This window comes from Tamandua tetradactyla, chromosome 1 (genome assembly GCF_023851605.1).
Source record: "Tamandua tetradactyla isolate mTamTet1 chromosome 1, mTamTet1.pri, whole genome shotgun sequence".
Lineage (NCBI taxonomy): Eukaryota > Metazoa > Chordata > Mammalia > Pilosa > Myrmecophagidae > Tamandua > Tamandua tetradactyla.
Window position 1 is genome coordinate 112053400 of NC_135327.1, and position 72089 is coordinate 112125488.

The window sequence follows — 72089 nt, forward strand, 5'->3', positions numbered from 1 at the left end:
AATATTGTTTAGGGTGAAAACTTTGATTAGCTTGTTTACATGGAGATATGACACACCTGATTGTGGGTGTGCCCTTTTGATTAGATGGGGATGTGACTCACCCATTTAAGGTGGCTCTTGATTAGTTTATTGGAGTCTTTAAAAGAGCTGATACAAGGAAACATTTAGAAGAAAGCTGAGATGCAGACATTGGAGATGCTTGTAGTGTCCAAGTACTAAGCAAGGACTCATGAAATAACCAGAATCTGAAGAAAAGAAATATCTGGCCTGGGAACTGCTGAGCTAGGAGATGAAACCCAGAGTTTTGCTACAGAGCAGCTAAGTTAGGACCCACAGATGCTCAGAGAAGAGGCCACTGGAATCAGAAGCTGGAGCAATGGAACCAGGAATAAGGATGAGCAGACGCCAGCCATGTGCCTTCTCATGTGCAGTATGTCACATGAGAGTTCAGGTGTCAACTTGGCCAGGTGATTGTGTCTGTTCTGTAGCTGTGGACTGGAGTCATTAGCATGTGAAACTCATCTACGGATGATTACATCTGCAGTCAGCTAAAGGGAGTGCCTTCCGCAATGAGTGATGTTTAATTAGCTGGAGGCTTAAAAGAGAGAGATCAGAAGAGACCTCAATGCAGCACAGCCCAAGCAGCTCAGTGTGCCTCATCTCAGCAACTGCAGCTCAGCACAGTCATTTGGTGATGCAGAAAGGAACTGCCCCAGGGAAAGCTGTTGGAACCCAAAAGCCAGGAGAGTAAGGCTAGCCAACATTGTCCTGTTTCTTCCTGCAGAAGAGAGAACCACAGATGAAAGCTAGCTGCCTTTCTTCTGAAGAACTAAAAGTTTTTAATTAAATAAGTCCCCTTTTATTAAAAGCCAATCCATCTGTTGCATTCTGGCAGCTTTGGTACACTAAAACACCATGTGACAAGACATTGGCTTTTCTTCGGAGTCAAGGTATCTTACTCTGGATGCCATAGTTTGGATATTTTTAAGGCCTTAGAACTGTAAACTTGTAACTTAATAAATCCCCTTTATAAAAACTGATCCATTTCTGATATTTTGCATTCCAGAAGCCTTAGCAAACTCAAACAGACCTCTATTACCCTGGGGACCTAGAAGTGGAGAGATGCTTATTAGGCACTGGCCACCACCAATGCCCCTGAACATTTCTGCAGCTCTAACTTTCAGCACTTCCTGGCTACCAAAAAGTATCACTCCCTCAGATGCAGAGTGGGAATGCATTCTCAGCAATTCAATATTGTTCTCATTTTGTCCTCATATTCTCAATTTATTATTACATATTATGCTTTTTAATATTTTGTATATAAAATGAGGCTTCTGTTGACATGACAAACATGTGTCTTTGTAGTTCCTAGTTACCTAAGGAGAAATAAATCTACTGAAGGTCTAGCTGAATGACTGAAGCCTGTGGTGGCATTATCACTTCATAGTTCCCACTTCATATGGAAAAAACTAAGGCTTAGAGAAATACAAAGTTTAAGAAAAAAAAATAAGCAACGCTCTCATTCAGCCAGAACCTTAGTACTAAATGTTGGCATTTATAGAAGCTATATTTTAGACACCATGTCTCATTGGAAATAAGACTGGCTTATTTGCATTCCATAAGTACAAATTATGTATCATATGAGGATAAATTTAAATGCTAACTCCAATCAACATTTCCAGATTTCCCTGTCAGTATTCATCCTTCCTATTTCTAAATCCAACAGTGGAACTTGAACCTACATTTTAGTTAAGTAATAGGACTCCTACTGTTATTATAGTTAATTGCTTTACAAGTCTTCCCCAGAATTAGATTATAAATTCATCAATCCATGGATTTCTATCTCTACAAACCCTTCTGGTTCTGCCTGTTTTAGGCTGAGCCATGTGAAATTACTGTTATTCAAACATTTCTTTAAACATTTCAAAAATTGAAGTTTTATATGATTCAACTAAAATAGGAGTCATATGAATTGCATGTTGATCAAATTCAGAATATTGTAGATATTTCCCTTTTGGAAAGACATACCAAAACCCATTTTAAAATTTCTCCCACAAATTTTTTTTTTATTAATTAAAAAAATTAACTAACACAACATTTAGAAATCATTCCATTCTACATATATAATCAGTAATTCTTAATGTCATCACATAGATGCATATTCATCATCTCTTAGTACATTTGCATCGATTTAGAAAAAGAAATAGAAAGACAACTGGAAAAGAAATAAACAATAATAGAGAGAAAAAAATAAAAAAAGAAAAAAGAAAAAAAAACTATACCTCAGATGCAGCTTCATTCAGTGTTTTAACTTAATTACATTACAATTAGGTAGTATTGTGCTGTACATTTCTGAGTTTTTGTATCTAGTCTTGTTGCACAGTCTGTATCCCTTCAGCTCCAATTACCCATTATCTTACCCTATTTCTATCTCCTGATGGTCTCTGTTACCAATGACATATTCCAAGTTTATTCTCTAATGTCGGTTCACATCAGTGGGACCATACAGTATTTGTCCTTTAGTTTTTGGCTAGTCTCACTCAGCATAATGTTCTCTAGGTCCATCCATGTTATTACATGTTTCATAAGTTTATTCTGTCTTAAAGCTGCATAATATTCCATCATATGTATATACCACAGTTTGTTTAGCCACTCGTCTGTTGATGGACATTTTGGCTGTTTCCATCTCTTTACAATTGTAAATAATGCTGCTATAAACATTGGTGTGCAAATGTCCGTTTGTGTCTTTGCCCGTAAATCCTCTGAGTAGACACCTAACAATGGTATTGCTGGGTCATATGGCAACTCTATATTCAGCTTTTTGAGGAACCACCAAACTGCCTTCCGCAGTGGTTGCACCATTTGACATTCCCACCAACACTGGATTAGTGTGCCTCTTTCTCCACATCCTCTCCAGCACTTGTCATTTTCTGTTGTGTTGATAATGGCCATTCTGGTGGGTGTGAGATGATATCTCATTGTGTTTTGTTTTTTTTAATTAATTAAAGAAAAAAAAGAAATTAACACAACATTTAGAAATCATTCCATTCTACATATGCAATCAGTAATTCTTAACATCATCACATAGATGCATGATCATCATTTCTTAGTACATTTGCATCGATTTAGGAAAAGAACTAGCAAAACAACAGAAAAAGATATAGAATGTTAATATAGAGAAAAAAATAAAAATAATAATAATAGTAAAAAAAGGAAAAAGAAAAAAACAAAAGACACAAACAAACAAACAGACAAACAAACAAAAACTATACCTCAGATGCAGCTTCATTCAGTGTTTTAACATAATTACATTACAATTAGGTATTATTGTGCTGTCCATTTTTGAGTTTTTGTATCTAGTCCTGTTGCACAGTCTGTATCCCTTCAGCTCCAATTACCCATTATCTTAACCTGTTTCTAACTCCTGCTGGTCTCTGTTACCAATGACATATTCCAAGTTTATTCTCTAATGTCGGTTCACATCAGTGGGACCATACAGTATTTGTCCTTTAGTTTTTGGCTAGACTCACTCAGCATAATGTTCTCTAGGTCCATCCATGTTATTACATGCTTCATAAGTTTATTCTGTCTTAAAGCTGCATAATATTCCATCATATGTATATACCACAGTTTGTTTAGCCACTCGTCTGTTGATGGACATTTTGGCTGTTTCCATCTCTTTGCAATTGTAAATAATGCTGCTATAAACATTGGTGTGCAAATGTCCGTTTGTGTCTTTGCCCTTAAGTCCTTTGAGTAGATACTTAGCAATGCTATTGCTGGGTCGTATGGCAATTCTATATTCAGCTTTTTCAGGAACTGCCAAACTGACTTCCACAGTGGTTGCACCATTTGACATTCCCACCAACAGTGGATAAGTGTGCCTCTTTCTCCGCATCCTCTCCAGCACTTGTCATTTTCTGTTTTGTTGATAATGGCCATTCTGGTGGGTGTGAGATGATATCTCATTGTGGTTTTGATTTGCATTTCCTAATGGCCAGGGACATTGAGCATCTCTTCATGTGCCTTTTGGCCATTTGTATTTCCTCTTCTGAGAGGTGTCTGCTCAAGTCTTTTTCCCATTTTGTAATTGGATTGGCTGTCTTTTTGTTGTTGAGTTGAACAATCTCTTTATAAATTCTGGATACTAGACCTTTATCTGATATGTCGTTTCCAAATATTGTCTCCCATTGTGGAGGCTGTCTTTCTACTTTCTTGATGAAGTTCTTTGATGCACAAAAGTGTTTAATTTTGAGGAGCTCCCATTTATTTATTTCCTTCCAGTGCTCTTGCTTTAGGTTTAAGGTCCATAAAACCGCCTCCAATTGTAAGATTCATAAGATATCTCCCTACATTTTCCTCTAACTGTTTTATGGTCTTAGACCTAATGTTTAGATCTTTGATCCATTTTGAGTTAACTTTTGTATAGGGTGTGAGATACAGGTCCTCTTTCATTCTTTTGCATATGGATATCCAGTTCTCTAGGCACCATTTATTGAAGAGACTGTTCTGTCCCAGGTGAGTTGGCTTGACTGCCTTATCAAAGAACAAATGTCCGTAGATGAGAGGGTCTATATCTGAGCACTCTATTCGATTCCATTGGTCGATATATCTATCTTTATGCCAGTACCATGCTGTTTTGACCACTGTGGCTTCATAATATGCCTTAAAGTCAGGCAGCGTGAGACCTCCAGCTTCGTTTTTTTTCCTCAAGATACTTTTAGCAGTTCAAGGCATGCTGCCCTTCCAGATAAATTTAGTTATTGGATTTTCTATTTCTGAAAAATAAGTTGTTGGGATTTTGATTGGTATTGCATTGAATCTGTAAATCAATTTAGGTAGAATTGACATCTTAACTATATTTAGCCTTCCAATCCATGAACACCGTATGCCCTTCCATCTATTTAGGTCTTCTGTGATTTCTTTTAACAGTTTTTTGTAGTTTTCTTTGTATAGGTCTTTTGTCTCTTTAGGTAAATTTATTCCTAAGTATTTTATTCTTTTAGTTGCAATTGTAAATGGAATTCATTTCTTGATTTCCCCCTCAGCTTGTTCATTGCTAGTGTATACAAATGCTACAGATTTTTGAATGTTGATCTTGTAACCTGCTACTTTGCTGTACTCGTTTATTAGCTCTAGTAGTTTTGCTGTGGATTTTTCAGGGTTTTCAACGTATAGTATCATATCATCTGCAAACAGTGATAGTTTTACTTATTCCTTTCCAATTGTGATGCCTTGTATTTCTTTTTCTTGTCTAATTGCTCTGGCTAGAACCTCCAACACGATGTTGAATAACAGTGGTGATAATGGACATCCTTGTCTTGTTCCTGATCTTAGGGGGAAAGTTTTCAATTTTTCCCCATTGAAGATGATATTAGCTGTGGGTTTTCCATATATTCCTTCTATCATTTTAAGGAGGTTCCCTTGTATTCCTATCCTTTGAAGTGTTTTCAACAGGAAAGGATGTTGAATCTTGTCAAATGCCTTCTCTGCATCAATTGAGATGATCATGTGATTTTTTGCTTTGATTTGTTGATATGGTGTATTACATTAATTGATTTTCTTATGTTGAACCATCCTCGCATACCTGGGATGAATCCTACTTGGTCATGATGTATAATTCTTTTAATGTGTTGCTGGATTCGATTTGCTAGAATTTTGTTGAGGATTTTTGCATCTATATTCATTAGAGAGATTGGTCTGTAGTTTTCTTTTTTTGTAATATCTTTGCCTGGTTTTGGTATGAGGGTGATGTTGGCTTCATAGAGTGAATTAGGTAGCTTTCCCTCCACTTCGATTTTTTTGAAGAGTTTGAGCAGAGTTGGTACTAATTCTTTCTGGAATGTTTGGTAGAATTCACATGTGAAGCCGTCTGGTCCTGGACTTTTCTTTTTGGGAAGCTTTTGAATGACTGATTCAATTTCTTTACTTGTGATTGGTTTGTTGAGGTCATCTATTTCTTCTTGAGTCAAAGTTTGTTGTTCATGCCTTTCTAGGAACTTGTCCATTTCATCTACATTGTTGTATCTATTAGCATAGAGTTGTTCATAGTATTCTGTTATTACCTCCTTTATTTCTGTGAGCTCAGTGGTTATGTCTCCTCTTCCATTTCTGATCCTATTTATTTGCATCCTCTCTCTTCTTCTCTTTGTAAGTCTTGCTAAGGGCCCATCAATCTTGTTGATTTTTTCACAGAACCAACTTCTGGTCTTATTGATTTTCTCTATTGTTTTCATGTTCTCAATTTCATTTATTTCTGCTCTAATCTTTGTTATTTCTTTCCTTTTGCTTACTTTGGGGTTAGTTTGCTGTTCTTTCTCCAGTTCTTCCAAGTGGATAGTTAATTCCCAAATTTTTGCCCTTTCTTCTTTTTTGATATAGGCATTTAGGGCAATAAATTTCCCTCTTAGTACTGCCTTTGCTGTGTCCCATAGGTTTTGATATGTTGTGTTTTCATTTTCATTTGCCTCGAGATATTTACTAATTTCTCTTGTAATTTCTGCCTTGACCCACTGGTTGATTAAGAGTGTGTTGTTGAGCCTCCACGTATTTGTGAATTTTCTGGCACTCTGCCTATTGTTGATTTCCAACTTCATTCCTTTATGATCTGAGAAAGTGTTGTGTATGATTTCAATCTTTTTAAATTTGTTAAGACTTGCTTTGTGACCCAGCATATGGTCTATCTTTGAGAATGATCCATGAGCACTTGAGAAAAAGGTGTATCCTGCTGTTGTGGGGTGTAATGTCCTATAAATGTCTGTTAAGTCTAGCTCATTTATTGTAATATTCAAATTCTCTGTTTCTTTATTGATCCTCTGTCTAGATGTTCTGTCCATTGATGGGAGTGGGGAGTTGAAGTCTCCAACTATTATGGTAGATGTGTCTATTTCCCTTTTCAGTATTTGTAGTGTATTCCTCACATATTTTGGGGCATTCTGATTTGGTGTGTAAATATTTATGATTGTTATGTTTTCTTGTTTAATTGTTCCTTTTATTAGTAGATAGCATCCTTGTCTGTTTTAACTGTTTTACATTTGAAGTCTAATTTGTTGGATATTAGTATAGCTACTCTTGCTCTTTTCTGGTTGTTATTTGCATGAAATATCTTTTCCCAACCTTTCACTTTCAACCTATGTTTATCTTTGGGTCTAAGATGTGTTTCCTGTAGACAGCATATAGAAGGATCCTGTTTTTTAATCCATTCTGCCAGTCTATGTCTTTTGATTGGGAAATTCAGTCCATTAACATTTAGTGTTATTACTCTTTGGGTAATACTTTCCTCTACCATTTTGCCTTTTGTATTATATATATCATATCTAATTTTCCTTCTTTCTACACTCTTCTCCACACCTCACTCTTCTGTCTTTTCATATCTGACTCTAGTGCTCCCTTTAGTATTTCTTGCAGAGCTGGTCTCTTGGTCACAAATTCTCTCAGTGACTTTTTGTCTGAAAATGTTTTAATTTCTCCCTCATTTTTGAAGGACAATTTTGCTGGATATAGAATTCTTGGTTGGCAGTTTTTCTCTTTTAGTAATTTAAATATATCATCCCACTGTCTTCTTGCCTCCATGGTTTCTGCTGAGAAATCTGCACATAGTCTTATTGGGTTTCCCTTGTATGTGATGGATTGTTTTTCTCTTGCTGCTTTCAAGATCCTCTCTTTCTCTTTCACCTCTGACATTCTAACTAGTAAGTGTCTTGGAGAACGCCTATTTGGATCTATTCTCTTTGGGGTGTGCTGCACTTCTTGGATCTGTAATTTTAGGTCTTTCATAAGAGTTGGGAAATTTTCAGTGACAATTTCTTCCATTAGTTTTTCTCCTCCTTTCCCCTTCTCTTCTCCTTCTGGGACACCCACAACACGTATATTTGCGCGCTTCATATTATCAATAAATTCCCTGAGCCCCTGCTCAAATTTTTCCATTCTTTTCCCTATAGTTTCTGTTTCTTTTTGGAATTCAGATGTTCCATCCTCCAGTTCACTAATTCTAACCTCTGTCTCTTGAAATCTACCATTGTAGGTTTCCATTGTTTTTTTCATCTCTTGTACTGTATCTTTCATTCCCATAAGTTCTGTAATTTGTTTTTTCAGACTTTCCATTTCTTCTTTTTGTTCATCCCTTGCCTTGTTCATGTCCTCCTTCAATTTATTGATTTGGTTTTTGAAGAGGTTTTCCATTTTTGTTCGTATATTCAGAATTAGTTGTCTCAGCCCCTGTATCTCATTTGAGCTTTTGGTTTGTTCCTTTGACTGGGCCATATCTTCAATTTTCCTGGTGTGATTTGTTATTTTTTGCTGGCATCTGGACATTTAATCAGATTTCCCTGAGCGTGAGACCCAGCAGGTTGAAAGATTTTCCTGTGAAGTCTCTAGACTCTGTTTTTTTTTGTCCTGCCAAGTAGGTAGTGCTTGTCTGTCTGCGGGTCCCACCAGCAAAAGATGTTGTGGCTCCTTTATTAATGCCACTATTGGTGTTTGGTTGGACCCAGTCCCTGCCACTGTCGGAAACTCCCTTCTCTCCCTCCGGGCAGCCGCCCGTGGGGGAGGGGTGCCGGTTGCCGGCCGCTGCGGCTTGGGGAGCCCGCTGATCCAAGACTCGTAGCCAGTCTGGGAAGCCGTCTGTGAAAGATGGGTGCCGGCCGCCGAGGCTTGGGAAACTTGCCTCTCCGAGACTCTCGGCCGGGGAAGGAGGGAGGGAGGAGCTCCAGCTGCCAGCCGCCGTGGCCTGGGGAAGCGCGCGCCGCTCGGTGATCTCACCGCAGTAGAGTCTCGCAGATGGTCTTGCCAGTCCAGACTGGGGTACATTGTGTGTCCGTTCCCTGCTGTGTCCCCGGGAGCTCTTCTGCACTGTTTCTGGTCACCTAGTAGTTGCTCTAGAGGAGGAACTGGACTCCTGGTGGCTCTCCTTCATTCACAGACTATGTCTCCAATTCATTTTGGACTCTGCCGGAGGTGCACTCTCATTCCATGGAGTATTTTATGAAATTTTTGTTTGTTATCAAATATGGTTAAATCCTAACAGCTGGAGAAACTTAGTAATGGGATCAGCAAATCTTTGTACCCGCTCTTGTAATTTTTTACATTATTTGATATTATTTCAAAATAGATTACTTTAAAAACACCCATGTCCATCTCCCAACATCCCCCAAAACCCTATTAGGCCCTTAATTGGAAATCATTCCTTTTATAAACTCTTTTTGGGGGGAATGAGCATCAATGTCACATGACTGTTGAGAACATGGTATGTATTTTCATTCATACACAATGCTGTTTATGTCTTTCAATAATATTTTATGGTTTTCTTCACATGGGACTTTTCTTGTTAAATTTATTTTACTTTTTATGTTGCTGTTGTGAATAGACCATTTACTTCAACTTCCATTTCTAGTTGTTGCTAGTTGTTCTCCAGTCTATTCATTGCACGTGGCTCAAGTCCTCCATGAGCTACGGGCACCTCCTCCGTGGGTCCCACAAATGTTTTTTATTGGAAAATAAAAAAAATCTGGTTATTTAATAGGCTGATTTAAAAGAAATGTCTTTATTTGCATAGTGAAAGCATGTGAAATGACCCTCTGTGTAAATAAAGGAATTTAATTTTGTAACAAATATTTTGAGAGATGGATAGATAGATGGATGGATTAGATAGATAAACAGATATAAGAAAAAAAGCATTGTAAACTAGTCTGCTAGTAATATTAGTTACTTAGCACAAATTCATGCACTTTTGTAAACTTGTAAATGAGAAATGTAGCAATATATTCAATCTTTGCTTTCTTCTTAATACATTTTGCATGACTTTCCCTTTTATTAAATTATATGTAAATAAATCACTTGTCATAAATGAACCCATCTCATAACTTCACATAGAAAGCACATAGATTCTAAAATCAAATTGAAAACTAGAAGATTCAAAATAATAAAAAAAGCAGCAACATTTACTAGAAAAGTGGTAACTTCATTCACCATTTGAAATTGAGGACTTCTGATAAAAATTTCTGGGGCAATATGTCTCAGTATATCTTTTCTGCAAAGGAGGTCTAAGCAAACAGATAGTTTATAAGGAAAACATTTGTCCTTTGTTTTACAAAATAACCCAAAGAATATTCATATTTTATTTATCTGGATTGCTAAGAAACTGGATTAATTTTCTAAAAGGGCTCAAGTCAGAGTAGGAAAAAAAGTGTAACTAAGACCTTTAATTTTACTGGAAATGAAGCAACAAGACAATTGAAGAAAATCTTTCTTCAAAAGTTAGAAAATCAAATCAACATAATAGGAAATTCAATATCCAGTTGATAAGCAGTGTGTGCGTGAGTAAGAGAAAGAGAGAGAAAATTAATAATTTACGTCTGGCACAGTTTTGCTAAAAAATAAGTCTTGTCAACTCATCTTTTGTATTTGTTTATGAATACTCTCCTTTAATAAATATGAACTTGATATTTGATATGAACATGACCCTCAAAATCAGTTTCAGTGCTTTCAATTACCAGGGCTGAAGAAGATTGGATGAATTTCTTCACAGGTCATTTTATAAGGAAAACATGGCAGGGTAAAGTAGATTACAAATTCTTCTTCTACTCTGTGGTGAAACATACTGATTTCTGCCAAATTATTTATGGTGAAGGCTCTCTGTTTTTATTGTGCAAGTTTATTATATAATAGGTACATATCACTTGGAAAGATTTTGTTTATAAAGTTTTGTTACAGAATATTTCTAACATGCACAAAAATAGGCAGAATTGTATAATGAATCTCCTGGAATCAAAACACAGTTTAGAAAATTATCAAGTCATGCCAAACTTGTTTTACAAAATTGCTTCATATATAACTCCAACTTGTCTCCCTCCATTCCTCGTGTTATTTTGAAATATATCATTTTATTAGCACATATTTCTCCAACCCATAAGGACTCTTAAATTTAAAGCATAAAGATAGCACCAGTAGCACACATAAAAATGAATATTCATTAATTGATATCTTTGAGTTATCCAGTCTATATTTAAGGTTCCAATTATTTCATACATGTTATAAGTTTTTGTTCCTTAAAATTTTTTAAAACTAATCTCAGCCAGTTATTTACTCTCAGTGGTCCAAAGTTTCCTACTATTTTCATCCTTTCCTTGTGTATTTTAAAAAGAAGTATAAAATTCTCTGGACAAAGATCCTTAATAGAGTCTTTTGACTATTTGTACCATTATTTCATTTGAAGTAAAAGGTTGCCACTGGGTGGCAGAGCATTCCATATCACCTTGTCCCTGTTTATGAACTGAAAAGCAATGATAAATTTGTACTTTTCCCCCAATGTTCAATTTTATGGTGTTTTTTCCCCCTCCAGTAAATGACAGCAGAGTTGAATTGACTCAATTGCTTACAGATTTCTTAAAAAACAGAATCAATCTATTCTTTCTTTTTTATAGGGAGATCCAAATGGGTCTTTGTCAAAACCATATATTCATGTGCCTACTTATTTTTGGTTCACTATTATTTATTGTTGGGATGCAAAGGATACATAACATGGCCCTAGTTTTTGAGAAAACGGTAAATAATTGCACAGAAAATCTATGAACCTGCAAGAATGTATCCCAAGACTAAATGCCATGTGATCACTCCTGATAGTTACTCTCATAGGAAATTAAGTGAAAGTAAGATCCCTGAAGTTTGAGAATATCCCTGAAGACTTGTTACAGAATCCAAAGTCAATACTGATTCTCTACAACAGCAGAGTATTTAAAGAGAGGAAGGGAAGGGGTTTGGATGGATGAACAACACAAGCAACTCACTAGAATTCTCTTTAAGCCTTTCCTGAATGCAATCCTGGAATTTCCTAAAAGGAAAATATTATTTCATAGCCAATGACTCGAATATATAGAACCATAAAAACCTATTTTAGTAGGTTTTTTCAGGATACTGAATATTGGTACTGAGTGTATAATAACATTTTACTACATGTGAATATCTAGAGGATGTATAAGGTTCTTTTTTCTCAGTTTCCATAAACTGAAATAACATTTTCTGCTCGGGAAGTAATATGCCATGGCAAATGAAAACACTTCTCTGATTTTTATGTTTCTAGCTACCAACGATTTTGCACACTTTAAGGAAAGTTACTTAAATAACATGTTTCTATACATCAATGAAAATTTTCATTGTAAAAATAAATTTGTCATATAACAGGTAACTGTAGCTTGAATTAGTTTATAACATAGTAAGAAAGCAATATAGGTTTTAAATCATGCTTGTAATAAGAAAAGAAATAGAGGGTTTTGTTACATGGACAGATAATATCAACTGATAGTATAATATAGCAAAACAATCTAACTTCTTTTTTATCTACTTCTCTATCAAAGAGACCACTTTCCAAACTGGAAATGACCAACATGGATAGGAAAGAATTGAAGTTTATGATAGATGAGGGGATAATAAAATAACATAGTTATTTACATGAATTCAGGTCTATAAAATCATATGAATTGCATATCTGCCCAATAAGAGAATTGACAGGTAGAAACAAGATGGTACCTTCTGGAAATCTGTTCAGAGGACAAGGTGCTTGCTATAAGGCTAGATATTGGCTGTTAGACATGCCTACATTTACCCTTCAAACAGTCGTGCCAGTTGGGCCTCTTTGTGGGCACCATCTGACATATTGTGCTGTGTGGGTTAAGCAACCAATTTTATTGGGGTAACAAACTTAAAAGCCAAAGAACAGAAAGAAGAGGTTTTGTGTCTTCTACTTTCCTGGGAAGGTGTTCCAGTGCCAAGGCTCTCTATCAGACACATGACGGGTGAACATTCTGAGTGGGAGGCATTCCCTTTCCTGTTGTTTCCCTTTATTCCCAAATTCTGAGAGTTGTCAGAATATAAATGATATTTAGAACCATGAGATTGAATGTTATCATTAAGGAAGTTAGTATATATGCAGAAGAGAATCTGTCCAAAGCCTGGGTCCTAAGACATGGGGGAGAAGAAGAAAATTTGGCAAAAGAGGCTGAGAAACAGCAGCAGTTAGGGAGGAGGGAAACTGAGATACTAGAATGTCCTGCAAGGCAAGTGAAGAAATAGATAAAGAAAATTCAGCCTTGCAAATGGTGCAGAATGGGGAGGAAGACAATTGACCATGGACCATTAGGTTGTGTTAGAGTGGTCACAGAGGCAGTCTGATTATCATGATGTTTGGAGAGAATGGATGTTAAGGAATTGGAGGCAGAAAGGATTGACAAAATTTTCAAGGGGGTTTTCAACTAAAGGGAGCAATTAAATGTTGGTAGCTGGTAGGGAAAGAGAGGTCAAGAGTAGATATTTTTAAGATATGATTCTGATCCAGTAGAGTGCAGCTAACTAATGATATAGGAAAGAAAAGAAGATTTTAAAAGTGATGTCCTTTTCTTCACTATGTAACAGCAGAAGGACTTTTTTTTTTTTTTTTTTTTTTTTTTACCAAATGGAGGGAATAACTTTGATAAAGCATGAATAATTTATCCATGACAATGTGAAGGAAGGCAGAGTATGTGGGTATAAAATAGTGTTTCTTAACCTTAATTATCTGCTGGAAACATCCAAGGGGATTTAAAAATTTCTGGTGATTGGGTGCTCTATCCAGAGATTTTGACCGTGTTTCTTGGGCACTAGGAATTTTAAAAGAACTTCTGATTAATTCTAGTCAAGCTACAGTTGAAAGCCTTTGTTGAAGTTGCTGGTAGGTAGGTAGATGTGATGGTGAAAGTTTACTGAAGTCCTAGGAAAAGTACCGTAGTGGCAGTATTCAGTTCTCACTATTACTCAATCTTGTCAAAAGTTTGACTATAAGTTTGTTTTATTGAGGTTACTGCTATTTTCTGTCTTTTATTTTTTCCTAATATCAAATACCACATCCACAAGACAGATACTTATATCCCAGTAATTGTTACAGGTGGCCAGTCTCAGATGTGGCTCTTTCCCAGCACACTTTTTGCTCGATAATAAATCCTGGACACTTGAATAAACTTTCCACTGGCCCCATTCAACCCACCGAATGCAATTTCCTCTCCAGATTTTAAAATCAATTCCTGAGATCTAGATTTTTATAAGAATCTGTCTGTTTCCTAAATGACCTCATATTATGTTAAAGCCTTATTGGTAAAATGCTAACATGAGGGTCAGAAAACCAGAGTGATAAAAGTAGTGAATAACTAGTCCACAAGCTGACATCATGCAATGCTTATTTGAAACACATCATTCCAAAAGGTAGATGGTACAGAAGCTTGTAACCACCAGCAGAGGGTATAATTATCTCTGTGTCAAAATAAACTTTCCTTTTTTATTAGCGGTGATGTCATATAATCCTGTTGAACTTTAGTTACATTAACTCTAAAATGTGAATAAACATTTACTACTTCATAAAGTAAGATATGGTGCTCAAGTCTTTGGTTCATGTCTGGATTATACTAAGCACTCAACAAATATTAGCTCAAAAATGTCTGTCCACACCCTGTGCTCACAACAGAGAATACTGATTATAGTTAAGAAATATTTTCAATAGGAAGGCTAAAAAATGAGGTTATAAGGGCATTGGAAATAGAAAAAGCAGTGGACTAGAGTTTCCATTGCTTCCACACCAATCATGGTCTCTAATACCTCCCAGGGTCTTCCCTAGAACACATCCACCAGCCCGTGAAGAGAGTGTCAAGTACAACTCCACACATCATGGTTATCCAAAATGCAGCAAGGTTTATCATGTCTTTCTCTCTCTCTCCCCCTTCTAAAATCCTAGTTTTGTGACTCCTACATTAATTTGTCTCTGATTTCTGGACTTGACCTTTTTGGTCTATAAACCATGATTTGGCCTCATGAAGGGATTTGCCTTTCACTAGCATCTCTGGAGGAATCCCCAATTCCAGGTGTAGGTGACCAAACTTTACCTCAGCTCTAAACACTAGACCATTGTCATGAGACTAGGGGCCAGGAGAAAGAGAAATGGGGTTTGGACTGCCTATAACTTAGTGTCCTAAGTTACCTCTCTGAGATTGGCTATATATATTTAATGGCTACATTTTAAAGGATCTGATAAATGAGTTTTCAAATACTACAGACCTCTACAGGATTATGGCTCCTCTTTAAAATAAAAATTCAATTAATCTCAATTTTCCATTTTCCAAAAATTCTGTTTTATTTATGATTTTTTTATTAAGGAGGTTGTGAGTTTACAGAAAAACCATGTATAAAACATAGCATTCCCAAATACCACCCTATTATTAACACCTTACATTGGTGTGACACACGTGCTATAGTTGTTGAAAGCACAGTTTTATAATTATACTATTAACTTTAGTCCATCGTTTAATTTATGGTTCACTGTTTGTGTTATACAGTTCTACGGATTTTAAAAAATTTATTCTAGTACCATCTATACAGCCTAAAATCCCCCCCACCCCTTTTTTGGAGGGCATGGGCAGGCTCTGGGAATTAAAGCTGGGTCTCCTGCATGGCAGGCAAGAATTCTGCTACTGAGCCACCGTTGCATCACCCTAAAAATTCCACTTTTAACTACATTAAAATATATAATTCAGTGCTAATAATTTAATTTCTCAGTGTAGTGTTAACATCCATTAACAAAACTTTTCCATTGTCTCAAATAGAAAGTATGTATATTTTAAGCCTTAACTTCCTAATCCCTACCTGCACCCTGTCCTCTGGTAACCTATATTCTAACTTTATGAGTTTGCTTATTCTAATTGTTTCAGGTCAGTGAAATCATACAATATTTGTCCTTTTGTGCCTAGCTTATTTCACTCAACGTGATTGAGTTCATCCTGTTGTTAATGTATCAGAACTTCATTACTTTCTATGGCTGAATAATATTCCATCGTGTATATGCACCACATTTTGTTTATCCCTTTATCAGTTGATGGACATGTCAGTTGCTTTCATCTTTCGGCAATAATGAATAATGTTACTATGAATACTGGTGGGAAAATATCTGCTCGAGTGCCTGCTTTCAATTACTTGGGTATATACCTAGAAGTTGGGTTACTGGATCATATGGCCATTCTACACTTAACTTTCTGAGGCGTTTCCAAATTGTCTTCCATAGTAGCTACACCATTTCATATTTCAAACAGCAATGAATGAGTTTTCCATTTGCTCACATCTGTTCCAATACTTGTAATTTTCTTTTTTTTTAATAGTAGCCACTATAGTACATGTGAAATGGTATATCATTGTGGTTTTGATTTGCATTTTACTAATAGCAAATGATGTTGAGTATCTTTTCATGTGCCTTTTGGCCATTTGTATATCTTCTTGGAGACATGTATATTCAAGTCTTTTGCCCATTTTTGAATTGGGTCATTTGTCTTTTCATTGGTGAATTGAAGGATTTCTTTATGTATTCCGGTTACTGAACATTTTTGGACATGTTTCCTGTTGTGTAGGTTGTCATTTTACTTTCATGATAAAATACTTTAATGCACAAAAATATTTACTTTCATGATAAAACACTTAGATGCACAAAAATTTTAATTTTGAGGGTTTTTGTTGTTGTTGTTTATTTTTGTCATGGTGAGGCTTCAGGAATTGAACCTGGGTCTCCAGCATAGTAGGTGAGAATTCTGCCACTGAGCCACCATCGCAGCGTTCCTAATGAGGTTTTATTTATCTGTTTTTTATTTTGTTGCTTGTGATTTGGGTATTAAGTCAAGAAACCATTACCTAACACGAGGTCTGGAAGATGCTTCCCTATCTTTTCTTCAAGGAATTTTATAGTTCTTGGTCTTATATTCTGAGTTGAGTTTTATTATGTGGTGTGAAAAATAAAGGGTTCCAACCTTCATTCTTTTGCATATGGAGGTCCATTTTTCCCAGCACATTTGTTGAAGATATTATCCTTTTCCAATTGAGTGGTCTTTTTCCCCTTGCCAAAAATGGCCACAGATAAGCTGGAAGATTTTCGAATTCTCAGTTTGACCCCATTGGTCTATATGTCTGTCCTTGTGCCAGTACCAGGCTACTTTGTTTACTGTGGCTTGATAATAAATTTTAAGTTTGGCAAGTATGAGTTTTCCAGCTTCTTTCTTACTTTTCAGAATGACTTTGGTTATTCAAGGCCCTTATCCTTCCACATAAATTTGATGATTGGCTTTCCATATCTGAAAAGAAGGTTGTTGGAATTTTTATTGGGATTGCATTGACTACGTAAATTACTTGGGTAGAATTGACACCTTAACAATACATAGTCTTCTGTGAGTACAGAATGTCTTTCCATTTAGATCTTTGATTTCTTTTAGCAATGTTTTTTCATTTCTTGTGTACAAGTCCTTTACATCCTTGGTTTGATTTATTCCTAGATATTTGATTATTTTAGTTGCTCTTGTAAATGGAATTTTTTTTCTTGATTTTTTTTTCAGATTGTTCATTTACTAGTTGTACCATTTGAAAGGATTATATGCCCTGGAAAAGTCATGTTTTAATCCTGATCCATCTTGTGGAGGTAGACTTTTCTTTAATCCCTATTCAGTATTGCAGGCTGGAAGCTTGATTAAATTATCTCCACAGAGATGTGACATGCACATTTGTGGGTATAACCTTTGATTAGAGGGAGATGTGACTCTATTCATTACAGGTGGGTCTTGGTTAGTTTTCTGGAATCCTTTAAAAGAGGAAACATTTTTGGAAAAAGCCTTAGAGCCATGAGAACCATGAGACCCCACTCAGCCAGAGATCTTTGGAGATAAAGAAAAAAAAAAAAACCCTGGAGGAGCTTCATGAAATAAGAAGCCTGAAGAGAAAGCTAGCAGATGTTGCCACATTCACTATGTGCTTTTCCAGTTGAGAGAGAAACCCTGAACTTCATCAGCCTTCTTAAACCAAGGTACCTTTCCCTGGATACCTTAGATTGGACATTTCTATATCCTTACCTTAATTTGGACATTTTTATAGATTTGCTTTAATTGGGACATTTTCACAGCCTTAGAACTGTAAACTTTCAACTTAATAACCCCTCCCCCCTTTTAAAAACCATTCTGTTTCTGGTATATTTTATTCGTCAGCTAGCAAACTAGAACACTAGTGAATAGAATCACTGCTGATTTGGGGATGTTAATCTTGCCTCTTGCACTTTGATGAATTAATTTATCAGCTCTAGGGGCTTGTGGATTTTTCAAGATTTTCTGTATATAGGCTCTTGTCATCTGTAAAAAGGAAAAGTTTACTTCTTTCTTTCCAATTTGGAAATGAGATTTTCATATTGTTAGTTCACTGTTTTCCTGATATCCTTTAGATTTCCCTTCATCTCCTTGAGCATACTGTGGATCATTTTTAAGTCTTTGTCCAGTGTATCCACAGTCTGGTCTTCTTCATTGATGTTTTTCTGGATTTTTATCTTCTTTTGGACGGCCATCATTTTCTGTTTCTATGTTTGTCTTATAATCTTTTTTGCACACTTTACATTTTAATATGTTAACTCTGGCATTTATTATCCTTGCATTATAAAGACTTGGAGGGGCCCTTCCCCTTCTAGCTATGCTAATAAAAGATTGATGAGCTGCACTTTTCATTGGTTCTTTTCAAGCGCCAACCTGAGTGAGGACTAGGTGTGCAGGGGGCTAGGCATGTGTGTGCAATGCAAAAGGAACTTTTTGTTATGGGTCTTAGGGTCACTTCCCCACCTCCTTCCCCATCTAACCAGAGTCTGGAACATAACATTGGATCAGGCTGAATTTATTGATAGGACGCAGTAATTAAAGAGTCTGTATTCATTATTATAACTTGAGGGGTTAGAAGCCAGCTCTAACAGTTTGTTCAGGTGGTTGGCTGAAACATGGACTGAAAGTATCAAGTATCAATGACCTACATTGATACTTTAGCAGAGTCTTATGGGCTGCCTGATATAATGTAGATAAGGGGCTCCAATAGTTTAGAGAGATTGGAATGTTAGAGTGGATTTATCACAAAAGACCTACTGTCCCATCCCAGGAATGTCCGGAGGACACACCTTTCATCAGAACTGAGGCATAAATTTGTGAGAGCAGTAGCAGCATTCTTAAAGAGCTCTGTGGTCACTCTTCCTTGTAGTTCAGATATTACTATGGAAATATGCCACTGAACTTGGATCCTTAAACACAATGGGGACGATTGGATCCTGGGTTGGCAGAAGCCAAGTGACAAAAGACAAGGTGGCCATGTTTACCATCATGGACAGCAGATCCAAGTGGCAATCAAAATAGTCTGATTCACAGAGACCTGTGGCACTGACTAGAAATTCATGGAATACCTAGAAATAAAATAGACGGGGCAGTTTACTAAATTCTTATTTGATCTTATGTCTCTTCTCCCCTTCTTATAAGGACACCAGTCATATTGGATTAAGGATAAGAAAGAGAGAATGTGAAGAAGCAACATATGAAGAGAAAATGAGTTTTCCAAAACTGATGATGAAAGATAACAAGCCATAGATTCAAGAACCTCTATGAATGCAATGGAAGATATAAATATATCCATAATTTTACATTATAGTAAAAATATCAAAGCCCAAAGACAAAAAGAAAAGTCCTAAAAGCAGCCAGAGGGGGAAAAAAACCCATTTGCTGTCAAAGAAATAACAGTATAACTGGTTATTCACTTTATATCAGAAATAATGAAAGTCAGATAACAACAACTGACATCTTAAAAATGCTGGAAGAAAATAACTCCCAACCTGGAATCAGTATCCAATGAGTAAGTCCTTGAAAGCTGAAGGCAAATGAAACAATTTTAGAGAAACTTAAACTTAGAGAATTCATTACTAAAAGGTATTCAGTTAAAAAAAAAAAACGCTAACAGATGTTCCTCAGGCAGAAAATAAATTATTTCACATGAACACATGGTAAAAAAAGGAAGAAGTGAAGAACAACAGAAAGGAGAAATATGTGAGTAAATATAAGATGATAATAAGCTAATGTAGGAATTAAAATATATTATAATTAAAATAGCTTACAAAAGATAGTATTGAGGTATGGAATATTATACATCTTATAATATAGAAAGTGATAAAAGTACTAATTTAATGAAGAGTTTGTTAAGTCAGTGAATCATGTTGCAACCTCTAGAGTAATCAGAAAAGGAAAAGCAAAAGAATGTATAAACCCAAGCCAATAAAAGGGAAAACTGAATAAATACCTGGTTAGTCTACAAAAGAAGGAAGAAAGGAAAGAAAAATAGGAGCAAAGAAAAGATGAGAAACATAGAAAATAAAGTAGTAATTTGGTATATTTAAACCAATATACATCAGTAATTTCATTAAATAAATGGCATAATAACTCCAATTAAAAGACAAATACTGAAAGAAAACAACTCATATATCAATAAATAGTAGAATGGATAAAGTATTGTCTATTCACACAGTGGAATTCTATATCCTATGAATGACTTGTAAATACAATAACACTGGGCATAACTTACAACATATTGTTGAGTAAGAGAGCAGTACAGAAGAGAGAAAAACTGAAAAATTCCAGTCAAGAAAGACAAAAATGGCAATAAACTATGGTGAAAGAAAATCATGGTTGACTTTGGCAGGTAATGACTGAGAGTTGGTACAAGGCAATCTTTGGGACACAAAGATTTAAATTTGAACACAGACCTGGTTTCAAAGGTGTGTTTACTTTGTCAAGTTTCATCAAGCTGTGCATTCAATATTTTCATTTTTTACTGTTGGTATAACAAAAATATTTATACAAATACTGATATAGCTCAACAGAAATACAGAGTATATTATGATAGGCCATCTATAAAGTTGTTCTGTTTTATTTTGTAAGATGGTGTTGTGGAAAATGCTCTGAGTTAGTAGTCTAAAGTCCTGTGTCCTAATACTTGGTCTGACACTTAGTAATGTTATTCCTTGGTTGTGTGACTTAAGCTTCCAATCTGAGTATCCTTGTCTGTAAGATGAGCAAAATAGAAATAACTATAGCTCTGCACTGCCCTCACGGAATGGTTGTGGGGATCACATTTTTAAGGAACTCTGGAGGCTAGAGTTCTCTTCTCAAGTATGAAATATAACACCCATTTTGTCCAATTCCTCTCCCACACCTTATCCATACCTGATCTTACCTGAATGGACTTGACCGGTGGGCGTGTTCTGAACCAAATCAATCATATTTGATTTCACTTCACCAGTGATTGGAATATAATATATAAACGAAAGCTCCTGGGGAAGGCGGCATCTCTTTCACTGCCATATCCCGAATCTCGTAAGTCTTCAGGCCCTTTGGCATTTAAAGTTTTGTGTTTCAAAGGACAAATGAGTATATATATAAAAAAAATGCCCTACATATGGGTGATTCAAGATTGATACTCCTAACAGCCCAAAGATTTTATAAACTGATAAGAAAAACAATCCAATAAGAAAATGATGTAAAAGAAAAAAAATTACAGATGAAATAAACCTGTTCAATGAGTATGAAAAGAACTTCATTTCACCAGTGGTTGGAAAAATGAAACTAAAGCAACTGTGGGATATCATTCTTGATCCATCTGATTGACCAAAGCTAATGTGAGTTTTCTTATCCCGTGTAGTGATGCATGTGAAGAAAGAAACTATTGCATATTGTGGATGGGAATCTTATTGCTTTTCAGAAATGTATTTGGCTATATAAGTTAGCAACCTAGAAATTATTTACATATCATTTCCAGAGACAAGAAGATATGTATAAAAGAACACGTGTAAAAAATCTGCATGGCAGCATTTTGAGGGAGGAATTATCAAAACCTGACATTAACTCCATTGTTCGTGAAGAGGGGAATGTTGAATAGATTGTGATATGTCCTCACTATGGACTATTTTTTATTTGTTAAAAATAATGCTAGAGCTTTACATATGTACTCTGAAGAACATAGAATAACTATTTTAAGGGAAGAAAATATTTTATGCAAATAAATAAAACGTGACTTCATTTTTCTAAAAACTCTCCAAATGCTCTGGGCGCGTGCTCTCCAAATTTCTGTAAATGGGAGAAGGCTACATGCCATGTGGTAATAAGTAGTTATACCTGGAAAACAACAGGGTGGAAAATGTGTGGTACTTTATTTTATTATTTTAAAAATACTTTTACCATGTGTTATGATATAAATATTTCAGAAGATGTAATCAATGTTTTGATAGAAAACAATCGATGAATAATTGAGAAGAAAGCCATATGGAATGAATGATAAACACTTCAGGCATAGCTAGAGAAGCAGTTTCACTTGTCAAGGAAGAGATAAGTTACCAAAAATAAATGTAACCAACTTTTACACTTTTGCTCAGATACCACCAAAGAAAGAGGTACAGGCAAGCATAACAGCTGCTCATAGAACAGGCTGGAACGGGTGAGACAATGAAGTTTTGCAGGTGGCCCTGGAGAAAATGAGTAACTAAGATAGGGAAAAAAACTTGCTTCAAAACGCTCCCAGTTGGGCGGTGCAATGGTGGCTCAGTGGCAAGAATTCTCACCTGCCAAGCTGGAGACCGGGTTTGTTTCCCAGAGCCTGCCCATGCAAAAAAATTAAATTAAATTAAATATAAAAAAATACTCCCAATTTAACAGATTGTGTCCTTTTCTCCTTATGCAATATTTCTGAAAAATAAAAATTATGCAGTTGTTTATTCTTATTAAGACCAAACTGCATATTAGGAAACGTCATTTTAACCTTTGTAATCCATTATCTATGACACATTCATATCTTTTCCATTTGTTGTGCTAATTACAGGAGATTATTGCCATCTATGAATAAGACTAGAGCATTACAATTTTCATCATGATGCCACAGTATCTACCAGTGAGCAATGGAGCTATGAACACCAGATGTACTCTTGAGTTTGCTACCATTTGGTTCAGTTCAAACAATACTTATTGAGTGAGTTAGGCACTGGGTATTCAAAAATGAAAAAACAAGATTCTGATCCTCAAGGAGCATATAATCTAGTGATTGAGATAAACCCACAAACCTAAAATTTCAATGTCATGAGACCAAAGCCAATGTACTTGAGACAAGAGTAGAGTTCAGTTTTCATGTTGTGTAAGTGTGCAGCAGGAAGTGTGAAGAGTAGAGGCTAAGAAGTTAGGCACAGCCCATATCATGGACAACTGTATATGTTTACAGTAGCTTACAATAAATTAAATTTTGGACATGTTAAGTGCAGATCATGATTATATGAATCTGAAAGCTCAGGTGAAAGGTCATAACTGGACATATACATGTAAGAAGTTATGGGTAAGAAAAATCGATAAACTATCATAGTTGATGAATCACGCAAGAAATTACCCTCAGGGGAGGGAGATTTCTGTGATCTTGTATATGAGATCAGCTTCCAGTCTGAAAAAGGAAACTTTAAATCTAGAAAGGAACCTCACCTTGTATGTAGAGACACAAATCCTCTACTGCAGCTTGCCCCATGGTTATAATGTTAAACACTTGAGTGTAGAGAATGGTGATGGCACAGATTTCCTGTGGGACCAGGTAGATCTAGAGTGATCACAGCTCTGGGCTGGTTTGCTCTGGCTATAATGAGCCTTTTCCATTTCTCTCAGTGTGCTGGTCAATTGATCATCCTTTCTATTGAACAGCATTCTAGTTTGCTAGCTGCCGGAATGCAACACAGCAGAGATGGATTGGCTTTTAATAAAAGGGGATTTATTTCATTAGTTCTTCAGAGGAAAGACAGCTAACTTTCAACTGAGGTTCTTTCTTATGTGGTAAGGCACAAGGTGATCTCTGCTGGCCTTCTCTCCACGCCTCTGGGTTCCAACAACTTTCCCCGTGATTTCTTTCTGCATCTCCAAAGGCCTGGGCTGAGCTGCGAGTGCTGAGATGAGGTATGCTGAGCTGCTTGAACTGTGCTACATTGAGCTTTCTTATTTAAGCACCACCCAATTAACTCAAATAGCATTCATTGCAGCAGGCATGCCTCTTAGCCAACTGATGTAAGATGAGCAACAGATGAGGTTCATGTACCATCGGCTGATGTCCACAACAGAACTAGGCACGTTCACCTGGCCAAGGTGACAAATGAATCTAACTACCACAAACAGTGATTAGAGCAAAGTTAGGGAGAACTAGTTTATAAAACCTGTTCCCCTCTCCTGAAGCCCCACTGATGGTCTGCCCTGGTGTCAGGTACTTGTTAGGATTAGAGATAGAATACTCACTGGATTCCAGAAAGGCAGCTGTAGCCCCCAAGCCACTGGGTGTAGACAAGGCTGCAGGTCCTTTGGGGCCATGCAGGGCCTGCTTTGGCCACAAAAATATCTTTGTAGCTAGTTTTGGAGCAGGTGAATGGTATTCTGATGCTCTTGTCTGAATACTGGACCCAAGGCCCAAGTCTGTTGGAGTTTTCCTTGGAAATTTTGATGTGTGCAGCTTTGATTATTTTTATGATAAGATGGCAACAATGTAGCTTGAGGTAAAAGAGCTAGCTGAAACACTCTGCTCAAAGTGAAGAATACCATAAAATCAATCAGACAATTAGACAGATTACAGAAGACCTTGAAGTCCTCAACTCATCTGCAGTCAAGGCCAGTTTGTCAGCACTTAATAAAGATGGAATTGGGTCCATCTTTTTTACTAGAGTATGTAGTAGACTCTCTCAACAGAGAACAGGAATGTGAGTCCCCTACATTTTCACTTAATGAAAGGATGATGGCTTATCTTCAAGGATGGGCACAGTTACCAGGAGAGGCATCAAAATTCCAGTCTCAAATGATTGAGGCCAAAAACATTTTTATAGGCCTCTCAGAAGAATTTAGAGCAATATCAGAGGCTAATAGTTAATAGTTTTGATGAAAACATTGAACTTTAAGAAATCCTAAAGCTGCCTGTCCAAGAAGATGCTGGATGGAATAAGAGTATAGAAATGGGAAAAAAGTTAAAAGCTTGAAAATTTCAAAATGCAAAGGCAATAGGTAATAAATGATAAAGACAGTCAGTAAAAATTCTCTAACTGAAACTGTGCTGCATGAGATAAATTTACCTAATATCTTTAGAGAAGATTACATGACTGATGGCAAGAAGGAATTGGGCAAAAAGATTGAATCAGATAATGGAGACCATGATTACAGTCAAGTCAATGCAAAGAAACTTATTGAGGCTGTTAACTTAAATGCTTCCTTAAAATAAAAACTTGAAAGAGAAAAAACAAGGAATATTTAAAAATGTATATGAAGAAAATCAAGTGACCAAGCGCTTATTGCTATCAAGTCTCCATACAGTATAAACATGTTCATAGTGTGAAAATGCAGTTAGAATGTGAGATTCAAAAGCTTCAGCTGAATATCTAAAATGCTGCCTGAATTATATCAAGGAAATGAAATACAACTTTGCAGAAAATTAGATGGAGTAGGGAAATTACTGCTTTTAAGACTCAAGGAGAAACTTCCCAAATTCTATGCAAACTTTAGCCATATACATTAAAACCTTGACTTCTATGGGAAGATGTCCAAAGACCTGCAGAAAATAATGGAAAGCACCATTTTCTTCACTCAGACATGAACTAGTACCCATAAGAAAAGAGCTCATGAAAGTCAGTTGGCAGTTGTGTGAACTGAGAGAGAATTCAGGAAACTAAGAAAAGAAAATAGTCACAACAGGCAAAAATTGCCTGAATTATTGCTTGAAATCCAGTGTTTTTCCCTTTGTGCCTCTATTCCACATGCAGTCCCAGCAGTAGTGCGGGAGGGTCTGGGCAACCACCACCCAGGCAGAGCTGTGAGTGCTCAAGGATCCAGGCTGGTATGCAGGTTTGATGTAGGTTAATAGCAGCCAAACCCTGCATATCCACAAGCATGGCAGGTCATCTAAGGTGTTTTCTTCTTTAAAGTAATTCCTATCAGTGGCTGTTTAGTTTATCTTGTTACTCAATTGATGCTGCATTTTCTCTTACTGAAGTTTTCTATAGTTACAATTCTAAGATAGTATACACATGGTTTTAATATAATTTTAAGAATGCACAAGTTCCATTTTGTGGATCGTGTAGAATGTATTATTATTGAATGTTAATTTAATTAATTAGGCCACTATTACCTAAACCATAGTTGGATTTTGACATGACCAGGTGGAGACACTTGATATATTAAACTCCATCTATATATTGTAAGATATGATAAAAAATGTGCAAAGGTATATTAACATTTAACCCAATAAATGCTGACTGGTTTTAAACAACCCCCATAAAACACAATAAACGAAATCAATGGCATTTACAACCCAGTTGAATTTATTAACAACTTTATTGTTTAGCCTTGAATTCAGTGATTAATATCAAGGATATGACATATGACAAGCACTTGTTTCTTATTTTGTGGATTCTTTTAATGTTTATAGCTTAAACGCTTCTAATTTTTTTTTGTAAAAATAAATTTTTCTCTTTCTGGATTCTAGTTTTCAGCTTTTACTTGGAAAGAATCCTGAATCTGAGAATTTAAAAAAAAATTCTTTTCTTTTCTGGCATTGTTGTGGTTTCACTCCTTTTTTATATTATAGGTTTGATCCCAGGGTGTTTTGCATAAGAAATGTTAGAAATCCATCATTCTTTTCTTTTCTCAAATGGCTAGCCAGCTATACATAATTGTTTTCTGGGATAATCCATGATTTACAGTTATTTGTAATGTCACATTTATTACCTCCCAAGTTCCTATGTGTACTTAGGGTTATCTGCGCTGTTTTAAAGTTGATCATTGCTTCATAATACTTTTAAATTCTCATAGTGGTAGGCATTCTTCATATTTAAGCATTCAAGATGTGTCCATATCATTTTGTCAAATTTTTTCCCAACCCCAGCAAAACCTATTATTAAGATTTACTGAGTTAGGACAAATTTTATAGACTATTTTAGGGGAGCTGACTTTTTAAAGTGTTGCTTCATATCTGCAAAAAAAGCATATTTGTTTATTTACTTAAATGTTCCTTCAAATATTCATTACAGTTCTCTTCATATATTTGCTGCGCATTTATTATTAGTGAAGTATTCACATGTGTTAATAATTATGAATATGTACTATTTTCATACTAGCATGTTTCCTCCATCCTGTATTTTTCCTTTCTTTACTTTCTTTAATTATACTCTGAGTATAATACCTGAGGAATGAATATAAAAGGAAGATAAACTGAGTTTATTTTCAGAATATTCCTTGCTTTTATTTTGAAAAGCTGAAGGGCAGGAGGGCAGAGAATGTTTAGAAAGTGAACAAAATATCATTCGGAAGATTCTAAGAGTCCCTTTCCCTTATCATTCATGCAAACACAAAATCACATGTACATACCCACCCATACATCTCTAGAATTGGAAAAAAGGAGAAGAGAGGTAGAAGCAAGGTGTTTTAGTCTACATAAATCAAGAGGGTATGGCTGTAGGGGAGGCCAAGTTAGCAGGACCAAGATCACTCTTGAAGAAAATTTTAGTGTCCCAGATTTGGTTGGGAAGCAGTAGAAACTGAGGACTTAAGGAACCACGATGACCAAAACAGTGTCTTTCGCAGGGAAAAGCAGAAGAGAAGAGCCCCACCCTGACAGAAGACATCTTCCATACCTTGATATGACCCAGCAGGATAATCATAAAAGTAAGACCCCCTTGTCTTTCATGAAATCTTCCCTCAAATACACACACGCGCGCGCGTGCACACACACACACACAGCAAAAAAAAACATTTGTTATATCAATGCCACGTTTTCTCATTTAGCACCATTCCCACAGTCATTCTTTGGATACATTTGAAATTGCGCAATGGCACCATAATACTCACTTTGTGTTTCAAGTGACAAGCTGACACTCGAGTTGCTTTGTACTAATATCTGTGTACTGCCCCGAATCTATAGAGGTATGTATTTATTTTGATGCATTTTTCAATGTACTAAATTTGGAGTATGTTCTTCATACCTTGAGCTGTAGATTATCATTATTTGCTTTTATGAATTTTGTTTTATTACATATATCACATATTTATTGTAAATAAAAAAAAATTGTAAAGTGACTATATAAGGCCAAGGAAATCTCCCTTCTTATAGCATCCTGATTAAGAGAAAGATTTTTAGCCACATCCTCAGTACCTAGAAACTCAAGTTTTGCAGGGCTGGGAAGCTTAAGCACAAATGAGATTTTACTTTATGGGTATGAACCACAACATGGCTGCTGCCATATTCTTTTATATTTTTCTTTTAGAAATGACAATTTACATACAGTAAAATTCGCCCTTTTAGTGTTCATTTTTGGGAATTTTTACAAAACGTACATGCTCTGTACCAGCTTCTAAAAGCAAGATATATTAAACAGATACCTCAACCAAAATTCACCTCTGTGCCTATTTGAATTCAACCACTTCTCCATCTCAGTCATCTATTTTCTGATATAATAGTATTGCCAAAGCAAGAATACTAAATAAATGAAGCCCCAAAAGCTTTTTGTGTCTAGCTTCTTACATGAGCACAATGCAATTGAAATAAATCCTTATAAAAATGCCATATTACTTTACAGCTATGGTGCTGCTTCTTCAGCAATTTTTCTTTCCAAACAGAACCTCATAGAGTTGTTTATTTGGAAAAAAAATGGATCTTTCACTTTTTTTTTTTGTTAGAAGGGAGCCTACAAAACTAATCAAAATGCAATTTGAAAGTTACTAGGCAACGTCTATGAATCAAGATCTACAGGCACAGCAATGAGGAGGATGGAGAGTGATGATGTGACACTGTGGGGATAACATGCTTTTCTTGGTATTGAGTTGATAACCCGTCCATCATTGATTTTATTTCAGCTGCATCATTAGGATGATCTTGCCAGTCTGAAATCATCTGGGAGGGCAGCTCAGATGGAGGACACGCAGGGTATGGCTATATGAGAATATGTGACCATTTTATTGCTGAAATCATACAGCAATAGAGTATTGACCAAAAAGGGTTTTCATGAACCTCAGTTGCCTCATCTTTCAAATGGAAGGATTTGGATTATTAATTTACAAGAATACGTTTTGCTTTTCTATTTTATACTCTGAAGTCCAATATTACCAAATTGGAGACACTCAGAAAGTGTATTCTGGAATATCTTTCATGGTGACTTGAAATAATAAAAGGCAGTGTCTTGAAACTATGTTTATTTATTGGATATTTTCCAAGCCTGTTAAGAAATCAGAGTCAATTTGATATATACAAATTTCATATGTATCAACTTAAGATTTTCTGTTTATTTTTATTTCAGTATTTTTAGGAGAAATTTTAACTCAGAAGATAAAGCAGTTGAGTTTTTTAGTTTTTAAGTAGGTACCCATACACGCTTGTGCCTCTAAAACCAGTTCCCTCAGCTGGGGTCACAGAATGAAGAAGCTTCGGATGCTGAAGCCCTGGCCCTGGGCTTTATTCCTAAATCCCTCACAAAACTGCTAATAGCTTTTTCCATTAAGGCCCTTGATTTATCATTCCATATCAATAATAGCCATAGTTTTCTTAAACTGAATATAACTTGACTAATGATTTTTGATGGTTGATGATGTCCCAAGTATGGGACCAACACTGGAGATAACATGTTGACACAGACACTTTCTTCCCCGTCAGGGTTCTCACAGTTTGGTGGATTAGACAGTCAGGGAAATGAAAATTCACCACAGTAAGTGGAGATTAGATCTGTGAGAATGCTAAGTCCAAGGAGCTATGGAAACCTGTCATGGTGGGTTAAGCACACTGGGAGAAAGTGTCTAAGCTGAGACTTACTACTTAGGTGGGAGATAGCCCTATAAAAGATGAGAATAAAGATTTCAGGCCAGAGATCCAACAAATGCAAAGAAATGATGGAGAGTTTGTTTAGTCCAGGGATTTATTAAGCATTTACTGTGACTAGAGAGCTGTATTCTGGAAAGAGAATAAGGAGAACTGAGGCTGGCTAGGAGTCAATTCTGAAGAGTCCTGTAGGTTATTTTATGGACTTGCATCCTATATAAAGGACAAAGGGGGACCACTCAAAGATTTCTGCATGTAGGAGGCAAAACTGAAGACAGTTAAGTTAGACAGTGTGGTCATAAACTTGGTAAGAAATCATGGTTACCTATACTTGTATTGTTAGTATGGAAAGTGAAAAATGATGGAATTGAGTAATATTAAGGAAAAAGCCATTCTAAATCAAATGGCTGTGGGGTTCAAGCACAGAATCAAAGGCTTCCTCCATCTTCTACCTTAGGGTAAATGAGAGAATTACCCCTGCCTTAGGAAATGTTGAAAAGAAGCCTTGAAGCAGGTGTCTGAATGGTGCAGGGGTATTGGTTTGTCAAGCCGATTTTGGGGTGGTTCATGGGGCATCTGTTCATTGGCATTGGGCTTAGGAGCCCTGACTCAGGAGAGGTTTTTGCTGAAATGCTTTGGCCATCATCAGCATGATGATGATGGTGGCTGACCACATGAGTTTGTAATTGTTTCGTATCCCTCTCTCCCACTTCTGAAATCCTATTAGACAGGCAGAGGCAGAGGGGTATTACTTTTGCAACATTAGTCTCTTCTTCTTTCTCAGTTTTCCTCAAAGAGGACTAAGGTGGCAAGAGCACATTCTGAGAAGCATGTTCCTCACTGAGGGCAAACCAGCATCTGAGCTTGTGGGGTTAAGAATCTATCTTTGGTGTTAGTCAGGGGCTCCATACTTTCTACAAGACCATGAGACTGAGTAAAGGCTCTGGGCAACACAAGAGAGACCTAGGGACATGGGTGGCCAGTATTATCACTCTACAGAAGGCAACAGACAAAGAGAGTCTGGAGATAGAAAGGCAGAGGGGCTGCCAATCTTCCATCCTCTTTTCACTGGTGGCCTGGCTTCTCTGATGTCCCACCATGGCAGCTGTGAGGTGGGTAGATCCTGGGTGCTAGTGCTGATGCTCCTGGCACTGAGGAAAGTCAGGGAGGTAGAGGCTGGCCAATTGGGAGCAGGGACATCCTCCATCAAAGGTGGGAGACCCTGACCTCTCAGTAGACATGCAGAGTGTCCTTGTCTATCCCTCGGCTGCAGATCAAAATTTTCCCTGATTGATGGCTGCCTTGCCCTGCTCCTACCATTGAACTGATCACTGCAGCAGGTGGGTTTCAGTTTTACTTTGTGCACAGTTGCTTTTCACCTCCTTTTTGTGTACTCAATGCTGGCATCCCTGTATGTGCATGCATGCACATGTGTGTGTATGTGTTGATATCTTGCTCCATAAAGCCACTCTTATTTCTTTAGGAAATATTTGCAATATTTGTCAGGGCAAATGGATTGTAATTATCAGAGAAGTAATCAACATCAAACTGCACATACTCTGCCCTGTTGGATATCAATAATTGGACATTTTGTCCTACAGTAAATCAATAAATTAAGTTCTATGTATAATCTATTTTGTATCCCTGTTAGGAATTTTTCTACTGTAAAAATGTCCCCATTGAGAGTATAAACTCCCTATATTAAAACAAAACAAAACACCATTCATTAGCCCTTGCTACCTTTCTTGTATTCATACAGATATTAATATTAAGTAAAAGTGACTTGCTCTTTGTCTTCCAAGTTTCTTTTTATTTTCCAGATATAAATCTGTTGGGTATATAAATATCTGTAATTTGGGAAAAAATTAAGTTCAACTTTAAGACATTTTAGAATATTATTTAATATTTTTATCATCTTCTTGAACTTAAACTGTTTTTGGCTTAGCTTGATACCTCTTGTAAATAACATTTTTACTTCACTTTTTGTTTGTTTATAGAGCTTGATGGTACTCTGTGTTCTGCATATCAGTTTAGGTATTTAGATTTACATATTTTTTCAATATGTCATCTCAATCAAATAAAGATTTCAATCAGAAAAGAATGGAAGATATAGCAAATAGTATAAGAAACTATGTGCCTCCTGAAGAGTACTAGCATATATATAACTAGGTTTCAGAAAGATCAAAAATGCATTCATTAAAATACAGCACACAGTTTCCAGAAGATGGAGGAATAGGATAGATCGAGTTCAACCCTGCTCCAAGGAACAGCTAGAGAAGGGATGGGAGGGTGACTGATACAATGATTCTAGAGTGTAAGTGACCTGGAGAGTCTTCTCCTGGTCACTTATGCATAGGCCAGACCTCGCTGCAAAAGCTGAGGAACTGAGAAGCAGAGAACTAGAGACTGTCCAGCTGGTGCAAAGAGCCTAACCTTGAAGGCCAGAGTCCTCAGGAGAGAATGGACTGGAAGATGGGGACTAGGAAGTAAGCCAAGCCATGCTCCTTGAATGTCACAATCTGTGACTCACCCCATACTTCATGCACCTGAATTACGTTACCCGCCACACCCCCACACTCCAATCACCTCTGCCCTGCCAACACCTAGCACACCTACATATTACACAACCCCACCCCAAGTGTGCATATGCCTGCCCCAGTTCAACCCACCTTTCCTGCACAAGCAGAGTCTCACTCTGCCCTTCCTGAGACCTACCTCCCAGTCCCTGCCCCCTGTAGGCAGTCACCAGCACATAAAGGCTGCAGGTGCTTACCTCTAAACCAGGGCTACACCCACACCCAGCCCATATAGTTGCAGAGCACCCCTGCCCCACCTCCTGAGCTCTGAGCACATGTACATCATTTAATGGCGCTCCCAGATCTGCATGTGTGCATGGCTCCCAGTCAAGATCCCAGCTCTGCGAAAGGACAGCCATGCCACATCTGCCCCCAGCTTAAGCAGGTGCAAGGCTGACACACTGCCCTAGTTATGTACATGGACACAAAGTGAGCCATGCCCTAGACCAGCACACAATAGGGCCATGCCCCCCAAGCTAATGCACCTGCAGAGTCACATCCTCCCCTGCCACTGGGTGCCCATGCTTACAGGCCCCAGTGTAGCATCCCCACACTGCACCTATACCTGTGCTAAAATATATCACTGCACTGTTGTGCCCTGCCCCACACACTGGAACATGCTCCAACAAACACAAATCTTTAGATTACTGAAGGAAATCAACTTCTAAAGTAAACCCATCAAGATATTCACATGCTGGAAGATCACTAAGCATATCATGTGTAGACAGATATAGCCCAGCCTAACGACCAAATTAAAATACCAGAGGAAACACAGACATTGAAACAACTAATTGAAGCTGTTCATTAAAATCTACTAAATAAAATAAATGGGATGGCTAATGACACAAAGGAGATCAAGAAGACACTAGAAGAGCATAAAGAGGAATTTGAGAGAATAAATAAAAAAATAGCAGATATCACAGGGATTAAACATGCCATAGACCAAAATAAAAAGGATATTAGAGGCACACAAGAGCGGATTTGAAGAGGCAGAAGAAACAGTAAGCAAACTAGAGGACAGGACAATTGATTTTGAACACTCAAAACAGCAAATGGCAAAAAAGATGGAAAACTTTGAATTGGATTTCAGGGAAACGATGGACAAAACAAAGCACACAAATATAAGAATCATTGGTGTCTCAGAAGAAGAAAGGAAGAGTAACGGCTAGGAAGATTAGTTGAGGATATAACGGGGAAAACTTCCCAACCCTTACAAAGGATATAAATATGTAAGTCAAGGAATCTCAACAAACTCCAAACAGAATAAATCCAAATAAGCCTTCCCCAACACACATACTAATCATTCTGTTGAATGTTGAAGAGAAGCAGAAAATCCTGAAAGCACCAAAAAAAAAACAAAAAAAACCCAATCTACTACATACAAGAGAAACCACATAAGACTGAGTTCAGACTACTCAACTGGCACTATGGAGGTGAGAAGGCAGTGGCATGATATATTTAAGAATCCTAAAGAGAAAGACTTCTAGTCAAGGGTCTGTACCCAGCCAAACTGTCCTTCAAACTGAGGGAGAGATTAAGGTTTTCACAGACAAAGAAGTCCTGAAAGAATTTGTCAGCAAGAGACTGGCCCTAAAAGAAATACTAAAAGGAGTTCTGTTGGCTGAAAAAATAAAAAAGATAGGAGAGGGAGGCCTGGAGGAGGGCACAGAATTGAAGAGTACCACTAAGGGTAATTTAAAAAATACAAGGAGAAACAAGGAAAAGACTACATAGATCTGAAAAACAAAATAAAAAAGATAAGATGGTAGATTCAGGAAGCACCTTTCAGTAATAACTTTGAATGTTAACAGACTAAACTTACCAATTAAAAGGTACAGATTGGCAGAATGGATTAAGAAATATAACCTAGCTATATGCTCCTTACAAGAGACTCATCTTAGACACAGGATTCAAATAGATTGAAAGTGAAAAGATGGAAAAGTTTCACGTAAATTGTAACCAAAAGAAAGCAAGAGAATCTATATTAATATTGGGCCAAAATAGACGTTTAATGTAAAGACATCATAAGAGACAAAGAAGGACACTGTATATTAATAAAAGAGAAAATTCACCAAGAAGAAATAATAATCATAAATGTTTATGCTTACAATTAAGAAGCGCCAAAGTACATGAGACAGACATTGGCAAAACTGAAGGGAGTGATAGATGTTTCAACAATAATAGCAGAAGACCTCAATACACCACTCTCCTCTATAGACAGAACCACCAGACAGAAGATGAAAAAGGAAATAGAGAACTTAAACATGATAAATGAATTAGACCTGAGACATATATTACACCACAAAAACACCAGGATATACATTCTTCTCCAGTGGTCATGGAACATTCTCCAGGATATGCTGGGGCACAAAACAGGTCTTTATACATTTAAAAACACTGAAATTATTCAAACCACTTTCTCTGATCACAATGGAATTAAGCTGGATATCATTAACCCAATGAATGAGAGCATTTACAAATATATGGAGATTAAATAACACACTCTTCAACAACCAGTGGGTCAAAGACGAAATTGCTAGAGAAATCAGTAGCTATCAGGAAATGAATGAAAACAAGAATACAACATATCAGAACTTATGGGATGCAACAAAGGCTGTGAGGGAAATTTATTGCTCTAAATGCCTATATTAAAAAACAACAGAGTTCTTGCCTGCCATGCCAGAGAGCTGGGTTTGATTCCCAGTGCCTGCCCATGCAAACAAACGAATAAGCAAACAAAAAAAACAGAGAGGATGATGCAATGGCAACTCAACAACAGAATTCTCACCTGCCATGCTGGAGACCCAGGTTCAATTCCCAAAGCCTGCCCATGCCAAAAACAAACAAACAAACAAAAAAGCAAAAATTGAGGACTTAACTGCTCACCTGGAGGAACTTGGGAAAGAACAGCAAACTAACCCCAAAGCAACTGAAGAAGAGAAATAACAAAGATTAAAGCAGAGTTAAATGAATGGGAGAACAAAACAATAGAATCAATAAAACCAAAAGTTGGTTCTTTGAGAAAATCAATAAAATTGATGGACCACTAACAAGACTGACAAAGACAAAAAGAGAGAAGATGCAAATAAACAAAATCAGAAATGAGAAGGGTGCATTATCACAGACCCTGAAGAAATAAAAGAAATCATAAAAAGATACTATGAGCAACTATATGCCAACAAATAAGACAACATAGATGAAATCCATTAACACATTAAAAGAATTATGCACCATGACCAAGTGGGGTTTATACCAGGATTGCAAGGATGGTTCAACACAAGAAAATCAATTAACGTAATACAGCATATTAACAAATTGAAAGGGAAAAATCACTTGATCATCTTGATTGATGCTGAAAAAGCATTTGACAAAATTCAACATCCTTTTCTGATGAAAACACTTCAGAAGATAGGAATCAAAGATAACTTCCTCAGTATGATAAAGGACATATGTGAAAAGCTGATAACCAGCATCACACTCAATGGAGAGAGACTGAAAGCTTTCCATCTAAAATCAGGAATGAGACAAGGATGCCTACTGTCACCACTATTCTTAAACATTGTACTAGAAGTTCTAGCTAGAGTAATCAGGCAGGAGAAAGAAATAAAAGGTATCCAAATTAGAAAGGAAGAAGTAAAACTTTCATTATTTGCAGATAACATGATACTACACTTGGACAATCCTGAGAAATTTACCACAGTGTTACTTGAGCTGACAAAGTCAGCAAGATGGTGGGATATAAAATTAATGTGGAAAAATCACTAACATTTTTACACACAGGCAATGACCTGTTCTCCTTTGTTCATAGTAGCATTATTTATTGTTGTCAAGAAGTGAAAACAACAAAATTGCCCATCAACTGAGGAATGCACAAACAAAATGACATCCATACAATGTGATATCATTTGGCAATAAAAAGGAACAAGCTACAACATGGATGAACTTAAATGTGAAAGCAGCCAGACTGATAAGTAAATATATTGTATAAGTCCATGAATACAAAATGTTCAAAGGCAAATAAAAGAGACAGAAAGATTAACTGCGGCCTAAGATTGGTAGTAGAAATTTGAGTGATTGTAATTGTACATAAGGTTTCTTTTCAGAGTATTGGAAATGTCCTAAAATTAGATTGGTATGCAAATTATACCTAAAAAACATACAGCTCTTTTCATACTGAACTAGAATGGAGGTTGAGGGCAGCTAGGAGAAACCTATAGTCATTGATATTTTTAACTTAGCTTTGTAAATGTAGCTGAACATTTTCTAAATGATGAAATTACTATTCAGATATTGGCTCACATTCCTATTCTAATTGCAAAATTTAGTTGTGTATATTGTAAGTTATAATTACATGGCTCAAAATACTTCCTGATTGGGTGAGGATAATACAAATCAAATAAATATAAACAGAAATGCTCCCTAGTTTCAACAAGCTATTTTTCCTGATAAGCATACTTCGTTTTCCTCTCTAGGTCTAGTTGTACACTGGCACATTGAAGAGGATGAAGAACATAGCTATGTAGGACATAAAACTGTGTGTGTCTTAATAAATAATGTTTTATTGGAACTCCAGCCATACTCATTCATTTACATGTTGTATAGAGTTCATTTGTTCCATATTGGAAGACAAACAAGACCCACATTACTTTAAATCATTTGCTTAGGCATTTTTTGGAAGGATATACAGTGAAGTTGTCAACCAAAAATGTATAGAAGTTGATAACATTTTACAGATATTGCTAGATAATAAATGATATAATTCAGTCCAGATCTTAACCTTTACTTAATTCATGGTTTTTCATAAATAGACTGAGAATATTGATATATATTTTCAGCCACAGTTTTACTAGGGATATACCAGTGAAAAAAATATATAGATATTAAAAGTTTTCTGGCTTTCATCTTATCTTCATTGTATTTCTAAAATTTATCATTAAAATAAGAATCATCTTCCAACCCCTATGAAAAGTAATGTTCCATATTTATGCTAAAAGTGTGGAAGCATTGTCTTTGTATAAGGAGGGATTATATAAGTATGTTTTTAACCACGAAGACATTTATTACCTCAAGGTTCAGAACTTTACTTTTAGGATCAGGTTATAAACATTTAAATGGTACTTTCCCTTTCAAGTTAAAAATGAATTATACAATAAAGAAATAAATATAATTATTAATTTGGTCAACTGCTGCCCTTAGCACTATGCCTAATCTGAATTTCAGTTTTCCACATCTATAGGCAAACCTGTGACCTTGACCTTCCCTGGCATCCACCAATGCCTCAGATTCTGCCTCTGCTGATGAGTCTGTCCTTTCACCTCAGGTAAAGGCTCTGCAAATGGATTGCTCATGACAACATCTCAGTTGTAGACAAGAAGGTTCAGAGACTGATATGACCATAGAGAAATTAGAACCCTCTGAAGAGGTAACCTCTGTTCTGAAGACTTGCTGGTTTACAGATCATTCTCAGGGCCACTTTAAGAGAGAAGCAGCCATGACTAAAAAGGTCAGGTCTACATGAAGGAAGGATCCTGGGTCATTGGCTTACAACTGGTACACAATTCCCCTAATCCAGGATGCTTGCTTTGACTAGAAACCATGAAGTGGGAAGGCATTGCCAGTTTTGTTTCCTTCCAAGTTCCTACAGTTGAAACCCAAGTCAGATGGGTAGCATCTTTGCCATGGTGCCCTTTCCTTGCTGCCTGCTCACTTGCAAGAAAACACAACCTGCCCCATTATTATAATATGAAACTTAGTGTATATGGAATAGATTATTTAATGGCACTGCTCAAATCAGTTTTTGAAACAACACAAAAAAATCCTGAAACACAAATTAGCCTTCAATAAAGTAAATAAGAGTCTACTTTTACAGATTTGTTATCACAGCTCATAGAAAATAGAACTGTTCTTTCATGTTTCCAATGGTTCGCCTCATCACGTCAAACTTCAATTATGTTTTAAGAAACAGTACAACAATCAATGAAATTAGCATATCATAATTATAGGATTTGACTTTAGATAGTATAATGAAATGGAAATGAAATAGACAAGAATAATATTGAAACCATCTATTCTGGAAAGACTAACAAGAAATTACAATTATATTAACTTTTAGTAAGAGCAAAAGGAGCATCAATTAATGAATGTTAAACTAGCAAATAAAAGTCAGAATTATTTAAAGAGAGAAAACATATCAGATGTCGTTCTGGGTTTTTGCATGTTCAGGGTTTGACAGCTGTAAAACTGAATCAAACCTGTACTTCACCCTGGATCCTGGAGACCTCAGAACTGAACCCCTCCTGCTTCCCTGGAACCCAGTGGTGATTCTTAGGATGCCCCTTCTCGGACTCTGGCTTTGGGTTGAATGTGGCAGTAGATATAAAGGGCCCTTGGAAAATGCTGGATTTTAAACTCTAATTTAGCCAATTTTTGCCTATTGTGATTATTTATTGTTCATAGATCCTTGAGCTTTCCTTTGGTCAATACAACTGCCACCCTACTTTCTTGAGCTCTTCCCTCTTGGGAGCAAAACCACATTTGACAGAAGAGAATGCTGCTTTCCTATTTTTTCTCCATGTCTTTGGCTCACTTTTTACAGGAATCAAGCTTCTGATATATATATACACCTCATGTTTTCCTATACTTTGGGAGTGTTTGCTTCTTTTTCTAAGAGGTAATTTCCCTCCTGCAGTGATTTTCTGTAAAACTGTATTCCATATTCTTGATGTTGTTCAGGCAGTACTCAGAGTTTCAGTTGAAGATTTCAAATATCATTTTCAAATTGTGCTTTTTCAAATTGTAAAGAAGAGTGCTTTGGTTGGAGTTCTTTGAACTTAAGCTCTTCATTCACTTGATTTTCTTCACATAACTTTTAAAAAATATTCCTTTTTTTTCTCAACCAACTTTTTTAAAAGTCAACAAAATCAAGGAGTTTCTTTAAATTGACTTCTGACTGATCATTTGGTCTCCACATCCTGATTCACTCTTTTTGACTCCACTGAACTAGTTCCTAGCCTGCCAATGAAGGACAAAGGGAGCCTATTTACATTTTGGGAATTAGGATGACCCACACCACTGAACTTTTGTTCCTTATGATTGCTCCCAGGCTCAGATACCCATCCACCTCTCCTCTCTGTCTCCCATCATCTCTCAGTTCAGTCACCCCTGCCTCGTTTCGCTACTTGTTCTTACGTGTATAATGGTATCAGTGCTACCACTTACCTCATAGAGTGTGGTGACAAATACAGGGTTCAGTGCACATGAAGCCCTGAAAGCAGTGCTGAGCACACTAAGTGCTCAATGATGTCAGCTCTAATGGTGAAGGGCTTGTTCCTTCCCTTGTATCTGCCTAGCAACATACCCTCAAGGAGAAACATAACACTCAAAACAAAGCCATGGGCATCTTAAGAACTGCCCTGCCTCTCAGAAGTAGTAAGTTAATATTCCTGATGTTCTTAACATTCTTCAAACTCTTTGTAATGTTCCTAAACCCTCTTCCATCTCTCCATCTCTCCTGCCTTGGTTTTACCTCCGGTACAAATATCTGGCATCTGAATAATTCCATAACATATCATTCCTGTACTGTGACCCACCGACCAGCAGTGACTGATTTCGTATTGTTATACTCTATACCACCCTAGAGCTTGCGGCTTAGGAGAAATGGTGTCTTTTGTACTGTGGAAGATAAAATACTATACAAGTACATTCATTTTGCTTCTTGATACACAAAGAAAGACCAAGCAAAGGGTGTTAGCAGCAGAGCATATTCTCTCTGTAGCTACAGTTTTGTATTGCTGCAGAACAAATAATTGTGTTTTGATTGGCAGAGGCTAAACCAGTATGTTCTCATTTACTGTTGAGTTGGGAGCTGTACCATGTGTTTTTCTTTTCCTCACAACTTTGCAGTTACATATGATTTTTAAATGCAATTTTATTGAGATACATTCACATACCATATAGTCATCCAAAGTATACAATCAGTGGTTCACAGAATCATCGTATAGTTGTATATGCATCATCACAATAAATTTTTGAACATTTTTCTTACACCAAAACATTACAAATAATAAAAATGAAAATAAATGTAAGAACAAACACCCAAAACATCCCGTACCCCTTATACCTCCATAATATTTATTTTTTGTCTGTATTTTCTTACTTATCTGTCCATTTACTGGATAAAGGGAGTGTTAGTCAAGAAGTTTTCATAATCACACAGTCACACCATACAAGCTATATAATAAAATTATATAATCATCTTCAAGAATCAATGTTACAGGATTACAGTTCAATGGTTTAAGGCATTTCCCTCTAGCTAGTCTAATACACCAAAAACTGAAAAGAGATATCTATACAATAAATAAGTATGTTTTTATATAAGAATAACCTTCAGAATGACCTCTCTATTCTATTTAAAATCTCTCAGCCATTGAAACATTACTTTGTTTCATTTCTCTTTTCTCTTTTGGTCAAGAAGTCTTTCTTACTTCCATAATTCCAGGGCCAGGCTCAACCCTGGGAATTAGGTCCAATGTTGCCAGGGAGATTTATGCCTCAGGGAGTCATGTCCCATGTAAGGGTGGAGGGCAGTGAGTTTACCTGCAGAGTTGCCTAAGAGAGAGAGAGATCATATTTTAGCAACAAAAAAAGTTCTCTGTGTCTCTTAGGCATAATTATAGGTAGTCTTAGCTTCTCCTTTGCAGGAATAAGTTTTATAAGGGCAAGACCAAAGATAAAGTGCTTTGCCTAATCAATTTGCAGTCTCCAATGCTTACAAGAATATCAGGAATTCCTCAGGTGGTGAGGAGTTTAATATTTCCATTTTTTTTTCCAGTCCCTCAAGGGGACTTTGCAAATATATTTTTATTTTCTGTCCAGATTACTCTGAAATGTATCGGGGCATCACACTAACCTGAACAAACCAACAGGCTCTCAATCCCTATTCATGGTTCCATGTAATTACAGTATTCAAATAAACTGACGTTACAAGATAAATTAGATGGTGTACTACAACAAAAATAGGTGTTGTACCAAGTGCATATATCTTTCTTTGGTCTCACACAGAAGTTGAAGGTGTAAAACACAGTCAATATCATCCTTTACATTTTAGTCTTGTTTACCTTAGTTTTAACTAGATCAGCTTCAATCAAATCTCCAACTGAAGTCTGATCTCTTTTTCAGCTTTTTAAACAGTTGTTGTATGAGGTAATGCTGACTTTTATAGCTGTAGAACTCTAGCTCTGTGTCTCAGGTGTCACACACAAGCTCCAAATTCTAGGACACAAGCAGTTTAATACAAAGAGCTCAGCATCTCAGAATTTAGAAATAACTGTTACAACTCAGGAATAGATGTGACTGCTGTAAGAGCTTACAATCTAGGAAATTTTACAATAATCCTTCCTGATAACTGATGTTCTTGAATTCTGTTCTTTGAGTTTGCACATTTTAGTGAGGCATTATAATGCTTATCTTTTTGTTTCTGGTTTATTTCATGCAACATACTGTCCTCAAGGTTCATTCACATAGTTGCATACCTCACAATTTCATTTCTTCTTGCAGCTGCTCAATATTCCATTGTACATATATGCCACTGTTCATCCTTCCATTCATCAGTCAATGTACCCTTATGCCACCTCCATCCATTGCAAATCGTGAATACAGTAGCCATAAACACCAGTATGCAAATGTCCATTCACGTCCCTGCTCTTCCAAGTATATACTTAATAAGGGGGTTGTAGTATATCATATGGCAGCTCTATGCTTAGCCTCCTATAACTACCACACCGTCTTCCAGAGGGGCTTCACCATTCTACTTCCTACCAAAATAAATAGTTACATCTGTCTCTCTACATACTTTCCTACCATAATACTTCACATACTTCCCTACCAACAGTGAGTAGGTACATCTTTCTTTCCACATGCATTGTAAGTCTGCTACAGTAACAATGAGACTCTGGGCCTGCTTTTCAGTAGCTACAGGAAATAAGATTTTCCTTCAGGGCACTCACAGAAACTTTTACATCTTTCATATGGTGCCTAAGCTAAAAATCTGAAGTCATCAACTCATCCATTTTCCTCATAAATGTATCTACCATATCTAACAACAACCAGTTAACATCATTATACCTCTTAATTCCACAAATCTCCATTTGGGTGTCAGAAACACTCACCCAGAACTTTGGCTCATATAAGCATACATATAGCAGAATCAGACTGTGATGTTTTGCTATACCTTTTGCCAACTCATGCCATGGACTGTCTGTGCCAATTTGATTAGTGGAAACAGAGTCATTAGTGCCTTTGAGTCTAATCAGAGTAGAAAACCAATTGTAAAAACCCAGTTTTAAGATTCTGTTTCTCAAAAACAATTCTTGGTACCAAGCTGTGTTAGTCAGCATCCTTTAGAGAAAGAACCAACAGGAAATATCTATAAATATGAGATTTATAAAAGAACCTCACACAACCATGGAGATGTAAGTGTTCAAAATCTGTAGGGCAGGCCGTGAGCTGGCAGCTCCAATGAAGCTCCTCCTATGGCTGTAAAATCATATTTTGCACTTTCAGATAAGGGAAGTGGCTTGATATAATCTACCTGATACTTGGTGACTAGAATCTGCTTGTGGCCAATGTTACTGAGTGGATGAAGGACCATCCTTGGGCATCGCAGTGAAAAGGAGGGCCAGATTTTTCTCAGTTGTTTTCTGAGAAACAACTCAGAAACTGCTTTGTCATTTTCCACATTGTCTGGTACCCTTGGTATCCTGTCTTTCCATGCAACCATTCAGTGGCCTCGTATAATGTTGGCTATGAACTTTTGCTAAAGCATCTGGTTCAATATTGCCAGGTAAAGGAACAATGTAATGGTCAGAGGCATGAAACACAGGTACATTTTGCTTGTGATAAGTGTACAGATGTCCTCCCACATTTCTTTTCTCTCTATGGAAAGGTCTTGCTTCCATGTGGCCATCCATACTGTCAGCCCTTGTATATTGCCAAACTGTCAATCCAAATACTTAATGCATCTCCTGGTTCATGAACTATGGCCATCCGTACAGCACTTAATTCAGCCCATTTGGTGCTTTTCATAGTTCTAGTTTCCCACCATATAGTGTCTATACTAGGTTGCATGGCTCCTGCTAGCTCAGTTCATTAATCCCTGTATGGGTTCCCTACTTATTCTGAAGTATAATGGTAATAGAGCTACCACATACCTCATAGAGTGTGGTATGGAACACAGAGCATAATGCACGTGAAGCACTGAAGCCGTGCTTGACACACTAAGTGCCCAATGATGTCAGCACTTCAGCGAACTGCTTGCCCCCTCCCTGTGTTTCTGTTCAATAATTTACCCCCAAAGAGATATGTGTCACTCACTCCAATGTTATGAGTCGCTCAAGAACCAAAGGCTACCTCAGAGTACCAAGCTGATGTTCTCAAAGGTCCTCAGACTCATACTGATATGTCTAAAGGCACTTTCTACTTTCCATTCCCCTCCCCTAGCTAGGACTTCCAGTGAGGGATGAGCTTGGATACCTAGAATCTGAATGATACTATAAGTTATCACTTCTATATCCTTTCTCTGACTCTGCAGACATTCAGAGACTGGCTTTGGATTGTGAAATTCTATACCAACCAAGGGCTTAGAACTTAAGAGAAAAGGCATATTCAGTACTATGGATAAAGCAGTATGATCCAAATACATCATTTTGCTTCTTCACATACAAGGGAGGACCAAGTATAGGGAATTAGCATCAAACCATACATTCTCTGTGGCCCCAATTTTGTATTAATGCAGAAACAGCAATTGTATTTTGGAAGTCAGAAGCAAAACGATCAAATTCTTATTTCTTATAGGATTAGGCAGCTGTTTCATGGGTTTTCCTCTTTCACAAATTTTTGGAGTATCCCCATGATTTTTTTAAAACTATACAAGTGCATGAAATAGCAATAGACAGTGTACAAAGTGTTTGCAGTTGTATTAACTCAATTAATATGACATTTTACTTTGAATTAGTGAAGCTATATTTAAAGATGGTTCCTGGAGGAGGTCCTTCATGACCCAATGGGAAACTGAGACCATAATGCATGAGAAAAGACAGTTTTGTACTCACAGATTCCAGAGGGAGAAAAGGGTGCCCTGAGTTAATGGGGGAAGCATAACAGGCTTCCTTAAATCAACCAGCAGGTGGGGAGCACACAAGAAGCATAATAGAGACCCATGGGTCTGTGCCTTTATTACAGGCCAGGGTGGAGGTCAGTAGATTTCCCCCAGGTGTCAGGATTGGCTATTGACTGCAAAGGGCTGTGTAGAGGGAAAACAACTGGGGGGGGGGGGGCTTTGAGGTGTGAGGCTGGTTATCTTGTCATTTGGGGTTCACCAGTCCATTCTGGGTGATGGTGGTATGTGTGGTGTCCATCATGTGTGTTTAAAATGTGGGGAGTCAGAGACCCAGGGGTGTAAAACTGTTCTTAAACTGGGCAAAAGGGAATGTGGAATCATATGGCTTAAACAAAGTAAGATGGACACCAAGGGAGAATACTCAAAAAATTGGATTTTTATGAGAAAATACCTCCATCTAAGCTTATGCATGAGCACCACTTAAAAATAGGAATAATTTTTCAGTTTCTTAACATAATTTACCACCAATTCTAAATTTAAATGACTTCCTGTCTTTGTCATCATATAAAATGAGAAACAGTCCAATGAGTGTTCAATTATTTTATAAACAAATTCAGGAACTTTATTTGTGCATTTAAAAATTATTTCTCTGTTATGAAAAAAATAGTTCTCTATTATACACTACTTCATGTTCCCAAGTATGTGAAGCCTAAGTATTAAAGATTCTACTACAGACAACTTGAAACCTTAAATTGTATTTAGATGGCAAAGTAAATGGAAATTTAATTTTAAGAACTGTGGCATAAGTACTTTTATACATAAGGGATCTGTGATAGGTAGCTCCACATGTTGTTGCTGTAATGAAAATGCTTTTCAAAGGTGTTAAAGAATTATGGAGCTATTGTTTTAGGATATGTAAGGCTAAGTACCCTGCCACCAACGGGAGCTCAAAACATCCTTGTAATCCTATTTTAGTATATGCTTTCATGCATCCCTGGCTGTAAATATATATTTATGAGTGTATCTTCATCATTGCTTGTTAGATAATAAATTTTCTATATAACCCTTGACCATTTTTAAAAAAACCAAGTTATATTCACATATGTAAAAAAGTACAAAATTGTGGGTACTTTAAAATGAGTTATATTAAAAAGAACTATCTTCTGAAACATTTATCAATTAACCAATATGTTTTCCTGTTTAAAAGAAGAAAACATAAGATAGGCTAATCCAGACAAATGCGTTACTACTTCATTAAGTAATTTAGTAAAATAGTTGAAAAAGTTAAGGCATACATCAGAAATTACAGTGCAATACTGATTTAATTTTATTGACTAGAGTACTCTTTGAAAGAGTTCTGAGTGGAAAAAAGAATTGGTATGAGTTCATTTGTTGATGCTGTTGATGTCACATTAATTTGGTATTGTGATAGTACAAAAACTAATTAATGACTGAAGTATAAAAAAGTTGGAAATTTTGAAATAGTTTTATAGAGGAGAAAATTTCTCAAATTTATATATTGTATTTATGGTGGACAAAGGATACATTGTAGAATCCCCATTTTTTCAATAAATGTTTATGGACTTAATAAAGTGATCAACATGATAATTTGTCAAACAGATTAAATATTCAGTGAGTCCAATATTAATCCAGACAATATGCCTAAAACAATATAAATGTTCTAATTGAGCTAAATAAATGATATATATGTGATTTTTGCAGTCCCTTTCTTCTTCTTTAGATGCAAAGATTTTTCATGACCATCTCATTACAGTCATTCTCAGTTCCATTATTTTCCGTGATCTTTACCTTGATTAAACTATTCTATGAGACTTGCTTACTCTACAGGTTTTGTAGATTTCTCTGAAGGGAAATTGCTTTAAGTGATGTTTTTGTTTGCTTTGTGTGCTGAGAAAAGAAAAGGCATGAAGTTTCTTTATACACAGCAAGTACAATGAAAATAACACAAACAACAAAATGGCTATTTGTGACATGGTCATAAAAAACTGTGTTCTCAGAATCACTAAGAAGAGAAATTAAATTTTCTAAAAACACTTTGGCTCCTACTTCCAGTAACTGAGGTGATGTTGACGGTCATTTGAGATTTGTAGAAAACTCTGGGGAAAATTAGTTGACAAGTGTAACTTCCTGCATCTATGCAGTAGGGATTTATGGGAATGGGCTGCTGATGCCACAAGCCATTGCGTTCCTCACTGCATCTTACATTTATATCTAAATTTCTTTACCTAACCCACTCACTTATATCTACTTCGACTTCAAAATCTATCTCTGTGTATCTGTATATAATAAAAATATAGATATGAGTATTATCATATCTATATTTGAATGTATGGTGGATACACAGGCAAGTTTACCTTATAAAAATTAATCAAACATTTGACATTTGTATATTTTATTGTAAAGTTATTTCAGTAGAATGTTTATAAAATAGAAATCATTATTCTGGCAGACTCTTTGCAAGAATGTATCATTATACCCACTTTGTCTAATTTCTCTACCACACCTCCTTCTTTCCTCTTCTTACATAGATGTAGTTGACTAATTGCTTGATACTGGATGAAATTAATTGTCTATCAGGCTTTTAAATAAAGTGCCCTGGAAAAAGGTATTGCAAAGTAGGAATCACTTCCACTATCATAGCCTAACTGTGTCAAAACAACCATATAAAAACTTAATGATCAATAATGGAATGTTGTACAAATAATGATATATCATGATGTAGATATGATGTAATTGCTAAAAAGAGTTAAGTTTGTACTATGGGCAATGAAGATATTCACTATATGATTAGACGGCAAAAAAAATTTGCAGAGGTAAATATAACTTAGTCTCACTTTTGTAAAAACAAAATGAGAAAATGCATAAACCTTGCACATGACTGCACATGCGCGAGTGTTTCTATAAATGGGTGTGAGTGTGTAAAGCAACATATAACACATGACAATGATTGGACATCATGCAATAAGTTGAAAGAATTTTTGTGGAACTTCCGTTATTATTTTTTAAAGTTTAGTGTCATGATAAAAATTCTTCAGAGTGTGTATTTTGTATTTAAATAGAAATGAACGGATAAATGCTTGGTGAAAAATATGGAATGAGGGATGAACATTTCAAGGATAGTCACAGGGGGAATTTTTAACCTTCTCATCATATAACATATATACAAAGCAAAGACATAAAAAAGCAATAATTTTCTAAGCACTCTTTAAGAAGTAGTTACAGGACAGATCTCAGAGCTTGTCATGGGCTACAATACCATCATCTCAGATTTTCCTTCTGGGTGCTCCAGAATATAGGAGGCTAGAAGGAAAACATATTTCTTTATCCTCACTTTTCATTTTTGTGAAAAATAACACATATACAAAAGCAGCAATAAATTTCAAAGCACAGTGCAACAATTAGTTGGAGAACAGGTTTCAGAGTTTGGTATGGGTTACAATTCCACCATTTTAGGTTTTTACTTCTAGCTGCTCTAAGATACTGGAGACTAAAAGATAAATCATTATAATGATTCAGCAATCATGCTGATTTGTTAAACCTACATACTCATTTGTTAAACCTACATCCCCTTTGATCTTTCTCCCACTCTTTAGAGGTATTTGGGCTATGCCCATTCTAACTTTTTCATAGGGGAAGGGCTGTGAGTAATAAGGGATAGGGAGATGGAACTAGCTGATGTTCTGGAAAGGCTGGGCTCTCGAGATGTTAGGACTTACCTGGTCCAGGGACCCATCTGGAAATTGTAGGTTTCTGGAAAGTTACCCTTGTGCATAGAACCTCTGTAGACTCTTATATATTGCCCTAGGTGTTCTTTAGGATTGGCTGGAATGGTTTTGTTTGAGGTTTGGCAAGCTATGAGAGGTAGCGATGTATAATTAAAACTTGCGTAACAGTGACCTCCAGAGTAGCCTCTCGACTCTATTTGAATTGTCTCAGCCACTGATAATTTATTTATTACACTCCTTTCCCTCCTTTTGGCCAGGATGGCATTGTTCATTCCATGGTACCAGGGCCAGACTCATCCAAGAGGGAAATTTTATTTTATTTTGCTCTTCTTGGTAAAGGGAAAGAGATGAGACACGCACGTAAAATTAACCAAATTCAAGATTTTGCTTAGGGACTTCCAAAGATGTAAAGTCTAGTACCAGAGCCAGTACAAAGAACCTTTTATAAGAATCAATCACTTGTTAGTGATACACTAATCCCTGAGCCTAAAAGAACATGACAGAAAAAGCTCTTATTTGGCAAATAATACTTTTGAGGTCCAGAGAAATTTAGTTTTAAATTACATAGGAAGATTTTTCAATAAAACAGATGATAAATAAGGAAATCCAGATATTATTCAGATGTCATTTGTCATTGAAAACTTCATTGATAAACTATCAATTAATATAAATTGTTAACATGACATTATATTTAATAAACTACTTGTTATTTTAAATATCAACTCTACATGAACATTATTATTATAGTAATTCAGATTCTTAGGGAATTTTTTTCCGCTTAAAATAATTTATTCAGCATTAAAATAAGTCATCTCTGATATCTCCTTATGTAGGATATGCTTGTTATATATTATACTGAAAATGTGGGAAAAGCTATCTAAACTGAATTTTTATTTCTATTTCTTTCAATTTTGGGAAAAACTTTCCCCATCATTTGGTCTGGATAAAACTGGCTGTAAGTTTACAGTAAAAAGGTATCTCTTAGAAGGCAGTGAAACAATGAAGTATTTTAGGTGACCCTCGGGTCACCCAATTGGTAGCTGCTTGACACTGTTGTTACTTCTGTCTGATCAATGTTGGTTTTAATCTGTAATTTTCCAATTAGCAGCCAACTTTAAAATTGAGTATTTGCCTAAACATTGTTAAGGTAAAAAGAAGAAATGACAATTTTGTCACTCTTGCGAACAGAGCATCTGACAAAATAAGCAGAAATCACTCAGTGCAACAATGAGACAGGATGTCTCCCTGTAAATGAGCTTTTGATTTTCTAATTCCTATAATTTTCTATTATCTTTCACCTGAAGTAGTCACACACTTACATCACCCACCCTGCCTCTGTGGTGTTTTGAGTTTTCTGCCCTTAGAGCTTGAATCCAATATGCCCTCAGCAGAGCCAGTGGGGAGGACTCTGGATTACCCACACCTTCAACCAAAGCTCTCAACACAGACAATTTTTCGAATAGACTATCCTCCATATTTAAAAAGCTTAAAATCCTCTGAACCAAATGATTGTTCCATCTCTAAAAGAAGTTTTTCAATTGAGTTGTAAATAGAATATCCTTTTTATGATTTATTATTATTCAACTTAGATAATACAGAGTATCTGAAAGAGGTATTTGAATTGATTTTCATTAAAACAAAAAAATTAGATGACATGTTTAGACTAAGGAAATAAAGACAAGGACATGGGAGCCAGGTAGATAATTTTAAATTAATCTTTGAGGGCTCTGAACTGACAGAGCTGCTTTCTGTTTCTATAAATGAAGTTTCATTGGAATCAGTCCTGCCCCTCAGTTTACATACTGTCTCAGGCTGCAATTGCACCATATTAACAGTACAAAGAGACCCACTCCCTATGTGAAGTCATATGCTGTGCTCCAGTGTTTGTCGGAAGTTGGGTCACTTAAAGTTTTCAAGCAAGTATAAAAGTTGAAAGCATTTTGTTTGGCATCAACTTTCTTTTTCCACTATCTGGGCCAGTTTGAATATATCATGTACCCCAGAAAAATCATGTTTTAATCCTGATCCAATCTTGTGGGAATAGTCTTTGGTTTTAATCCGGATTCAACACTGTATTCAGAAACTTTGATTAGATTATCCCAAGGGAGATGTGAAAGGCCCAGTGGTGGGTGTGGCTTTTTGATTAGATGGAGATGTATCTCTGCCCATTCAAGGTTGGTCTTGAATAGATTACTGGAATCCTTTAAAAGAGGAAGCACTTTCAAGAGAGTCAGAAATGACAGAGTTGACAGAAATTACAGAGGGTAGCTGACACTGACGCCGACACTTGGAGAACAGAGATAGAGATGTTTGGAGATGCTTAGAGCCCATCAGATGTCACCATGATATATTCAGCAAGTCAGAACCTGGAACAAGCCAAGGGAAGTTAAGAGATGAAAACCAGCCCTGGAGAAGCAAAGTGAGGAACCCGCACAGGAGCAGAGGCTGAAAACAATGGAACCCAGGAGCAAGGCACCAGCAGATACCAGCCAGCTGATACCAGCTGACAGAGACCTGACACAGGGGCCTTCTTGCATTAAGGTAGTTTTCCCTGGGTGCCTTTGTTTAGACACTTTCACTGCATAGACCTATAAATTTTCATCTTATTAAATTCTCTTTTGTAAAGGCATTACATTTCTGATATATTGCATTCCAGCAGCTTTGAAACTAAGACAACAACTCTACTTCATTCTCGGATTTATAGCACCTCCAACTTCTCTTTTTCCTGAAGAACTTGGCTTCGAATTTAATTATTTCTCCCTTTGACATATACATCATGTATGTATGTTTGTAACAGCAGAGAGATCTCTCTTTGTAATTTCCTTTGTCTAGGTAAAAAGCTTAATTTAATTTTCAGGTAATGGAGAATATGATTATTAAATAATTTGACTCATTTCCAAACATATTTTACATTCCTAAATGCTATCTCTTCATTACAGTCAAATGTATTGATTAGCAAATTTCTAACGGAATTCTTTGGAAGGCATGAGTCATATTGTCAAAAATTGTTCTGGAATTTAGTCAGGTTTCATTTATTTTTGATTTGCAACTTAACTTCTCTAGAAGAAGCGAAATTATTTCTTGTTACAAATATATTCATATTCAACAATCGGTGCTCTTCATCAATAACTGATGGATAAAAATAATAGATGACTACTACACTTTAAACCATATGTTCAGTAGTGGGTTAGCAGTAGATAGTGTAAAATTGTCGAACAAGAAACTATAAAAGTTGATAGCATTTTGGCTGCTGGCTAGTGACTAAAAATCTACAAGTACCCTGTGAAACTTGAATCATGAAAAGAATATTGCTTTTATTCCTGGTATTTCAAAAATGTACGGAAAAAAATTGATGTTTAATATTCTTTCCCAGTTTTTTCAGAAAATATAAACTGCACCAAAAACCTACAGTAAACACTCTGGAATTTAGTTAGTCCTTTGTTAAAATGCTCTCAATATATTAAGAATTATTATAAAAAGCATCAGCCCACACCCACCATGAAAGTTATATTTTATTATTATTATCTGATAATATAAGAACCTTTTTTCTGCATATGTGATTGTTGCTAAAAGTCCTGCTTATTATAATAAAAATTCTAATGTGAGAAATATTAAAACTACTATAAGAAATATATTGCAGCTTTTTAAATGTTTTGAGTTAAAGACAGGAACTGTAACTACCAAAATAAATTTAATTTTCTCACTTGTTTGTCCTCCTCTTACTTCCTTCCTGCCCAGGCTCTACTTTGCCTAGTCTGACTTAGATCCTACAAATCTATGTGAGGAAATGTGGTCTGAGCCGTGGTAAATGTTAGAACGCCTTGGACAGTCTCTGGTGGTGATTCTTGTATTTCCACTTCATGTAAAATTTAGGTGAATGGTTATTACCCTTGGTAATAGCTAACATAGTAGACCAGTGTGTTGGGGACAGAGAAGAAAACAATATAAAAGAATGAGATTTCATTAGAAGACATAAACAAAAATGTTATTTTGAAATGAGGACCATATCTGAACATGACATTTGGTTCAGACACCACGCCCAGAAAATTACGGTAGCGATGACATCATACTGAAAATGGAAGGCCCCTGATGGAAGAATTCTGAGACATTTGGCCAGATCTGAAGGACAACCATCTCCATATATGATGTATGGATGAATAGAGACAAAGTGGCTCCGTGGAAATCCATGAAATATTTAGGTATTTCAATTGCTGACTGATTCTGATTGTTTTAAAATTGACATAGGAAAGTGAATTCAATTCTTTGTGGAGGCTCATATTTCTTCTAAGTCAATTCATTTGCTAAAATAAACAAACATAAAAACAACACAATACCAACAACAGAAAAACAATTGTAAGTGTCCCCAGTGTAGGGAGATTCTGGCTCCGTTGAAGGAAAAATTGGATTTTGAACATTCATATTAGAAAAGTTACACCTGCTGAATTCATACCCTCATCTTTGGGCAAGTGTTCGTGAATGCTCCAAGACAGAGTGTCGACCATTACACAACCACGTCATACCCTGAATGTCGTGTGTGGAGAAAGTGGATGGCATGGCATTTCATGGGTCACCTAGGTTGTATAAGGGGATATGTGGGCTTGGAGGGATCTCATTTAATGCACTGGTCTGCTCTTGCTATGATCAACTTCTTCCATTTCACGCAGGAATATTATGAACATAATACTTTATATTTAGACACTGACCAGAGTAAAGGCAGTGATCACTCGTCAATGAAACCGGTTTCCCTCCTAACTGACTCACTGATGGCCTCTCCCAGTTGTCAGGCACTTGTTTTTGTTTGAGAGAGAACACTCTCAGGGTTCCGGGTTGGCAGTTGGAGACCAGAAGCTACTGGTCAGGGGCAGATGTGAGGGTCCTTTGGGGCCATGGAAGTCCTACTGAGGGCCACACAAATGTCTTTTCAGCTAGTGCTAGTGCAATTGTCCAATGTTTTCACGGTTTCATCTGAATTCTGGATGCAACACCCAATTCTATTTGAAATTTCCTTGGAAATTTTAATATGTGCCACTTTGATCGATCTCATAATACTCGTCTGTCAATGTGGTTTCAAGGCGAAAGAGGCAGCCAACCAAACTTCTTCCAAACGTGCAAAACTTCATGAAGTCATTCAGCAGATGTTGTGAACAGCTCAGGTTAACTGCAGGGGAGACCAGTCCTAGGAGGTTACAAACTCTGTGTCTGGCAGCACTTAACAAGGATGAGAATCAGTTCTTCTTCTCAACGGCAGATTTAGAACAAATTCTGGACCAAGAACAGAAATGCGACACCCCAAAATTTCCATTTCACAGAATGATTATGGCTCAATGTCAAGGACAGACATCTCAGCAGCATGAAGAACTATTCCAGGAAGAAATCCTTAAGAGTTTGGATGAAAATGCTCAGCTTCACAAGACCATCAACCTCCATGCCTTGGAAGCTGCTACATGCAATGAAAGCAATAAGGAAGTAAAGGAACAAGAGAAAAATCGTGAACAGTCCAGGATGCAGCGAGAACATTTTGCCAATCATCATGAGAACCACTTAAAATCTCTAAGTGAAACTCTCCTCAAGATGAGCAATGTACCTGCTGTCTCTCGAGAACTCAACGCAGATGCTGTCAGCTTGGCATCAGATAAAAAGAGCGGCTCAGAGAATGGAGCCCTGCATCATCAGACAAAGGTGGATTTTACAAAACTCAGTGACTCTCTAAGTTCAAATACTTCTCTCAACACACTGGCAAAGGAACAGCAGGAGATACTTAAAAACTTCCGTGAGGAAAATCGTATCAACGAACAATTTACAGGTCAAAATAAATATCTGGAAAATGAGCAAGTGTCTCTACAGCCAGATAATGAACAGTTAGAAAACAAGATTGAAAAGCTTCGGCACACACTGCAAATCCTTCCTGAAGTACATCAACATCACCTCCTGCAACTTCACCGGGAAGCAGTCCAGAAGGAAAGTGTCCGCTTGGGCATGGAGAAAGAAATCACTAAGGTGTATGGAAACACATTTTCTACAACAACAAGCTGACACTTACAGAGAGATGGCAGAAGCGCTGGAGAAGGAAACGGACGCCACAGCTTCTTACCATCGGAGATGGATTACTGACTATGAGAGAAATTGTCAAGAAAGTTGCCTGGCAGCTCTGGCTCCTGAAAGAAAGCTGAATGAGCTCAGACATGAAAACAAGCAGAAGCGGCATAAATTGTGGGAACAGCAGCATAAAATCCAACTTTCCCCAAGTGGCCCTTTTGCCCCCACTATTCCAAATGCAGCCCATGGAAGAGGCTGCAGAGTTTCAGGGCAAGCCCTGCATCATCAGGTCCCCAGTCGGGGAGCTGGGGAGAGCAGTGAGGGCTCAGAAGTCCAGGGTGATGCTCATGTTTGAGTCACCGTTCTATCAGCCAGTCCCTCAGGATTCACAGCTTTTCGACTTACATGGTTTGCACTTTCAGTGTGATTGGACTTTATGCATTTTTAGTTTATATCTGTTGATTAATCCATAGTGTATTTTCTTTAGTTGATATTTTATAGAATTACACCACAGAAAATGTTTTCCCATAATAGATACAGTTGTATACTATTTTAAGAATATCTTCCTAACATGTTATTGAATCCCAAAGTATTATTCCATAAGTATTACATTTTTCAACCAGTTAACTGACCCACAATTATTTTCACAATTACAGAGATTTGACATGAATGGGTAGAATATTTGTAACATTCAAGTTTGTAATTATATATATGGGGTATGATTTTTAAAACATAAAATTAATCTAATATTTACAGCATTCAATTTTGATCAGTTTTAAAACTGGAATTGTAACCCATGTCAAACTCTGAAATACATTCTACAACTAACTGTGGTCCTATTTTTGGAAATTTATAGCTTTTTTCTTTATATGTTATTGTTAACAAAAAAAGAACGAAACAAGTCAATTGTGATGATAGAAAAAGTATTTAAGCCTCTAGCCTCCTATATTCTAGAGCAGCTAGAAGGAAAAATAAGAAAGGTTCATGTGGTAGCCCATGATAAACTGGAATCTATCCTGTAAGCACTCTTTGAAGAGTGCTTTGAAAACTATTGCTTTTTTATTTCTTTGCTTTGCATATATGTTAAAGTATACAGTAAAAAAATTTTTTTTAAATAAGCCAGGAGCAAAAAACAAATGTCATATGGTCTCTTTCAGAAAACACATATGAGAAAATTGTGGCCTAGACTATAAATTCTAAAAGCAGTCACACTTAGTCCAGTGCTATAAATATTGTTTCCATATGTTGAGATGCTGTGCTATATATGTATAACCTGGTATCTCCCCTAGGAACTTTGGCTACATGTACAACACCTAAGACTCAGAGTTGGAGTTCCGCACCTATGAAAGTCAGCATTGCTACATTCAACAACTCTTAAAAAACTGAAACAGAGATCAGACTTCAATTAGAGATAAGAACAGAGCCAATCTGGTCGGGACTAAAGCAAATCAGAATTCATGGTTAAGGATGGCATTGTCTGTATTTTAGAACTTCACCTACTGTGTGAGACTAAAGAAAGAGAGATTTATTTTGTCCAAAACCTAAATTTTCTGCAGTACAATATCAAACTCAATCTGTTGGAATAGCTACTTTAAATAACCCAAACCATGGAGCCCAGAATGGGAATAAGAGCTTGTAATTCTGTAGCACTTAATGTAATACCTAGATAATCATTACCTTCTTCCCCATGTGGGAGATGACATCCAGGGGTAAAGTCTCCTGGTAACATGGAACATGGCTTCCAGGGATGAGCCTGGCCCTGGCACCGTGGGATTGACAATGCCTTCCTGAACAAAAGGGGAAAAGAAATGTAACAAAATAAGGTATCAGTGTCTAAGAGAGTTCAAATAGAGTCAAGAAACTATTCTAGGGACTACTGTTTCACAAGCTTCTGCTAAATATTGCTAAGTACTATGGTTTGCCCAACCCCAACGAAAATCATTCCTGTTAACCATAAAGAATACCTAGAACTCTACCGAAGATTCTAGAAAAGGTTCACACACTCAGATTACGTTGCAGAAAGTAGGAGCTTCTTCAAAGAAGCATCTCTGCCTTCATGGCTAAATAAATGCCCTCATGTAACTGGGAAATCAGAAATTAAGGGATGATTTTGATTACTGAATATAGGTATTTGTTTTTGCTTTCTGGTATATTGGAGTAGACAAGGGAAATACCTGAAATCTCCACATTGTAATGCAGAAGCTTTGATGTCAGATAATGATTGTATAGCCCTTATCTTCTGCCCCTGTGATTGTGAAGACCTTGTGACGCCTTCATTTGTACCCAGTTATCCAGTTTTCGTCACTAAAGGTAGCCTCTAACATTTCCTTAATGAACAGTCTTGGGTCAGGCCAGAACTAACCTACCCCATGTCCAAAGTTATCTTGATGACCATTTTTTCCGCTAAGCAATTGTCAGAACAGTGAGCTACCATGTGCCAAGTAACATCCCTGCAGTTTGCTTGCTGGTTTACTCCACAAAAAAATGTCAGAGGAGCTGGTGTTCTTTTCAGGAGACAGGGGCATATTTTCAAATATGGGGATACCAGGGACAGCTTCTTCAAGAAGATCGAGCAGGGTCGAAGGTAAGTTAAAGGTCTAACCTAAGGCTTTAAATACTGTTGGCTGGAAGGACAGGCTGACACCCAGGACAAGGACCCATGGATGATCCAGGATGAAGTAGAAAAGAAGGAAAATTTCTTGGGACAGCAGGACTGTCATTTTCATTTGGCTCAGTGAAGTCTCTGCCCCATTGTAGCTTCAGCAAAGCCTGATATTTTCCCTTTCATATGTACAAAAGGAATTATAAACATAAAAGAATAAAACTCTAAAACCTCTATAGCTGTTTGCTTTATCTCATCCCACCGTCAGGTGCCCCACTCCCAAACTCTCCTGTGACTAAGATTCTACAAATGTATTAGAAGCACTGTGGTATGAACCGTGGTGCCTATCATGACACCTTGACCAGCCCCAGGTGATGATTCTTGACTATCACTTTGGATAAATGCTCTGCAAGCGACATCATTCACAGTACAGATGGACCAGGGCCTGACGGGACTAAGACTGTAGGATAGAAACTAGGAGACTGTGGCTCCATTAGAAATCATGGAAGGTGCAGGAACATTGGAAAGGAGGACCCACTCCCTCTGCTAAAACGGTTTGTGGTTTGTATTCCTTTCCCAGAGCAGCCTTGGTAGCCATGCAGTCACATGCTGAAAATGGCAGTACATGGAAGGACACTGGGTTTCTAGGTCAGAAACGGAGGAGAATCTCCTTCATCAAAGAGGAGTGGATTGAAGTGAAACAAATTGCCTGCATGGAAATCCATGAAATGTGAATGCTTTGTCAGTTCTGATAGATTTCTCTGAGTTCTTACAATAGAAATATGGTAATGACATCATTCTGTTGTTTAGTCTTTCCTTTCCCTGAAAAAACAGGAAAAAAAAAAGCTTGAAAATTCCAGGACATATATGAAACACCTTGTTGTTGATAAAATGAGCTGCTTAATAGCTCTGATTGAAACTCTTCTGAGAATGATAAAAGTCCCTGCTGTCTGTGGAAATTATATACCTACTGTCAATTTGGAATGACAGGAAAAGAGTGAATCTGAGAAAGGAGCCCTGCCTTATTACATAGATATGGATGTGACAAATCTCATTGATACTGTAATCTCAAATATTTCTTCAAATGAACTTGAAAGGATAAATCAAGTGAGATCTAAAAATTTTGGACGCCAAGTCAAATCAATGAAGCACTTACCTGCCAAAACAAATGTCTGGAAACTGAGGAAGCATCTCTACAGCACAAAAATGAACACTTAGAAAAGGAGAGTTCAAAAGCTTCATCAGTAACTGCAAATCCTTCCAGAAGAACATCAATGCCACCTCCCACAGCTTCACGTTCAATCCATCCAGCAGGGACTTGACCACCTGAAAACAGAGAAAAAAGTTACCATGGTGCATGATTATTGCTTTTATACAATGACAACTTCACACTGACAGAAAGACGGTGTAACACCTGGAAGATGAACTGGAGAGCACCTATACTTACTTACAAATTTGTATTCGTTATCATATGAGAAGTACTGAAGAAAGTTGCCTGGCAGCTTTGATGTCCCTGCCCACAGGAGTCTGTTTAGCTGAAAGACTAAAGAAAATGACAGGCTTTAACTGAGATATGAATCTTATTAAGGGACTACTGTAAAGTGGAATCAAGCAGCTCTTGAGGCAGTGAATCAGAGTGTGTAAGCAATGCCCTGCCATTCACCAATAGGTGGAAGTTAACAGGATCAATTATAAGGGCTGGAGACAAAGACATTAGCATAGGTGTCCTAAGGTAGGTCTAGTGACACTCAGGGATGGAGGAACAAAAATTAGTTTGCTTAAACTAATAAAGAGAATGTCTTAGGTCTTTCAGGGAACAGGCAGGGTATAGATTAAAATTTTAAACAAAAATTAGGTTGATTTGTAGATAATAGAACATCTTAAGTCTCTCAGGGAACAAGCAGCCTATAGATTAACTTTCTATGCATGAGGGGTCCTGTGATTTAAGGGGCTCTGTGATTTTAATTAACATGTGCCTGGAAGAATCTTTAGGGTATACTTTTCATATAATGTATAAAATATCATGGTAGTAGCACAAAAACAGAAACACAGAATACTATCATCAAACTGTGTTCAGAAATCAACCCTGTCATTTGCAGTCAACTGATTTTTTTACATGGTGCATCGATCAGTTGGGAATGGACAGTCTCTTCACTAAACGGTCCTGGAAAAACTGGGCGTCCATATGCAAAACAATGAAAGCAGACACCTACCTCACACCATAGACAAAAATTGACTCAATATGGATCAAGACTTAAATATAAGAAACAGAAATATAAACTAGAGGAAAATATAGGGTAGCATCTTCATCTTCCAGACCTTGTGTTAGGCATAATTTCTTAGAATTCACACCGAAAACAAAAGCAACAAAAGAAGAAATTGACAAGTTGTATCTCATCAAAGTTGAAACTTTTGCATTTGAAAGTACTTTACCATGAATGTAAAATGATACCCTACACCAACAAGTAAATGTTTGGAAATCATATTTTTGCAAAGGGTATGGAATCCAGCATCTATAAGGAAATCCTATAATTCAACAATAAAATAGTAAAAAAAAACCAATTTAAAAATGGACAAAGATAGCAATAGCTATTTCTCCAAAGAAGATATACAAGTGACCAAAAAGCACATGAAAAGATTTTCAACATAATTTGCCATTTAAGAAATGCAAATCAAACCACAATGAGCTCCCATTCCATACCTACTAGAATGGCTATTATTTAAAAAACCAAAAATCACAAATATTGGAGAGAATATGGGAAATAGGCACTTTTTTGTTGCTGACTGGGATGCAAAATGTTGTAGGTGCTATGGAAGACATTTCAGCAGTTCCTCAAAAAGTAAAGTATATAATTACCACATAACACAATAATGCCACTTCTAGCTATATATACTAAAGTACTGAAAACAGGGACTCAGATACTTTCCCACTGATGTTCAATGTAAGTGGCATTACTTACATTGCCAGAAGATGGAAGTAACCCATGTGTCCATCAACCAATGCATGGATAAGCACAATGTAGAATATACACACAATGGAATACCATTCAGCCCTAAAAAGGGCTACATTTCTGATAAAGGCAATAACATGGATGAATCTTGGTGATATCATATTGAGTGATATGAGCCAGGCACAAAAGGCCAAATATCGCATAATTTCACTGATCTGAAATAAGTAGCATAAGTAAACGTACAGAGTTAGAATCTAGAATAGGTTATCAGGGAATAGGGTAGAGATAGGGATGAGAGATATAACACTTAATTTGTACAGTTCTTTTATAAATTGATGGAAAAGTTTTGGTATTGTATGGTGCTGATGGTAGCACAACATTGTGAATTTAATTAACAGCACTGAGTTAATTATTTGACTGTGGCTAAAGGGGAAAATATTAGTTCGTATATATTTTACTAGAATAAAAACCTAAAACATTATCCATGACAATGTACAAAATAAACAGCGAAACAATGTAAATCGTGGACTAGGCTTAATAGCACAATTACAAATGTGTTCTTTCGTCATTGTAACAAATATACCACATTAATGCAAGGCATTAATAATAAGATGGCAAAGGGGAACTCTGTATGCTTTCCATGACTTTTCTGTTAACCACCAGCTTCTTTAATTAAAAAAAAAGAGGTGGGGTGATGTATGTAGACAGTGCGGTCATAATCCCGGTAGGAAGTCATGGTTATATATGCATGTACTGCCAGTAGGGAAGGTAAAAAATGAATGGGATTCAGTAATATTTTTTAAAAGACATATTTGTGATATTTAATGACTGTGGAGTTGAAGTGGTGAGTCAAGACACCTATCTTCTGGCTTCGGGTAAATGAGAGAATTACCATTGAGTTAGGAAATGATGGAAAAGTCCTCACGCAGGTACCTGAATAGTACAGAGGTCCTGGTTGTATCTGTTGGGTTGTTTGGGTCCATGGGGCAGCTGCTCGATAGGAGTTTGGATTTATGTTATTGGAGTCAGCTGTGGTTTGTGCTGAGACACTGACCATCATCAGTATGTGGACGGTGACAGACCATATGGGTTTGTAAATGTGTTGGGGTCCTCCCTTCCACTTCTGAAAACCTGTCTGACAGGTAGCAGAGGGATACTAATTTTTACGACATTAATAACTCCTCCTTACTCAACTTACTTCCCAAAGGGTGAAGGTGGCAGGAGCATGTTCGGAGAAGCAAGTCCGCCTTTTGAGCGCAAACCAGACTGGGAGCTGAGACTCTGCAGGGTCAGTCAGGAGCACCATCTTTTCCACAGCACCGCGAGGTTGGGTGATGCTCACAGCCCATCACTCCAGGGCCTGGGGATGCGGGTGTCGGGTCTTCCAGCTCCACAGAAGGCAATGGACAAAGAAAGCCCAGAGTTAGGAGGGCAGAGGGGCTGTCAATCCTGCATGGTCCCTGGTTCCTTTGATGTCCTGAGCCCCACCCTGGACAACAGTGATGTTGGAGGGTCCTGCGCCTTGGTGCAGACGTTCCTGGTCCTGAAGGAAAGTCGGCGAAATGGGGGCTGACCGAGGGGGAGTAGGGGTCCTTTCGGTTCAAAGGTGTGAGAAATTGACTTTTCGGTTGACATGCAGAGTTTCCTTGCGCCTCCTATGGCTTCATCGCAAAGTTATTCCCGGAGCAATGGCCGCCGGGTCCTACTCTGCGAACCGTCACTGTGCAGGAGCTGGTCTTCGGTTTTTCCCTTTACGCAGGCCCTTTGACTCCCATCCTGCTCCAAGCCGGGGATCCTGTGTGCGCTTGTGCCGCAGTGCGGGCCTGTTCACGAAGGGCTCTTTTATGTTCTTTAGGTAGCTTCTGCTGGATGTGCCAGGAATTATGGATTGCAATTTTCAGAGAGGAATTCAAAGTGCACATGCTGTGCCAGGTTAGACACTGTGAATTGGAATTTTTCCCCACAATATATCAATAAATTAAATTCAATATGTCATCTATTTCTGATCTCTGTTAAAATCAATTTTGTTATTGCAAAAGACACCTCTTTTGAGAGAACGAACTCCCTATTAAAAAAATGAACAAAACCAAACATAATTCATTAGCCCTTCCTTCTTGTTCTTATGCTCAAATAGATAGGGATAGTAAATTAACGATGACTTTCTATCTTCAAAGTTTCCATATGTTTTTCTATTATTAAGAGGCAGATATAATCTGTAGCTTGAAAACAAATTAAGTACCACTTTAAAACTTTTCAGGATATGATTATATATTTTTATCAACGTGTTTGCCTTATTCTTTTAGCTTTGAAGTTGATAACTTTTGTAAATAACAGTTTTTATTCATTTTTTGTTTGTAGAGCTTGATGGTTCTCTTTGTGTTCTATGTATTCATCTCAATTTAAAAAGTATTTTAATCACAGAAAAAGAATGGAAGATATAGGAAATAGCAGAAAACCTAAATGGACTTTCTGAATAGTTCTAACATACCTATAATTAGGGTCTCAGAAAGACACAATCAAATGCATTCATTAAAATTCAGCAAATAGTTATTACATATCGCATGTTTTGTCTAGAGATAAATATAAAATAAATTTTAAAAAGCAGAAGGAATATAAGTTATTCTAGTGCTTAGAAAATGTTGTCAAGAAATGGTATATCTGCAAGAATTAGAACATTACATAATATTCAAATAAAACTGTATATCTGATTTTTTAAATGATTGATAGTAGTAAGTGTTCGAAGGTTGTCTGTTCATGTAACTTGCATCATCTGTTTAATTTATCTTCAATTTTAAATCTATTTCGTTTTTATTATACAACAAGATTTGGCACAGTGTAGCCCTTTGGCCCCTTCCAGAACTTTTAACGATTTTGTTTCTGTGGCTTGCAGTAGAGCTGAGGTAGACCAGAACTCGGGGCCTTCAACCCCCAGGACACCCCTCCACCTTCGCTTTGTGGTTAGAAAGGCTCTGGCTCTACCTCACTTCTGGATAGGAATAATGAAGAAAAATTCTTATGAAAATTTTATCAATACAATCCAATAATATCTTAACAGATAATAGATTATGACCAAGTAACATTTATCCAATGAAATCAAGGTTGTTCAACTTGGCAGTGTTGAGTCTTTGTGAGTTGGATTCTGGGGCTGGAGGATCAACGCCAAATTCAAGATTAAAAAAAAAATTGTCTGTTTTATAACTTTTGAGCTAAAATAATATACCTAGCATGATTGTACTAAACTAGATGGATAGTAGTGCTGAATTACTACCCCGGGATACACACCATCCACAATCCACCCTGCTTTTTTTTTTTTTTAAAGCCATCAACAGGCCTGGCCCGGCTGGTACCATACTTGTGAGTAAGCCAGAAGCGCAGTGCGTGACATTTATCTCAGTGCCTCAGCTCTACAGAATACCAAGGAATTCCCCTGTGGCACATTGTGTTCAGAGAAGGTTTGTCTTGTTCTATTTTTTCCACCCAAATTTTGAATAGAAATCATGGTTTTCTTGTTCCCATCTTTAATTAGATTTTTTTTTTTCACGTGGGCAGACGCCGGAATCGAACCCAGGTCTCCAGCATGGCAGGTGAGAACTCTGCCTGCTGAGCCACCATGGCCCACCCCTTTACCTAGGTTTTGATAATCACTGTCTTAAAGCCTAGGAAAGAAGTTGATGGGAATTACAGGAATAATTGTAATATCAAGGGCATTTAAGACCATTTTGATTGTATTTTCTGCTGTTTGTTGGGGCAAAGAAATAGTGCTGCTAAAATCAAATTATGCCTCTTTAAAATTAGATAGAATGCTAAGTACCATCCTGCTAAATGTCTGGAGGCCAGAAGAAAATTTAGATAAGGAAATACTTTTTTCCCCCCGAAAGCTAGTGTTTTATGAAAACCAAAAAAGATAAAAGGAAGTTTCCCTATCCCCAAATTCTAATATATTTCAGATTTGTTTCTGTTTTAAGGATGTAATTCAACACTCCCACATAGGTATTTTTATACTACATGAATTCAATAATGAACTAAATTTATTTTGGTCTACTATTATTGAAAGGTAGCAAAGCAAAATCCTTTCTCTTTTATTTGTTTTGTTTGATTTTGTCACGGTTTTATTTTTTCTAGAAATGCTTTACATTTAATAGCTTTTCTTAATTACCAGGGTCCATTTTGTCGTATATAATCATTGTTTTTAGATTTCAATTTGTATGCATTTGTCTATAAAGACATTAGTGAAATCACTGATTATATATTAGCATTAAAGGAGAATAAATTATGGAAAACACACACACTCACACACACACACAAACGCAAAAATCAAAGTTGTTTTAAAATGAGAACATTTATCAACATAAAACATCACATTAATAGACTGAGCCAGAAATGAAAATATATGATCATATGAAAAGACTTAAAAGTAGTATACACAATCCATTTCTCGTGAAACCACTTAAAATTAGGAATAGAAGGAAATTTCATCAACCTGTTTAGGAACATCAGTGGCAAATGTACAGATAACAAAAGGCCAAAGTCTGTGAAACCTGCCCTAAGATCAAGTTCAGGGCAAGGATACTGACCCTTGGTGAATCTTAGACTTCTGCTGTGAATACGGCTTTATATATTTTTTTATTCTATTACCACATACTCATCCTAAAATTTCCCCTTTTACCAACGTTCAAATATATAATTCAGGGTTGTTGATTACATTAACAATATTCTGTTGCATCACCACCATCCACTGCCAACATGTTTTCACTGTGCCAGACTTGAGTCTTGGTACATTTTAAGATTTAATTCCCTATTCCCTATTCCCATCCAGTTCCCTGGGAACCTACATTATCAATTCTGATTCCATAAGTTTGCTATTCTTATTATTACATGTCTATGAATTTTAATGTCGATATTGCTTTATCACAGAGCAGAGCTACTGATTCAAATATGAAATAACTTGGAGCAACATATTAAATAATTTATAAATGATAAAATTTTTCAAATGTGTATATTGTAAATATATCAAGAGTGGTGACAGAATCCCAGATTCCTATAAACTCAACATATAATTATTGAATGAATAAATGTTTAATATTGATAATTTCTCAATATATTAAGAATCCAGTAAGTGTTCATGGTTTAGATATTATGGCAAATACATAATACTTTCTACTATGAGTCAAACAAATTATATATATATTTACCAGACAAAATTGATTCCTTCCTTCTCTCCATAAATAAGAAAAAATGATTATCACCATTTCCTTATTATCATCCTCAAACTATATTATTATTTCTGATTTTCAAGTTTAGTAATTTTTTGGCCTTCTACCTGCCTGCCTCACTCTGAAGATTGTGTAGATTTCTTATGATAAAAATGAACTTCTGTTGGTAATCATCTTGTCTTGGAGGCATTGCTGTTTTTTTGCTTTATGAATTTTTAAAGCAATTTAATTGAGTTATATTCACAACCACATAATGATTGAAAGTATATAATCAGTGGTTCACAGTATCATCCTATAGTTGCACATTTATCGTCACTATTGATTTTTGAACATTTCCATTACTCCACAAACAATAGAAATAAAAATAAAATAAAAGTAAAAAAGACATCCAACACCTCCCACACCCCCTATATCTCCCTATTATTTATTTTTTGTGGTTATATTCTTACTCATCTCTCCACACACAAGATCCATAAACTGGACCCATAAACTGGATAAAAGGAGTGTCAGTCACAAAGTTTTCACAATCACCCACTCACACTGTAAAAGCTGTATAGTTATATAGTCATCTTCAAGAATCAAGGCTACTGTATTACAGTTCAACAGTTTCAGGCATTTCCCTGTATTTACTCCATCATGGTCAGGTTCATGTGTCAACTTGGCCAGGTGGTGGTGCCCATTTGTCTGGTTGGGCAAGTGCTGGCTTGTTACTATGAGGACATTTCATAGAATTAAATCATGATCATGCTGGCTGCATCCACAGCTGATTGCATTTGTAATCAGCCAAGGGGAGTGTCTTCTGCAATGAGTGACATTTAATCTAATCACTGGAAGGCTTTTAAGGACGGTTCAGAAGAGACAGTCTCTCTTTCCACTTCAGCCGGTGAGCCTCTCCTGTGGAGTTCATCCAGCCTGACCTATGAATTTTGGACTCTACATTCCTCAGAAGTTATGTGTGACACTTTTATAAATTTTATATCTATGGATATTTCCTGCTGATTCTGTTTCTCTAGAGAGACCTAGCTAACATATACTCCAATACACCAAAGACTGAAAAGGGATATATCTATTTAATGCCTAAGAATAACCTCTAGAATGACCTCTTATCTCTATTTTAAATCTCTCAGCCACTGAAATTTCATTTTCTTTCATCTCTCTTCCCCATTTCAGCCAAAAACTCTCTCTCAATCCCTCAATGCCAGGGCCAGGGTCATCCCTGGGTTTCATTTCCACATTTCCAGGGAGATTTTTCACCCTGGGAGTCATGTTTCACATAGTGGGAAGAGCAGTGAGTTTACCTCCGGTGTTGGCTTAGAGAGAGAAGTTCTCTGGGAGTGACTTTTAGGCATAATTAAATTAGGTAAAGCCTAGTGAATGGGAAGGCACTAACTCTAATTAATTCTATGAAGGCTGAAAGATCTGAGGAAGCTGAAGAATAACCCTTTGAGGTTATTGTATGAGGTTAGTGTATCAGGTTTAAAGATATCAGCCATCCATATAACTTAAAAGCACAAGGTGAAGCAATAAGTGCTGGTGTAGAAGCTGCAGCAAGTGATCCAGAGGGTCTAGCTAAGCTCATTGATGAATGTGGCCACACTATACAACAGATTTTCAATGTAGATGAAGCAGTCTTCTATTGGAAAACATCATCTAGGACTTTCACAGCTAGAGAGAAGTCAGTGACTGGCATCAACTCTTTAAAAGATAGGGCAACTCTCTTATTAGAAGCTAAATGCAGTCCCTTTAAGTTGAAGCCAATCCTCATTTGCCATACTGAAAATCCTAGGGCCATTATGAATTATTTAAGTCTCCTCTGCCTGTGCTCTATAAATAGAAAACAAAGCCTTTATGGCAGCACATCTGTTTACTGAATAGTTTAAGCCCGCAGTTGAGACTTAATGATCAGGAAAAAAGATTCCTTTCAAAATATAAGTGCTCATTTACAATGCACCTGGTAACTAAGAATTTTGATGATGATGTTCAATGAGATTAATGTTTGCATGCCTGCTAACATAACATTCATTTTTTCCTACATATGTATTTTAATTTTAACACTTGTTCCTCCTATTATTTATTTATTTATTTATTTATTTTTTTTAAAGAGAGGGAGGAAGGGAAGGAAAGACAGAGAAGGAAGGAAGGATAGAAGGAAGGAAGGGAGGAAGAAAGGGAAACATCTTTAAACATTTTCTTGTTTTATTATATTTTGTTTTGTTTGTTTGTTTTTTTACATGGGCTGGGGCCGGGAATCGAACCGAGGTCCTCCGGCATAGCAGGCAAGCACTCTTGCCCGCTGAGCCACCGCGGCCCGCCCTATTTATTTATTTTTAATCATATGTTTTACTCATCTGTCCATACCGTAGATAAAAGGAGCATCAGACACAAGATTTTCACAATCACACAGTCACATTGTGAAAGTTATAATCATTATACAATCATCTTCAAGAAACATGGCTACTGGAACATGGCTCTACAGTTTCAGGCACTTCTCTCTAGCCTAATATACCTTAATCTATAAAGGGGATATCTATATAATACGTTAGAATAACCTCCAGGATAGCCTCTTGACTCTGTTTGAAATCTCTGAGACACTGACACTTTACTTTGTCTCATTTCTTTTTTTTTTTTTTAATTTTTATTGATACAACAATGTACGAGCACATACATTCTTAAAGTACAAACATTCCATACATGGTGTATAATAAATGGCTCACAATTTCATCATATAATAGTATATTCATCACCATGATCATTTTTTAGAACAATTGCATCACTCCAGCAACAGAAATAAAAAGAAAAAAGAAGAAACCCATACATACCATATCCCTTGCCCCTTCCTCTCATTGACCATCTATGCAATATATATATTTTTTAATTTTAACATTTGTTCCCCCATTATTTATTTTTTTTTAATCCATATGCTTTACTCATCTCTCCATATCATAGTTAAAAGGGACCTCAGGCACAAGTTCTTCACATTGCAAAAGCTATATCATTATACAATCATAACATCTATTTTATAGCCCATGAATTAGTACAAGTAAAAGGAGCATGTATTAATTAATAATTCTAAATAAAAAAATAATCAGTCAGAATTCTTTTGAGAGAAAACACATCAGACATTCAAGGTTTAGCTGCTGCACTTTATCCCAGATTCCTGAACCCCCAGAGCTGATCCCTAAATTCTCAGAGGTCAATTCTACTCTCCTGGTACCTGATAATCCCGAACATACTCAAAACATCTTGGATGGTGCCCTGGACTGAATGTGGTACAAAGGCCATTTGGAAATCACTGGATTTCCAATATTTTCTCCACTTCTTTGGCTCTCTTCCTATATGAATAAAGATTTTGTTGCATACACCTCATGTCATCATATCCTTTGCATTAACTTTCCGTGAAGTTATATTTAATATTCTTGATTTTATTAGCAGTATTTGTAGTTTCAGTCCTTGTTTCACATTGCAAAAATGTTTGCTTTTGTTGGAATCATTTGAACTATAAATTATTCATTTACTTACTTCTCTTTACATAACTTTTTAAAATTCATATTTTTCTTCAAACTTTTAAAAGATATACTTTAGTTCACATTACCAATGAGTTTCTGCAATTTGACTTCTTCTCACTGATTATTTGGTCTCTACCTTCTGATAAATCTTTTTCTCCATTGAGCTGACTGTGTCATTCTACATGTGTCCTGCCAAAAATTAGGCAGAGGCACTATTTGTCTTTTGGGAATTACTGTTACACACAACACTGAATTTATGATCCCCATCATTGCTCCCAGTCTCAGTGCAGTGCCTCACTTACATCGATAAGTGTAGTGAACAACACGGAAGGTAATGCACATGAAGCACTGAGAGCAGTGCTTGGCACACTAAGTGCCCAGGGATGTCAGCACTCAAGCAAATTGCTTGCCCCTGCCTGTATTTTTGCCTAATAACTTGCACCCAAGGAGAAATGTGTCACTCATCCCAATGTTATGGGTCTCTTAGGAACCACAGACTATCCCAGATTAGCAAACTGATATTCCAAAGGACCCACAAACTCATCCTAATGTGCCTAAACCCACTTCCTTCTCTATATTCCCTCTACGCTGCTTGGGACTTCCAGTGAGGGACATGAGTGAATACCATGAATCTGCGTAATTCCATAGTTTATCACTCCTATATTCTTTCTGTGATGCCACAGACATTCAGAGACTGGCTTTGGATTGTAACATTGTATAGCAGCCTAAGGCATGGGGTTTAGACAAATGGTATCTTCTGGACTATGGAAGATACATAGTACATTGCATTCATGTGATTCTTTATACAGAGGAGGACCAAGTATAGGAGTTAGCATCAAACCATACATACACTGTGGACCCAGTTCTGTGTTTATGCAGGCCCAACATTTGTGTTTTGGATCTCAGAAGGTAAATATTTGACTTCTTATTTCTTGTTTGATTAAGGGGCTATATCATACATTTTCTATGTCACAAATTTTTAGAGTATCAATACCATTTATTCAAAACTTGCAAACGCATACAATAGCAATATCAATATACACAATATTTGAAGTTTTGCTAACTCAGTTAATAACGTATATATATATTTTTTCAAAGTGTTTAAGCTGTATTTTAAATTTGGTTCCCAGACTAAGATCATATGTTGCACAATGGGAAACTTAGACCACAATATATGAGAAAAGATAGTTTGTTACTTACAGGTTCCAGAGAGAAAGGGACATCCTGAGGTAACACAGAAAGCACAATAGATTTCCTTAGCTCACCCAGCAGGTGGGGAGCACACAGAGTAATAAAGACCCATGCATTTGTGCTTTATTATGGAGCTAGGTGGAGAGCAGTAGATTTCCCCCAGGTGTCAGAAATGGTTAGTTTATTGCAAAGGCTAGTACAGAGGGAAAAGAATTGGGTTTTGGGGGGCATGGGGCAGGTAAGCTTATCATTTGGGCTCAGTAGTCCATTCTAGATGAGTGTGGTGTGTGCGGTGTCCATGGATGTGTTTGAAGTCTAAGACCCCAAAGTTTAAAACTGTTTCTTAACAAAGTCAATAGTGTATGTGGAGGCAAATGGCTTAAACAAAGTAAGATGGACACCAAGGCAGCATGCAGAACATTTTGAATTTCATTAAAAAAATGCCTCCATCAAGTTTTATGTATAAGCATCACTTAAAATGGACATAAGTTTTCAATTTCTTAACCTAGTTTACTGCCGGTCTTAAATTTAAATGAATTCTTGTATGCACCATCATATGAAATGAGAAAACAACCCAATTATTCAATTGTTCAATTATTTTATAAACAAATTCGGGAAGATTATTTATATATTCTATTATTTTCCCATAATTTACTATTAATTTCAACCATTTTCCAAAATATTTGAACCCAAATATTGAAATTCTCTTATAGACCACTTAGAAACCTTAAGTAGTATTTAGATGGCAAAGGATATGGAAATTTAATTTTAATCTCTGTTGCATATATACTTTTTTGAGAGGAAAGAAAGCATATTGGAGCTGTGGTAGGTAGCTCTGCATGTCATTCCTGTAATGAAAATAACTTATAAGTGAGTTATGGAATAATAGTGCTATTGTTTTTATATTTGTAGATATATATTTATAGTATATGCTATAAATGTATATAGTATACAAATATATATTTGTAGCATATTTATATTTGTTTATCTTGCTCCCCAATGGGAGCTCATAACAACCTTATATTGCTACCTTAGTATATGCTTCTATGCATCCTTGTGTATAAGGTTGTAAATAAATTTTTATGAGTGCATTTTCATCGTTGTATGTAACATTTTAAACTTTTCTATACAGCCATTGACTATTTTAAAAGGAACATATACATATGTAAAAATATGCAAAAGAATGGGTACAAAAATTATTTATAGTAACTATAAGAATTAAGAGCTCTCCTCATATATATATAATATATATATTAGTTAATCAGTATATTTTCCTGTTTAAAGAAAGGAAATATATGATTGGAAATTGGAAAATAAGCACGTGAAAATATGATCAACATCATTTGTTGTTAGGGAAATGCAAATATTAGCCACAATGAAGTATCACCATAATGTGCATAAAATGTAAAAAGTTTGAAGTTTGACTATACCTAGTGTTGGTGGGTTTTTTGGTGTAATGGGAAGTTTAATACACTGCTGCTAGGATATAAGATGGTACATTAAAATTGGAAAATTGTTTGTCATTTTCAGAAAATTTAAAACATGTAATTCACATATGACACAGTCATTCTATTCCTATTTACACAAGAGAAATTAATTACCCACACAGGTAAGCCTGTGCACGAGTATAGGGGAGGCAATTCCCAGGGAACTTGCATCAAATTGACCATCATAAATTTTTGCAGATGTTAATGGTGTTTCATATGTATATATGTATAATAATGATTAAGTTCTAGAGAAATTGGTGTGGCTTCAAAATCTGTTCCCATAACATCTCCATTAATTTTAAACAAAAAGGGGAAAATTAATGATGAGAAAAGATAATCAAAAAGAAGTAAACCATTGTTATTTCTTGGGGAAATTTTGTTTCTCCAAAGAACTATTGTTCTGGATATATATGAAATTGTATTTTTGTGCCATTTGAGTAAATATATAATGTCTTGTCTGTATGTATTGATTCCAGTTGAAGGAATGTACCTTAAAGAAATATTTAATAAAATGTGCAGTCAAAGAGTTATACATAACTAATATTCTATTATCATGTGAAAAAAGTAAAAGTGAATATTCAGTACGAGGTTACTGATACATTGATGTGGTTTTCCAAACATTAATATACTCTCTAAACACCCTTACAATGTAGAAATGCATTCACTGAAATCAGTAAATATTCATGGCCTATTGAAGCTGAGAGATCAAAAATATGTTTAAAAGTTTTTTCAAACATTATGCAAACCCCAATATTATTATAACTAAGTAAATTACTCTGAACATCATTACCTAATGTTCAAATATACAACTACTACTTAAAACTTGGACAACGATTAAAATGTGGTTTTCTGAAATATTAGGCTCTTTGGGGGACCTCTTGGTCAAATGGGTTATCTTTAAATAGATGAGTGATTGTTCACATATAATTTAGAGAACCTATTTACTGACTAAAGAATGAAAACAGTTGGAAATTA